We start from the raw sequence: 65,751 nt of genomic DNA on the forward strand, positions 1-65,751 counted from the left end.
AAAACAACTGTTTAATTAAATGTTACTTGGATTTAACAGAAGAAAAAGAAATGGAGAGCAAACTGAAGGAATTGGTGAACTTTAATTAAATTTGTCTTTTTTATTAAATGTGTCCTTTGCACAAGAGGTATTTTTTAATAAAATCCTTCTACATTTAAGAAAACAGATAGGAAAATATTATGAAAACCATTAAGAGATAAGAATAGCTGGCTATATACTTTTGGATACTTATTTAAATTAGACAGTTTGGATTGGGTAAGTGCCATGAAAAATAAGGTAATAAGCATTTCTCACATGTCTTCTTTCCTCACAACTCCCTAATTTTGTTAATTATATTGTTAATTTCACACTGTCAAAAGTTATCAGAAAATTGTCAAAGTTTATGTTGTTGAAATTTGTTCTGTAATCATAATTTCCACAATTGTTTAGTCTTCCTTCAGTATCTAATAGTTTCAGGACTTACCACCAGTACTTTTTTGACTGTTTCTCCTTTCTTGAATTTTTATTTGGATTTATATTTTAATATATAAAATCTTATAATCAAGTAGATTTTTTTTCCTCCCAAGTATGATTCCTGGGTGCTATCTTTCTAAGTTCTTTTTAGAGAGAGAACTTAAAAATTATTTTTTCTTTTTGCCTTTGTGTTAAATGACTTCATGATGGTTATAATTTTGGGTGCCATTTTCTTTTCCTCAAAACTTTGTAAATATCACTACATTGTTTTCTGACATTAAATATTGCTTTTGGAAGTCTGAAGTTGGCTTGGTTTTGTTCTTTGTACATTAGTTACTTTTGTGCCTAGTTTTTGTTTGTTTGTTTGTTTTTTAGGAAGGCCTTACTAAGTGCCAGGCGCTGTTCTTTTTTTTAAATACTTGAATTATAGTAATTAATTTAACATTTTATATCATCTTCAAGATGCCTGAGGAATTCTTGAAGTTCAGTACTTTAACTAGATATAGCTTGGTGTTGAAGCTTCCATGTTAGTTTTTCATGAAACCAGTATGTGCAGATTTGATTCTTTCTGCATTTCCTGGAAAATTCTTGTATTATATACCTTTAATGTTTCTAGTCCATTTCTTGGCTTCTCTACCTCAGGGACATGAAATAATTTATGTTGTGTCATCTCTCACCATCCTTTAGATTTATTGTTTTTTTCTCTAATTGCTTTTAGTTCTTGTCTTTGTTTTCTGCATCCACTGGCACTAGCTAAAGCCTTTCCACTGGCAAATACATCCATATGAAGCATATCTGTTGACTGCTTCTTATTTATTTATTGCTTTGCCTCCTTATTTCTTTCCTTAGCTCTACAATTTTCCTCTCCTGCTCTCTCCCCCTCCCTCTGTGGTTCTCTCTCTGCCTGTCTCTTTGTCTTTCTCTCTTTTGTTCTTATTCTGTTGTTTTGTCATCTTGTTCTTTGAGTTTTCTTTTTAATCAAATTCATGTTCCTTTAAAGATTTATTTTCTACTGTAAAACACTTGTGAAGAATTTTCGTCTTTTCCTCGGGTTATGTTTTCTTCCAGAAGGGGTTCTTTGTTTTTTACATGCTGTGATTCCTTCTTTGCTTTTACTTTGCTTTTTCTCTTCCTCTCTCACTCCCTCCATCCCTTCTTTTTCCTTCCTTCCTTCCTTCCTTCCCTTCTTTCCCTTCCTTCCTTCTTTCTTTCCTCTGTAGTATTTTTGCATAATTTCCATGCTATTTCTTTGTATCTTATTCATGCCTGGGCAGCTCCATGCCCACCTTCTGTTTGCTCTGGGTTTAGAGATGAGGCTGAAGAAAGCTCTGCAGAATCTATTTCTATTGGATTATTTAACTCTCCTTTCCCTTCTGAGATTTGGTAAAGTTTCTAGTGTCATGGGTTGGTCTATCTTCCGGATTTCGAGGCATAAAACCTTTTTTAAAAAACTAGGGTGACACTATTGTGGCGGATTAGATATGGTTCAGGTCACGTGCATTGGCTCACACCTGTAATCTCGGCACTTTGGGAGGCCGAGGTGGGTGGATCACCTGATGTCAGGAATTTGAGACCAGTCTGGCCAACATGGTGAAAGTCCATTTCTATCAAAAATACAAAAATTACCCAGGCGTGGTGGCAGATGCCTGTATTCCCAGCTACTCTGGATGCTGAGCAAGGCAGGAGAATCACTTGAACCCAGGAGGCGGAGGTTGCAGTAAGCTAAGATCACATCACTGCATTCCAGCCTCAGAAACAGAATGAGACTCTACCTCAAAAATAAATAAGTAAAAATAAATAAAATATATATTTATATGTATTTCAAATTCTTCACTGTTCTTCCTGTTAAGAGACAAAGGCTATCTCTGCTCCCTCAAATCTGGATTGGCCTATGACTAGTTTTGGTCAGGAGATTATGGCTTAAGTGGCATCGCCTAACTCCCAAAGCTTAGCCTCAAGAGAGATGAGGCTTCTGCCTTCTTACACTTGGGATGCTCCCTCTTGGAAGCCAGCTATCACATAAGCAGTCTAAATGGTCTGAGACCACCATGCCATGAGGAAATCCAAGCTAGCCACAGTACCAGACATGTGATGCCTTCTTGGACCTTTCAGCTACCAGGTAAATGCAAGTAAGTAACTGATCTCATCTGATGACACATGGAGCAGAAGAGCTACCCATTTGAACACCATTTTGTCTCTTCACTCTGCTTCACAGAAGCCTTCTTTGGGATCCAATCCTCTGTCCAAAAAGTGATGCTCAGGTTGCCCTGTCCCTGGAGGCTTGAGAGCTGCTTCAGGGCTGGAGTACTCATTGGCTCATGGTAGTGTCAATCTCCACTGCCTGGGGACTCTGTGGACAACCTTCCACCTCCATCTCCAGTGAAATGGGAGCTGAAGGGCTTTCTTTTCGAGGGTCCATGTGGTCTGAGAGGAGACAGGATGCTGTGAAGGGCCTGCCTTTATCAACAGATGGGGACACCGGGTCCTAAGAACCAAACAGAGAACACCTGAAAATATATGGGGACAGCCAAGAAGCTGCAGGGAAAGAGGGGCAGCAGAGTCCAGGGGTCTTGGCAGGTGCAGAAACCTCAGGGCTAGCAGACTGAGGAAAAGAGTAGAGCCCTTTCTTCACTGCCTCCCCTGAGATTCGTGGAACCAGAAACTTTCCTTTTGGAAAAGTCACTTTCTTTATGCCATTTTTATTTTCTACCATTACTTCCTTGTTGTTTCACCTGAAGACTTAGAGAAGTTTCTTTGGGAAATGCCAGAGGCCTAGGAGAAAAAAGCGGTTTCAAGGGCTGGGCCCAGGGTCTTTGTGCTGTGTGCAGCCTAGGGACTTGGTGCCCTGCATCCCAGCCATAGCTGAAAGGGTCCAACATAGAGCTTGGGCCATGGATTTGGAGGATGCAAGCCTCAAGCTTTGGCAGCTTCCACATGGTGTTAAGCCTGCAAGTATACAGAAGTCAAGAATTGAGGTTTGGGAACCTCTGCCTAGATTTCAGACGATGTATGGAAACACCTGGATGTCCAGGCAGGAGTTTGCTGCAGGGGGTGGCTCTCATGGAGAACCTCTGCGAGGGCGGTGTGGAGGGAAAATGTGGGGTCCCCAAGCAGAGTCCCCACTGGGGTGCTGCCTAGTGGAGCTGTGAGAAGAGGGCTACCATTTCAGATCCCAGAGTGGTACATCCACTGACAGCTTGCACCGTGTGCCTGGAAAAGCTGCAGAAACACATCACCAGCTCATGAAAGCAGCCAGGAAAGGTGCTGTACCCTGCAAAGCCACAGGGGCAGAGCTGCCCAAGGCCATGGGAGTCCACCTCATGCATCAGTGTGATCTGGATGTGAGACTATGGAGTCAAAGGAGATCACTTTGGAGTTTCAAGATTTCACTGCCCTACTGGATTTCAGACTTGCATGGGGTCTGTAGCCCCTTTGTTTTGGCCAATTTCTCCCATTTGGAACAACTGTATTTACCTAATGCCTGTACCCCCATTGTATCTGGGAAGTGACTAACTTGCTTTTGATTTTACAGGCTCATGGGCAGAAGGTACTCACCTTGTCTCAGATGAGACTTTGGACTGTGAACTTTTGAGTTAATGCCGAAATGAGTTAAGACTTTGGGGGACTGTTGGGAAGGGGTGATGATTTTGAAATGTGAAGATACGAGATTTGGGATGGGCCAGGAACAGAATGATATGGTTTGGCTCTGTGTACCCACCCAAATCTCATCTTGTAGCTCCCATAATTCCCACATGTTGTGGGAGGGACCCAGTGGGAGATGATTGAATCATGGGGGCAGGTCTTTCCTGTGCTATTCTTGTGATAGTGAATAAGTCTCATGAGATCTGATGATTTTTTTAAAAGGGAATTCTCTCTGCACAAGCTCTCTCTTTTTGCCTGCTGCCATCCATGTAAGATGTGACTTGCTTCTCCTTGCCTTCCACCATGATTGTGAGCCTTCCTCAGCCACATGGAACTGTAAGTCCGTTAAATCCTTTTTCCTGTATCCCAGTCGCGGGTATGTCTTTATCAGTAGCATGAAAACGGACTAATACAGGGGGTGTAAGTCCCAGTTCATTAACAGCTTTCTTTCAAGTGTGAAGGTTCTTGGAGCTCCTTGCTCATACCTCTGGATTAGCCACAATTCAAGGACAATAGGAAACGTCCCACCCAGCATGTACAGTATTTTAAATGAGACCATCCCAAACACTCCTCTACATTTGGTAGATGGCAGGAGATGGGCTGTAGGATGACATTGTTCCCATGGAGACACCCAGATGCTGGGACTTTGGGACTCAAAAAGGTGGCAGCAGAATTGTTCCAGCTCTTGAGGCTCTAGTGTGATGGTCTTAGACGGAATGTGGAACCGGACAAGACCAGGAGCCCCAAGGCCTAAGAGCTAATGAGCTCTGGTAGAACCGAAAGCCTGAGCTCTATAAGCTTGACTTTAAGGCATGTTCTAGGTTCATTTCCTGGTAGTTCTTCATTAGTATTTAGAAAATTTATGTTTAGTGTCAGCTTATTTCAAAATACTAAAAAGAATTTAAAGCTGGTGAGGGATTTTGTTTTTTTTTTTTTTTTTTTTTTTTGAGACGGAGTCTCGCTCTGTCACCCAGGCTGGAGTGTGGTGGCGCGATCTCCACTCACTGCAAGCTTCGCCTCCCGGGTTCACGCCATTCTCCTGCCTCAGCCTCCCGAGTAGCTGGGACTACAGGCGCCCGCCACCACACCCGGCTAATTTTTGTATTTTTAGTAGAGACGGGCTTTCACCGTGTTAGTCAGGATGGTCTCGATCTCCTGACCTCATGATCCGCCCATCTCGGCCTCCCAAAGTTCTGGGATTACAGGCGTGAGCCACCACACCCAGCCAGGATTTTGGTTTTTAATAAGAGCATTTTGAATAGACCAATAGGTACGCAATATTTTAGCTATGTACAATATAATATGTTGCTGTAGAGATGTCCTGTATTTCTGGCGATAACACTCGAAACACAAAAATCAAGATGCATTGAACTGTATGGACACACGTGTTGGGACAGTGGAACAGAGTATTTAAGATTGGGACCGTCCTGGAAGATCTAGAACATGTGCTCATTGTTCCTGTGGAGTGCAGCCACCTCCCTTGACCCAGTTGCTCTGCTTGGTTCTAGGCTGCCAGTACAAGGGATTTGGGAGCCAGAACAAAAACTGAATGTTTAAGGTCTAATGGGAGCTTAGTCCCATTCTCAGATGGAGAAACTGAGGCCCAAAGAGAAGTGTGTTGTCCATAGTCATGTGGTTAATAAGATATTTAGATTTAATTTAGGGAAGTACACATTGACTATGCATGTCTATAAAAAACGGCTAGAAAGTGAAGGTAAACTGGCCGCGTGCGGTGCCTCACGCCTGTAATCCCAGCATTTTGGGAGGCCAAGGCAGGCAGATCACGAGGTCAGGAGATCGAGACCATCCTGGCTAGCATGGTGAAACCCTGTCTCTACTAAAACTACAAAAAATTAGCCGGGCGTGGTGGTGGGCACCTGTAGTCCCAGCTATTCGGGAGGCTGAGGCAGGAGAATGGTGTGAACCGGGGAGGCAGAGCTTGCAGTGAGTATAGATCGTGCCACTGCATTCCAGCCTGGGCGACAGAACAAGACTCCGTCTCAAAAAAATAAATAAAGTGAAGGTAATTTACCCAGTCACTCAGATGTTTGACCCACAAGATGTCCAACAACTGTCTTCAGACAGTTTTTCGGTTTGTTTTGCACTAGTTTTTTTTTGTTTTGTTTTGTTTTTGAGATGAAGTTTCACTCTTGTCGCCTAGGCTGGAGTGCAATGGCACAATCTTGGCTCATTGCTACATCCGCCTCCTGGGCTCAAGTGATTCTCGTGCCTCAGCCTCCTGAGTAGCTGGGATTACAGGTGCCTGCCACCATGCCCAGCTAATGTTTTATATTTTAAATAGAGACGGGGTTTCACTGTGTTGGCCAGACTGGTCTCGAACTCCTGACTTTCAGGTGATCCACCCACCTTGGCCTCCCAAAATGCTGGGATTACAGGCGTGAGCCACTGCACCCAGCCTGTTTTGCACTAGTTTTCAATGGTTGTCATTACCTGTGGGTGTGAGAGTATTTTACAATTTACAAAACACTTTCCTATCTATGGTCTCAGTCCTCTTAACATTGGTGCATGGTGGTGTATCAGGAATGCATTTGGCTGTGATTATCAAGAAACCCAACCACAATGGCTGAAACACAGAGAGGGCTATTTTTCTGACATAACAATAAATTCGTAGATTGGCATCTGTTGGTGATGGTTTAGTGGCTCAATAATGTCGGGGCTGACATCACTGTGATTCTTTACCCCGTGGTTGAAAGATGGCTGCTCTAGCTCCAGGCATCATATTCATTTTTCAAGTCAGGAATAAAAGAGAGGACACAAGTTACTTCCCACAGCCCTGGGTAGAATTCTTCTCATTGGTCAGAAGTATGTCACAGGTTCACCTCTGGCTACAAAGAGGCTAAGAAAGTGACTTTTGCCTGGAGTTGGACACGTTGCTGGCCCAAGCAAAACTGAGTTCCATCAGCAAGGCAGCCGACAGTGCCCGCCATAGGTGGGTCTCAGCTGTTCCTTCTCCCCTGCCTGGTTAGCAAGGATGTTTGACTTTGCTGCATTTTCATTTCCTTTTTCTGCACGAACCTATTTATATAATAACCTTCATTCCTCCTGTGATTACAGAGGAAGAAAATGCTCATTGTAAAGCCCTAGAAATTTCAGGAAAAAATAGAGAGCAAATCATCTATAATCTTATACCTAAAGATAATGACAAATGTTGACATTGTATAGTATTTCCTTCCTGAAATTTTCCCACACATATATATAAATGATATTACATTATATATTTATGATTGTATCATGCTTTTTTACTCAACAGTATATTGCATGTTCCCAGGCCATTAAAGTTTTTCAAAGTAATAATTATTTTTAAATTTTTACCATTTTTCTGATCACCATAGTAACACATGCTTGTTGTAAAACATTAATGTTTAGCATATGAGTATTCCCTATATTTCTACCTCATGAGAAAACCACTATAAACAGTCAGGAACTTTCTCAGAATTTTTTGAACTATTCCCATGTTATTGGACATACAGGTTATTTCCAATTTTTCATTATTAAGCACATCATTTTGATGAATATCCTTATATATGGATTTCATTCACATTTCTGATTATTTTCTTTGTGTAGATTCCTAGAAGTGGGATTACTGGGTTAAAGGCTGTGAACATTTTCAAAGCTCCTGATGCTTATTGCCAAATTGCTTTCTGGAAGGACATTTATACTCTGACTAGCATTTTATAAGCATGCCCAACTTCCTCCACACTCGCCAGGATTTCAGAATCCCTTTCAGCCCTTTTGCAAGAAAGCAATGTGGCTTAGCAGAATGTATAGCAGTCAGAAGTTCAACTAATTTTGACTAGTAGTCAGAAATCCTGATTTTAAGTTCTGAGTATATCAGAACTTGTGTGTGACATTAGGTAAGTCACTTTATTTTTCAGTTTACTTAAAAATATTGTGTAGTGTAGTGGACACTGTTGGTTATTTTTTTTTTTTTTTTTGAGAAGGAGTCTTGCTGTGTCGCCCAGGCTGGAGTGCAGTGGCATGATCTCGGTTCACTGCAACCTCTGCCTCCCAGGTTCAAGCGATTCTCCTGCCTCAGCCTCCTGAGTAGCTGGGACTACAGGTGTGCACCACCATGCCCTGCTAATTTTTGTATTTTTAGTAGAGCTGGGGTTTCACCAGGTTGGTCAGACTGGTCTCCAACTCCTGACCTTGTGATCCACCTACCTCGGCCTCCCAAATTGTTGGGATTACAGGCATGAGCCACCGCGCTTGGCCGGTTACTTTTTCAGTAATTACTTTCTCTTTATTTCATTGTAACAGAGCCCTGATCTGTTCAGATGTGCACCTCTCCTCTCCACAGCCGTAGAGCTTCGGGAGATGCTGACCTCCACTTTGACGGGCTGACACCGATTAATATCAGCAGGTGCTTATCAGAAGTTTTTGGTCTCAGATCCCTTTACAATCTTAAAAATTATTGAGAAACCTGAAGAAGGTTTGCTTATGTGGGCTATATCTATTGATGTTTACTGTATTTGATGCTAAAATTGAGAAATGTAAAAACTATTAATGTAAAGATAACAACATATGGGAGACTGAGGCACCCATATGGATCGCTTGAGCCCAGGAGTTTGAGACCAGCCTGGGCAACATAGCAAAACCCCGTCTGTACTAAAAATACAAAAAATTGGCTGGACGTGGTGGCACATGTCTATAGATCCTCCCACTTGGGGAGGCTGAGGTGGGAGGCTGAGGTGGGAGGCTGAGGTGGGAGGATCACCTGAGCCCATAAAGCCAAGGCCTCAGTGAACAGAATTCAGTCATTGGACTACAGCCTGGGTGATAGGAGTGAGACCCTGTCTCAATAAAAAAAGATAACTACACATAAGTTCATAATATGTTACTCTGATTAACATATTTTAATGAAAATAACTATATTTTTGAAAAAATGTAATAAGTAGAGCAGTATTGTTATGCATTTTTGTAAATCTTTTTACTTCCTGGCTTAATAGAAGACAGCTGGATTCTCATATCTGCTTCTACATTCAATCTGTTGTGATCTCACACGTCATGGAGTCTTTAAAACTTCGTTGTGAGAGAATGAGGAAGAAAAAGGGGATAATATTATGAAAATAAGTTTGGCCTCATGGACCCCCTTAAAGGATCTCAGGGGCTCCAGGGACCCGAAACCACACTTTGAACCAGCCATAGTGATCCCATTCCTTTTGCTAGTAATTGATTCAGGAGTGGGCTAGTGTGCTTTCCTTTGGGGGCACGAATTTTCCCGAAGCCCACCGGCATCCTCTCCTGATTCCTCACTGGCCAAAATTAATTTTTGCTCCCAAAGGAAAGCATGAGAAACATATGTGTTATTTTGTCTGTACGTGACATCAGGAAATGCTTCAACAATTTTTCTTCCAGCCTGAGGATGACGCCAGCCCATGTGAAAAGCAAAGACTAGGGATGGTGTGCAGGCCAAGCTGGGGGCCATGCTTGGAGTCCACCCTCATTGTGTGACATGGAAAATTGATTTGGAGAAGGTATGTTCACAAAATTTGGGATGAGGAAGTAGAGGCGCTACATGCACCATACCCTAAAATGAGGACTGGGGTGAGTCGAGGACGTGTCTCTGCAGGCAGCAGGAATCGAGAAGCCTGCTGGTCCAGGCTGGGAAGCTGGCGACCGTGTTATGTGGTTGTAAATTAATGGATCCCACTATTTTCCGTTGAACTTGGGGACGGTAAGTGCCCATCGAGAGCACTAGGGGAAATGGTTTCACATTTAGGGTATTAATGCGCAACGGCTAATATTTTGGTGGCCTTTGGTAGAGTGCTATAAGAAAGAAACACACTTATGCCTGTCTTAAAGCAGAGAAAGCAGGAATCTTATCTGCAGGAGATATTGAGGCCCAGAAAATCCCTACTGGCCAGGTCTCTCTTAAACACCTTCCTTGAAGCTTCTCCACTGACACACTGGACAGGCTTTGTCAAGATCAGCTTGGTGGTGGGGACTCCCTGCCTGCGAATATTCTGGATTGTCTCCAGGCAGAGGTCTTTAAACTAGCTCCAGGGAGATGGGCAGAGAACAAAGGCCAATGACCAGGAGACTCGAAGAACATATAACCAGACAAAGTCTTTGACCTATGCTTAATAAGCCATGGAACTGACCAGAAGCAAATTGATGGAAGCCTACTAACTTTCAAAAGCTGTGCTGTCCAAGAAACCCTAATCGTGGCCAAGAAGAGCCATGATATTTTTACTCTGTAGGGCAATCCCCACACCTTGAACCTATGGTTGCTAAAGCCCTTTTCATTAATTTATTATCATTATTATTTTGAGATGGGATCTCTCTTGCCCAGACTGGTCTCAAACTACTGGGCTCAAATGATTTTCCTATTTATTTTTAATTTTTCTAAAACTTTTATAAGTTTTGAGAGGGGAGTTTAAGTGTTAATATTTTGAGATTTGCTGTATAAAGTCTGCATTTATCCTAATTATCCTTAATTATTTTGCAGATTTTGATATTGTTATATCTCTGCCTTTTTCTTAGTACTCACTTTTTTCTCTTTTCAATCTCTTTACACTTAGAACACGATCTGGCTGATCTTAAAGAATTATGGAATTTTAAAGCCAGAAAGGACCTGATAGAACTCTTCTCTAGTATTGGTTAAGTGACCTGACTCATAACCTTTAAAATAGTGAGTTTATTTAGTATACTTCTAATACAATTTTTATGTACCAAAATTATCTTTGGATGCAGTTTTTATGAAGACAGCTAATACATAAGCTACTGTTAATCTGTGCTCAGTCGACTTCTGGTAACAGTCCTCTTTTTCTCCCCCTTTATGTCATCTTCCTGGTGAAACAGACCAGCAGCAGAGAACAAGGGTGCACTCTCTTTCTGTAGTAGCCATATCCCCCTTCATAACTCTAACACTGGTCTGAGCACAGGAGATACTTAATGAGTGTTTACCCATGAATGGGCTGAATGAATGGAGGCAGCCCAATGCCTGAGACTTGTCCTCCTTTATGGCGAGGCATAAATAACATGCAAATTCCGGAAAGAGCAATAAGGACACCATTCCAGTAAAGAGAAGAGACTTGTTTCCGGCCAGCACCTGCCAAAACTGGTCCAGGAAAGAGGACAGCAATGATGATTATTTCTCAGAAAATGTTTTGTCCAGGCATGATACAATTGCCCTGGGAAACAAAACCATGTAGAGGTGCAGAGGCTAGGGGTCTTTCTGACCACCTTCCTTTTCCCCCGATCCAACTTTCCCCCTCTCTTCCCAGGCATGCTCGTCAGCAGTCTACCCCAGTGTACGGTTCCGATTCCAAGAAGCTTCGGAACTTGGAAAGGGCCTGAATCAGTAGGACAGAAGGAAAGAGAGGCGATATCAGGAGGTCTTGAATGTTACGCTGCAGACCTGGACTAGTTGTAAATTGTCTGTTTCCTTGCTAATGAAGAGAGGCAGAGGTATGGCTCATATGGAAAAGTAGAAGCTTCAGAAATCACGTGTACAACACTTTGGGAACCCTTGAAAAGTCGTAAGAGATACTCTTTGGAGCATACATCTACTGATGTGAAGTTTTCAACAGAAATAAACATAATGGAGGATCTATACAAGAGGCCAATGAAGAAGACCGGTTTATTCAATGTAGTGAGGTCTGAGTAAAAGAACATAAAAGAAAGTCTCTTTGTTAGTGTCTGGTTAACATGGGCTGTTTGATTTAGTTTTGATTTAGTATACTTCATCAGTTTGACCATTTCTGAGAGATTTGTTCATCCTGGCTGAATTAAGGAGGACGATCAAGCATGAAAATCATATAGGAATCTGGACTGATTCCTAAGAAAGCCTCAAGTGTTGAATCAGTCGATTGCAGACCACACTTAGCTGAAACCTTTGGCACTTGGGATGGAATTTGCTTTATTTATTAAGATGGGGAATGTTGAATTCTTCCAATTTTTTGTATTTATAAAATTATGACTGATACTAACTCTTTTCTCTCCTCCCCTTGTGGAGGGCTTGAAGAAATTAACGATAACATTTAGCTCGAGGCTGCACAGAGGGGAAAATAGTGAAAGGGCAGGAGAGTTCCTGCCTCCCTTGAGTTCAAAGAGGAAGCTGAAGCTCATTATCATATAATTATAGGGAATATTGGGGGCAGCACCAACGCAGTGCCTCAGAGGCTCACATGTGGGTACCAGATGTAGTTCCTATGAGATCTGAAAAGCAGTATTGTTCCTGCGTAGTTAGAAGTGACCTGAAGTTATTTATGCCTTCTGGGCCTCACTTTTCTCATATGCAAAAGGAGAGGGCTGGCTGGGACTATTTACTCTCTACTCAAGCTATACATTATATCACCTGGGCAGCTGCAAAATATAACAATAGAACAGGCTGCACCACAGGTGAATGGTTGAAAAATGATTCTGATTCGGAATCCACAAATGACTCAAGTGGAAACCAGGCATCAGTATTTTTTAAAAGCCCCGCAGGTGATTCTTAAATGCAGCCAGGGTGACAACAACCACCCAGGTGATCTCTGTGGACTCATACAGCAAAAGCTTCCAAATTTTAGAGCTAATGGACACATGCATTGCAATCATTCTTTCTGGTTTGTAATCAAGCTCTGAAGGGATACTCGTAGGAATGTGCTTATTTTATAACTGATGACGGGCAAGGATGCGCTTTTTAAAAAGTTCAGAGGGCCTTGATTTCAACTTGGGCCTTCTAGCTACATTAATCCTTTTCCATGTGGGGAAGGATTCCATGACTCTGCTTCTTGTGACCTGGAAAATGGTATGGCCAGAAAAGCATAAGCAGTTTAAGAAAGGCTTGATAATTTGGTTCATAATGCAAGCAAGGAACTTTCAGGAATAATTCTCTAGCCCATCAAATCATCTATCCACCCAAAATATTTACTGAATGGCTGCTTTTTCTAGAAGACGCTGTCCCAGGTGAATTCTCTTAGATTGCTCTGTGCGCTCTCTTGAGCTCCTGTCAGAGAGATTCTACCAAACAGAGAAAGCCATGCTTCCGTGCTGGGATTGCTTTTCTCCTCCTCTGATACCGTTAACATCTAACGGTATCACCTTCTCTTCCCACGTGGGCACAGAGACAGTCGGCACTGTCTCTGTAGTGTTTTGTCTCCGTACTATTTTGACAAAATAGTAGCAGCTGAAGTTGAAGTTCTTACTGTGTGCCAGGCATTGTGCTGTTGTTTGTTTGTTTCGTTTTTTAAAAAATAGTTTGTGTTACCTCTTTTTTTCATTTTCTTTTTCTTTTCTTTCTTTTTTTTTTTTTTTTTTTTGACAGAGTCTCGCTTTGTTGCCCAGGCTGGAGTACAGCAGCGCAATCTCAGCTTACTGCAACCTCCGCCTCCCAGGTTCAAGTGATTCTCCTGCCTCAGCCTCCTGAGTAGCTGGGACTACAGGTGCGCACCACCATGCCTGGCTAATTTTTGTGTTTTAAGTAGAAACGGGGTTTCACTATGTTGGCCAGGCTGGTCTCAAACTCCTAACCTCAAAGGATCCACCTGCCTTGGTCTCCCACAGTGCTGAGATGACAGCTGTGAGCCACCATGCTCAGCTTGTATTACCTCATTTAATCCTCCCAACTACTCTAGGAAACAGGCTGTATTCTATTATCACTCTGGACTGAATATCTGTGGCCCCTCCCCACCCAAATTCATATGTTGAAATCCTAATCTCCAATCCATGATGTTTGGGGGTGGGGCCTTTGGTAGGTAATTGGGGTTAGATGAAATCCTGTGGGCAGAACTTCCACGATGGGATTAATTCCTTTATAAAAGGAGGAAGACACACAAGATTGCTCGTGAGAACATAACTGGGAAGAGGCCCTCACCAAGAATCTCACCATGCTGGCATCCTGAGCTCAGATTTCCAGCCTCCACGACTTTAAGAAACAAATTTCTATTGTTAAAGCCACCCAGTGTATGATATTTGTTATTGTTGTAGCAGCCTGAGCTGACCAAGTTTTTTTTGTTTTGTTTTGTTTTTTTGAGGCAGGGTCTCGCTCTGTCACCCAGGCTGGAATGCAGTGGCATGATCACGGCTCACTGCAGCCTCAAACTCCTGGGCACAAGTGATCCTCCTACCTCAGTCTCCCCAGTAGCTGGGACTACAGGTGCACACCACCATGCCCAGCTAATTTTCTGTATTTTTCGTAGAGAAGGGTTGCACCACTTTGCCCAGGCTGATCTCAAACTCCTGGGTTCAAAACAATCCACCTGCCTCGGCCTCCCAACGTGCTGGGATGACAGGTGTGAGCCACCTGTAATTGTTTTTATAGGTGAGAAAATGAGGCCTTAGAGCGGTTAACTAACCCGTGCAAAGTCACAGGGTTAGGAAATGAGAGGCGGAACACCAACCAGGACTCCCAAGCTGTACTTGCGTTATTTCCCACAGCCCAGAATGACTTCTCAGATCCTCTAGCTGCCTCCCACCCAAGCCCGCTTGTCAGGATCTGATTCAAGACTCCCCATGAGGCCTATTCCAGTTTCTCCAACCCAGCCTGAGGCTTCCCTCCTGCACTGTGCACTCAGCAGTGATCACACACTGCACTCGACCTTCGGCGTTGCTCAATGTCCGTTTCAACGATGGACTTTTCATGTTGCAGGCTTGCCTCCATCCAGGTACCGTAAACCTCCTGAGTGTCGGGTCTCAACTTTCTCCTCCCTCCACTGCCCAGCTCAGAGCTAGACTCGTGTGAAGACCCAGTGCATGTTTTATGAGATAACTGAATAAATGAATAGATTGACAAATCTTCTAGGTTTCCGCTTCCAGAGAAAGAATCACCAAAACACCAACTACATCCTTACCTTTGATTTATTTGTCATGTTTATTCGGCACTTATTATGTGCCCGGATGAGAGGTCCCCACACGGTCTCTCTAAGCATTTTATCTTCCCCAGTTCTTTCCAAGTTGCCCGAAAATGTACTTTTCCGCCTTATAAAATCAAAGGAGCATTTGAATGCAGACTTTGTTTTCTGAAATGTGTGTTTTCTACTATAAACGAGATCTTAGTAAATCTGAAGAAACAAATGTCAAAATTGAGACCCAAGCAAATTGCCCAAAGTCATATGGCTAGTAAGTGCCAACGCCAAGGTTAGACTGTGGGTCTCTAACAAAGCGCAAACCTTTTTTCTCAATACCATGACATGTCTCCACTTTGGGAATTAGCAGAGCCGGGCCTTTGACTTGGGTGCTTTGCCCTGGGTTATTTTAGTATCTCCTCAGGCCCTGGACGACAGAGAAAACCCCACCCTGTGTTCCCACCCTCAGCGTGTGTGATGTGGGCAAGTTACTTCAATCTCATTTTTCTCTGCAAAATGATGGATCTGTATTAGATTGATTCTAAGGCTACTCTCAGTTCTATGCATTTAATTCTGGTCGCAAATGATTGCCTTTATTACCTCTCGTTCTTATATTTTCTTGAATGAGATAAAGTATAAAAAGCATGCTGTAGTGTAGAATACATAAATATTTAGGATGGTGCAAAAAGAAATTGCAGCTCTTGTCATTGCTTTCAGTGGCAAAAAACCATAATTAGTTTTGCACCAACCTAATAAAACACATTCTGCTGCTTATATTAGTAATAATGATGGCCAGGTGTGGTGGCTCAGCCTGTAATCCCAGCACTTTGGGAGACCGAGGCAGGTGGATCACGAGGTCAGGAGATTGAGACCATCCTGGCTAATATGGTGAAACCCTGTCTCTACTAAAAATACAAAAAATTAGCCAGGCGTGGTGGCTGGCACCTGTAGTCCCAGCTACTAGAGAGGCTGAGGCAGGAGAATGGCGTGAACCTGGGAGGCGGAGCTTGCAGTGAGCTGAGATCACGCCACTGCACTCTAGCCTGGGCGAAAGAGGGAGACTCCGCCTCAGAAAAAAAAAAAAAAAAAAAAAAGTAATTGCGGCTCTTATCATTGCTTTAAATGGCAAAAGCCATAATTACTTTTGCACCAACCTAATAAAACATATTCTGCTGCTTGTATTAGTAATGACTGGTATGAACATGTCTGAATCCCCAAAAGGACTGTGGCAATAGCTGACATGGATTGAATGTTTACTACATGCCAGACACTGTTCTAAGCACTTGAGATATATACCCAGACCTCAATATTGTGGGTTCTGCATCTATGAATTCAAGCAACCACAGATCAAAAATATTCCAAAAAATTGCCATCTGTACTGAAAACACGGAACAGTTTTTCTTGTCTTTACTCCTTAAGTGATACAGTATGACAACTACTTATGTAACATTTCCATTGTATTAGGTATTACAAGTAATCTAGAGATGTTTTAAAGTATATGGGGGATGTGCATAGCTTATATGCAAATACTACACCTTTTAGTATCAGGGACTTGAGCATCTGTGGATTTTGGTATCCAAGGGAGGTCCTGGAACCAGTCCCTCATGGATGCTGAGGAATGGCTGCATTTCCTGGTTTAATTCATAGAACAAACTCTATGAGGGAGGTACTAAGGATCACATTTATTTTACAGGTAGGGAAACTGAGTCTCAGAAACTGAGCCTCACTAACTCAGGGTAAATGACTTTCCCAAGACCACACAGGTAGGAAGCCAGGACATGGACGCAGGTGGTCTGTCTCTAGGGACTGTACCCTCATGCCCCAGCTCTCCGGCTTTGCCTTGGATGCAGGGACCGGGCACTGTTCTCCTTGGTGTCCTCCCCCGGCAGTTAACAGCGTTGAGCACACAGTGGCACAGAGTCAGAAAATGAACTGGGGTGGACTGAACGGAAAGGGAAAAGAGGCTGGCTGTGGGTGAACTCCCTCAACTGGCGAAAGTTCCGGAACAGGTGCCCCCAGGCAGCTGTGAGCAGCCTCCTGAGAACTGCTAAGAACTGAGCGGCTATCTGGGGTATGCTCAGCCTCCAGGGGAGATGCAGGCTTGCTGGCCCCTGTCGGTTTTTTCCAGCTCGAGGATTCAATGTTCCGCCGATTCCTAGAACTGTTGGCTGAAAGGGAACTGTTTACCATGAACCGCAGCGCGGTACTAAACGTGACAGGAATTGTGCACGCGTTGGGCCTGATGCTTATCTCGTGGGCCAGCCAGGGACAGGCAGCCATTTGCCAGCGTGTCATCAGCTGCAGAGCAGCAGCTTCCTTTCCAATTACTCACAGCTACTGTAAGGGTGGGAGAACGAGGGCGCACGGGGGAAGGGAGCTGTCTCCCTGCAGCCATGGACGATGCTCACAGAGGCAGCAACAGCTGCCCAGAGCAAGTGTGATTTCTGGGGCTCTCAAAACATGTTTGCCCTTTGTCCTCATGTTCTCTCTCCAATCACTTTGAGCAGATAATTCCTACAAATGCAGGTGAGGTGAGGGTAAGCACAATCTGTCACTCCATGGCTAGAGCAAAGAAATTACTAATACATGTCAAGAATATTCACATCCATCATTTGACCCTTAAATCCACACTGTGCAGTTGGTACCATCATCTTCATTCCTCCCATCTTTATTCCACATAAGTTAATGAAACTTGGAGAGACCAACTGATTTTCTGCCGGCAGGGTATGGAGCTGAGATTCAAACCACATCTTCTCTGTATCTATTTCCTATTCTTTTCACTTACATTGACACTGCTTAAATTTGTAAGGATAAATAACCGATATGGGGAAGGAAGAGCAGGAAGGAAGAGGTTTCCGAAGGGCGCAGAGGGGCGTGGGGAGAGGTCGGTCAGGTGAAACACAGGACACTCAGGGGAATTTGAATTTCAGATAAATAATTAATTTAAGTTACCAAATATTCCATGAAGGCATACTTGTACTAAAACATTTTTCATTGCTTATCTGAAATTCTGTAATTCAGGTATTGTGTTTCTATTTGCTAGATCTGCAGCCCTGCGTGAAGAGTATGAAAAGATCCACAGTCAAGGATCCTGAAAGCAGACTTTATGGAATTCAAAGTACGCGGTCAAGCTAAGTCTACATTTCTCTCCCCAGTGTGTGTGTGCATGAGAAACCGTGGCGCGTCTCAGGTCTGGGGTCTGGTTGTGTGTCCGGAGTTGGTTCCTTCCAGTGGGTTTGTGGTCTCGCTGACTTCAAGAATGGAGTCTGGGACCTTTGCAGTGAGTGTTATAACTCTTAAAGATGGCACAGACCCAAAGAGTGAGCAGCAGCAAGATTTATTGTGAAGAGCGAAAGAATAAAGCTTCCACAGAGCGGAAGGGGACCTGAGCTGGTTGCTGCTGCTGGCTGGGGGTGGCCAGCTTTTATTCCTTTATTTGTCCCTGCCCATGTCCTGCTGTTTGGTGCATCTTACAGAGCGCTGATTGGTCCATCTTACAGAGTGCTGATTGGTCCATCTTACAGAGCGCTGATGGATCCATCTTACAGAGCGCTGATTGGTCCATCTTACAGAGTGCTGATTGGTCCATCTTACAGAGTGCTGATTGATCCATCTTACAGAGTGCTGATTGGTCCATCTTACAGAGTGCTGATTGGTCCATTTTACAGAGTGCTGATTGGTCCATCTTACAGAGCGCTGATTGATCTATCTTACAGAGCGCTGATTGATCCATCTTACAGAGCGCTGATTGGTCCATCTTACAGAGTGCTGATTGGTCCATTTTACAGGGTGCTGATTGGTCCATTTTACAAACCTTTACTTAGCTACAGAGCTCTGATTGGTGCGTTTGTGTGTGTGTGTGGTTTTTTTTGCTGTTGTTGTTTTTTGACAGAGTCTCACTCTGTCTCTCAGGCTGAAGTGCAGTGGTGCAATCTCAGCTCACTGCAACCTCTGCCTTCTGGGTTAAAGCGATTCTCCTACCTCAGCCACCCAAGTAGCTGGGACCACAGGCGTCCGCCACCACACCCAGATAATTTTTTGTATTTTTAGTAGAGACGGGGTTTCACTGTGTTAGCCAGGATGGTCTCGATCTCCTGACCTTGTGATCCGCCTGCCTCAGCCTCCCGAAGTGCTGGGATTACAGGCGTGAGCCACCGCGCCTGGCTTGATTGGTGCATTTTACAAACCTCTAGCTAGCTACAGAAAAGTTCTCGGAGTCCCCACTCGACCCAGGAAGTCCAGCTGGCTTCACCTCTTCACCTTAGATTAGAGGGACCTAAGAATTCAGTCTGCTGCCACAGCAGGCAAGAACCTTGATGATATGGCACTAAATGCTATGAGCCAGACACGAAAGGACAGATATCGCATCATTCCATCCATATGAAGCACCTGGAATACGCACATTCATAGAGACAGGTAGTGGAATGGTGGTTGCCAGGGGTTGGGGGTGAGGGACAATGGGGAGTTAGTATTTAATGGGGTAGGGTTTCAGTTGGGGAAAATGAAAAAGTTCTGGTGAGGGATGGTGGTGACGGTTACACAACATTGTGAATATAGGCCACACCACTAAACTGCAGAGTTAAACATGATTAAAAGTGCAAATTTTATGTTATGCATATTTCATCACAATTATACACAAAAATATTTCAGTTCGAGGTCCTGCCCTGTCCTTAAAAGAGCTCTGTAGGGAGCGGCAGCCAGCTCGCCCCTGGGTTGCCCCAGACATGAGAAACACAGAAATACACATGAAGCTCAGGCTTCTCCCTACTGCTCAGCATCCAGGGTGCAGGGGCCAGCCAGGAACGGGGAGAGGTTTATGTGACTCGGTGGAGGTCACACTGCAGACAGAGGCTCAGGGAACCCAAGTCCCCCAGCCTCCATGTGGGGCTCATTCCTCTGCCTTAAAGGGAGAGGAACACAGCCCTCCTGCTGCTGCTCCTCCCCTCTAACCCCTGCGCAATGAGCTAATCTCCGAAAAGAGCTTAGAGCTCTTCTCAGAAAGATGCTCTATAAATACAGCGTCCTCTTGCTAACCAGGACTCCAGGGGTGAGGAACAGATCGCCAGAGGGATCCAGATGGGGGGAAGGGGTCCCTGGGGGACTTAAATTTAACCCCAGAAACTAGGCTCAGGTCACTGGCTGCAACAGCCCTGTGCGTTGTCCCCAGGAGAAACCATCCGGAGAATACTGTTTATTCTTTGTAATTCAGGGGCTTTCCCTGACCCCAGTCACAGCCTAGGAGGATCATGGATTAATACGGGCTTTTGGATAGAATATGAATTTTTATCAGCAGCTGTTAGGACATCTTCCCTGATCTTTGCTTTAGGGGCCCAGGCTCTGCTAAATTCAGACCAGACAGAGTTAGCTGCTTCTCAGACAGACCTTACAAGGAAGCAGCAAGGCCACAGAAGCGTGGGGTAAATAATTTCAATGACAGTTCTCAATCTGCCGTGGGAACAGATCACCAGGGGCTTCTGAGAGCTTTCGCTTGACTTTCTCCAGTTAAACAAACTACCGCAGTCCTTCTCTCTCCTGTCACCCCAAACAGCACTTTTAATAACAAATATTTTGTAACAGTCTCTTTACTATTAAAAGTGAAACTGATGGTCAATATGGTAGTACCTACACATATCCCTTAAAAATTAGCATGATGCCTTAACTGTAGAGAAAAAAGGGGGAAAGTCACCTAAAAGATTGTATTTCAAGTTCTAAATGCTCAGGCACAGCCACATTAAGACAATGGAGGGTGCAGACGCTCATAGTGACTTATAATGAATACATTTGGATTTGAGAATGGCAAGAAAGTGTTCCACTAAAAATTATGTGCCATTTTTGACATTTGAGATAGGATTAGGTATGTCTGTGTAAATACATATAGTGAGAGAATCACTGTGAATGTGAGAGCTACAAATGTTGTACTGATAACTGACTGCCACTAGTGGTGTAACATGCTAGGGTTTTTCAGATGGTGCACTGTGTTTGAAAGGTTTCAAACAAAATACAGTCTTCCCTAGATTGATACCCTGGTTGGGAAACTGCGTCTTAAAGCGATGGAGAAAAACATTCTCTGCTTTATGTAAAGCAGTTTGATTCTAGGCTCAGATTTATAAACAGGTGTTCTACCTACATGACATTCTGAATGCCAAGCAATGTGCAGGACAATTTGTCATGATGGGAGACTCTCCTCTGTGTTGCAGATGCCTCTCATCTGTGGCTCCTGTTCCCTGATGCTAGTAGCGTTCCCAGTCACTGTGATAAGCAGACACCCTCTCAAACTGCTGAAGTGCTCCACTGAGAACCACTGATGCAACAGGGCTGAAAGTGCTTAATCCTTACAGAGATTCCCCTTCCCCTTCCCCTTCCCCTTCCCTTCCCCTTTTCCCTTTCATCTTTCCGTATGATTCTAAGAAGTGGGATCCAGGAAAGGGAGAAAATAACTCTGTCTTGCTGTGTGGAGTGGCTCAGGAAAAACCAGATGAGTTGATTATGAGGGAACATTAGGGCAAAGGCCTTAAAGATCTTACTGGGAATCCATTTTCTAAAATCATTATATTAAAAAGATACATGCACTCATATGTTTATTGCAACGCTATTCACAATAGCACAAAGATATGAAATCGACCTAAATGTACATCAGTGGATGACTGGATAAAGCAAATGTGGTATGTGTGCACAATAGAATACTATACAGCCACGAAAAATGAAATGTCCTTTGCAGCAACATGGATGGAACTAGAGGCGGTTGCTTCAGTGAAACAATTCAGAAAGTCAAATACCACATGTTCTTACGTTTAAGTGAGAGTTAAATAATGTGTATATATGGACATAGAGTGTGGACTGATAGAAGTTGGAGACTTGGGAGCGGGAGAGTGAGAGGTGGTTGGGTAATGAGAAATTACTGAATGAGTACAATGTATATTATTTGCATGATGGATGCATTAAAAGCCGAGACTTCACTACTAAGCAATATATCCATGTAACAAAACTGTGCTTGTACTCCTTAAATTTAATCTCCTAAGAATCCATTAACAGTAGAGATTCTCATAAGAATCCATTTTCTTTCTTTCTTTTTCTTTGAGGCAAGGTCTCACTCTGTCACCCAGGCTAGAGTGCAGTGGTGCAATCACGGTTCACTGCAGACTTGAACTCCCCGGGCTAAGCCCCCCAAGTAGCTGGGCTACAGGCATGTGCCGCCACGCCTGGCTAATTTTTCCGCTTTTTGTAGAGACGAGCGTTCACCACATTGCCCAGCCTGGTCTCGAACTCCCGGGCTCAAGCAATCAGCCTGCCTCAGCCTTCCAAAATGTTGGGATTACAGATGTGAGCCACTGTGCCAAGCCAAGAATCCATTTTCATTCTTACTTCTATAAGTGACTTACACTTCACAAAACTCTTTCCAGCATATCCTCTCATTTGAATCTACACACTGATTCTGCTTGGTAGGCAGGGCAGGAATATAACCTGCACTTAAGAGATGAAGACATAGAGGCAGAGCGAGCTTAAGTGATTTATTTATCCAAGGTTATTCTCTGTCTTACCCCTGTGTATATTTCCTTGCCAGCCCTCCCATGACATGAAGTAAGGCTGTACTGTTGCGTGGGAAACTCATGGATGTGTCTACTCTGTTAGAATGAAAGCTCCCAGCAGACAACAGTCCGCTTTCTCTCTAGTTCACTGTTCTTCGCAGGCACCAGCATAGTTATTTAAAACTAGTAGGCTTAAAATAAATATTTATTTCATAAATAAATTAGCAGCCTTGTTGCTTCCAATCCTTTATCCTCTTCATAGAATTCTCCTCTTAAAATAGTCGAATCACCTCATGCCACCTCATTGCAAAAATCTACTGTGGTTCACTGCTGCGTAGAAGATAATTTTAAGCTCCTTAGCTTGGCATTCAAGCTCTGTCTTCAAATTCTATTCCCCTCTGCACCCGTAAATGCCACCCACACTCCAAAACAGCCTGCACCACCTGCCATTAGCAGCTAACATTTATCGAACATTTACTGCAGGCCAAGTACGGTGCCAAGCACTTTACGTATATTCTTCTACTTAATCTTCGCAAGGACTCTGTGGAAGAGGCACTATTGTCTCCATTTTAATGAAAAGGGAAACCGAGGCTTCAGTAACTTACCTGAGATCATGCAGCTCTTGAATGGCACACCTGGGACTTGAACCCCCACCTTTCTGCCCCCAAGTGCATGCACTAAGTCCCACGTTAGGTTGAACTTACTCTGCCTTTACACCTTGGCTGGGGCCTGTGCTTGGGTTCCTTGCTCGGGCTGGGATATCCCTTCTCTTCTCCGCGTGCCTGCATCCTTGCTGTGCCTGCCTCAGTGGCCTTTCTTCCATGAGCCTTCACATCCTATCCACTCTCGTGAGCCACTTTTTCCTCTGCAACACAATGCATGCTGAGTTAAAGCAGGATTAGCCGGGCAGGAGACTGTCCTCCACAAGGGTCTGGGATCTCTCTTTAGGCGAAGACTATAAGCCATTCATTTTTAAAAATTTTTTTAAAATTACTTTATTTTAAAATTGAATAATTGTACATATTCAATAATTGTACATGTTCATGGAGATACATGGTGATGTTTCAGTACATATAATGCTGAATAAATGAGAGTAATTAGCCTATTCATCCTCTAAGTATTTATCGTCTCTTTGTGTTAGGAACATTTAACGTCCTGCTAGCTATTTGAAACTACGTAACACGCTGCTGTTCACTAGAGTCATCCTACAGTGATGTAGGATACTAGAACTGATTCCTCCTACCTGATAGGATTTTGTATCCTTTCACAAACCTCTCCCTATTCCTCTCCTCTAAAATCAGCATCCCAGTCCCAAGTTACAACTGGTGTTCAGTGACTGTTTCTTAGACATCTCAGGATGAAGTTTAGTGGTGATGTTATTATTATTAAGGAAATAGCCACAAGGGGGCAGTACCAACGGGTCTTAGGATGGATTGCTCGCCCGGTTCCACCTGGGAGACGGGTGAGACAGGCTTCCAGCTCACACGATGGCCCTGAGGGGCGGAGGAACCAAGGTCTAATATAATTAAATATAATTAAGTGTGCACAACCAAAAGGTAAACAGCAATGGGAAGCGTGGGAGGAAAATCGGAAGAAAGTTAGAAAAAACACTAATTTTTTGGAAGCGCTTGAAAACTTGTGGAGTTTTGAAAACGTTCGGATAATATAGGGAATATAGTTTTTTTTCCTGCAGAGTGTTATTTGGTTTTGTTCATACAACATTTACATCTTTAGTTCCCTACACATCATTTTGTTAGCAAACTAAGAAACACATAACACAGTCCGTGTTGTTGAGGAAAACTCACATTTAGGTCCATAAAGAGGGCTACAAATAATGAATGCTATTTTCTGTTGTGCTTCCTCAAATTTTCTATTGTTCTTTCTCCACCTTCCTCCTGTTGTTTATGGAGATTGTAAGTTATATTTTCACTTATTGTTATTGCTGTTTTGCCTGTTTTTTTTTTTTCTAGTTAAAAAGGGGTGGAAAATCATAAAAGTTGTGAGATACGTTATTTTTCTAGCCCTATTGGAACCTGCAGCTAATTCTGGCAAAAGATGGAGCAGGGCTGGGTGGAGAAGGATGGAGAAGGGCCACAGAATATTGACGGGCCTTACGGGCCTATGCTCAAAAATCCATGGGAGTCATAGGATTCAAGGCCGGGCACAGTGGCTCACACCTGCAATCCCAGCACTTTGGGAGGCCCAAGTGGGCAGATCGCTTGAGCCCAAGAATTCAAGACCAGCCTGACCAATGTGGCAAAACCCCATCTCTACTAAAAATACAAAAATTAGCCGGGCTTGGTGACGGGTGCTTGTAAACCCAGCTACTCTGGAGGCTGAGGCAGGAGAATCGTTTGAACCCAGGAAGTGGAGGCTGCAGTGAGCTGAGATTGCACCACTGCACTCCAGCCTGGGTGGCAGAGTGAGACTCTATCTCAAAAAAATAAATAATAAGAATTCATGGATTCACCCATATCGAGGGTTGGAAAATAAAAGGATTTTGAGAAGTCTTTCTGAGGGAAAGACATTTTAGGGGACCTTTCAGGAAGGCCTGAAATAGCTTCATGAGTGAAGAGAAACTTCAGTAAGACCCCATGGAAGGCTTGACATGTGTCCCTGAAGCTGAGGGGCACCATGGACCTCTGTGTGATGCCTACCTGGAAATTCCAAGGCAGGAGAGAGCGTGTGCTTCCTGCTGCAGCAGTGCTGAGAGTGAAGGGCAGGCTGCCTCTGCCCTGGGCTCGGGCTTCATTCCGGAGTTTGCAGGGGCCAGGATTGTCTGCGTGTTTCCCAGAGACCGGGTGTGAGCCACACATGAGAGCCGGGATGACTTATACCCCGTCCAGCAGAGCCACCTGGACAGGTAACAGGTCCTGGTGCAAAGAAGCTGCCGGTGGACAGCTGGCTTCCCGTGGGGCTTGGAAAGGAGGAGGCAAGAGTTCCCCAAGGAGGATGAGCTTGCAGGGCCCTGGGTATTGTACAGAGACGGATGGGCTCTGCAGGGTCTCGAGTGGCCCCTAATGGGAGAGTCCATTTAGGCAGTTACGAGGCCCAGGAGCACAAAGCCAGTTTATAACAGGACTTGTCAGGTGACAACTTCCCTACCCACCCCTTTCCTCTTAGCCTCTGTCTGTAGCCCAAAAGGGTCAGAAAAAAGTCAGCAAGCTTGGGAAGAGGTATCTGGAAAGAGAGCAGAAACTGACCACGGCCATGCCTCCCAACCCCAGCAGGTCCCAGCTCGAGGTGGAGGAGGAAGTCTTACTTTTGAATGAAGACCAAAGTGTAGAGTATTCTGTTGCCTGGCATGATAATTTCTGAATCGTGGCTGTGCTTTGCCTCTGGAATAGCTATATGGCTTTGTCTTAGCTGTGAGTGGCTAGGAGAATCTAGAGACAGCCCGAGTTCTCCTCCAGGGACACTGGTTTCATCCAGCATATTTGCAGAGAGCAGTGAGAGACAAAAATAAAATTGCCTGGCGGTAACGTCTCACCGACTGTGCATGTTCCATGTGCTAGATTTGTCTTCCATATGAAAGACCGAAGGGAAGTACAACATCTTAACAGCCATGATCTTTGGGTGGTGAGATGATGTGGGGTGAGATTATTTTTTAATTTCTTGGTTGTTGTAAATTTTCTACCATAAACATGTTTTAATTTTATAGTCTTAAGAAAATGAAAATAATATTCTTTGAAAAACGAATGAAGAACTTAAGATTATGTAGGTAAAAACTATTTCTGACTCAGGTTCTGTTTGCCAGTGGAGTGGGGAGGAAGCTAGAGGCACAGGCGTCAGCCGGGTGTGAGAAGAGGAAGGGTGATGTGAGGAGGAGGTCACCTGCCCTCACAATGCTCCTTCAGCCCAGAAACTCTTACCTGACACCCAGGTCCAAAATTCCTCAGTGCCCATCTGCCAGTTCTATACTCTGGACAATTCCTTAGAACTCATTGCCCTTACCACCTTCCCAAGGGAACTTCCTGGGGACAGAGTCTAGGTGTAAGGGTTGACAATGGCATCTGAAGCTTTTCTTCCCCGCCTTCACTTCCTAACCTGGGTCTTCTATGAGAGTTAACAGAAGAATTTCAGGCCAAGTCAGACGGGTGCTATACCCTGCAGCAGGGTTTCTCAACCTCGGCACCAATGATGTGTGGGGCCGAGTAATTCTTTGTTGTAGGGGGATGTCCTGTGCATTGTAGGATGGTTAGCATCCCTAGCTGCTACCCACCATCTACTGCACAGTGTCCCCAGACACCACCCACCACCCACTGCACAGTGTCCCCAGCCGCCACCTACCACCCAACCCACAGCGTCCCCAGCTGCCACCCACCACCCAACCCTCAGCGTCCCCAGCCACCACCCACCACCCAACCCTCAGCGTCCCCAGCCGCCAACCACCACTCACTGCATAGCATCCCTAGCTGCTATCCACTACCCACTTCCCTTCCCCAGTTGTAACAACCAAAAGGGTCTTCAGGCATTGCCAAATGTCCTCTAGATGTCAAAATTACCCCCATTTGAGAATAGCTGCCTTTGAGGTAACTGCCTATCACATCCAAAAGAATAGGGCCCCCACCCCCCAATTAGGGCTACTTTTGATGATAGCAGACCACTTGGGGGCCTGGTAAATGCACCAGCTGCTGACTTCAGTCTTGGCATAGGAAGTTAGAATGACACCCTGTGTGAGGGCAGCCTTCCCCAGATGGCAGCAAGGCACCGGTATGGACTGAATGTGTGCTCCCCAAGTTCATATATGAAAGCTCTGACCCCCAGTGTGGCTGGATTGAGAGTTAGGGTCTGTAAGGAAGTACAGGTGGTTATAAGGGTGGGGTCCTAATATAATAGGACTATGGCCTTACAGGAAGAGAAAGAGACATGCAGGTGTGCGGTGTCTGTTCTTAAGCTCAGAGGACAGGCCTTATAAGGACATGGTGGGAAGGTGGCCTTCTACAAGCCAGGAAGAGAGGCCTCACAGGACATCCATCCTGCCAGACCTCAATCTTGGGCTTCCAGCCTCCAGGACTGTGAGGAAATCAGTGCCTGTTGTTGAAGACACTGTGTGTGGCACACTGCTCGGGGGCCCCAGCTCTGAGATGGCACTGGATGTGCATCTGTGCCAGTAGAGGCAGGCCCCAGGGGTCCCTGGCACCACGAGTAGCCGTGCCTTGTGGGGATGTGTGCCTGCTCTATTGGAGACCATGTGTCCCACAAAAACCAGACGGGAGGGCTCTTGTGTTCTTTGTAAGAAAAATGAATGGCCAATATTGACATTTACAACCAACCCTTCAGTTGGCCAACCTGGTGACCCTCCAACCTCCTCCACAGCCTAAGCCTCTCGAATGCTGCAGTCATCAACCTCCCTTCTCTCTTCACGGAAACCTTCATAGGAATGTGCAAGGAATGGAATATGCTGGTTGGTTGATTTTGAAAAAACAAACAGCATTAAACTTGTTGGGGAGGTGTGTCCAAAATTTTGTGTTGAAAAATCTTTTTAAAGTTATGCATTCATTTTTAAATAAACATGCTTGTTAACTGAGCATTTTGTGGGTTTAGCGTTTTCATCCTGAGCATCATTTGTCTATAGGATGATTGGACTGTAGATGAATACAGTGTGGAAGTCTTAATGGAATATGGACACGTTTCAGAATGTCCCTGGGATATGGTTTTCACGGGATCTGTTGTTAGTCTGTTTTCTTGGCGTTTTGGCTTTTTTTCCTCCTAAAGCTGGAGGAAAGGAGGAAAAGCAGCTGTCCTGGCCAAGTGTCTGTGTGTGAAATGAGGCTGTGGTGTCCGTCTGCTTGTGTTTAGCACCATCGGGTTTAGTCTCAGGGCCCTGACAATAGACAGATGGCAGCAGGGCAGCAGAAGGCTTCTTGCTGGTCCCTTTAGGGACATGAATGGTCAGGCAAGGAATGTGAAATCTCTTGGGATCTCCCTCAGAAAATGGAGGGGACTGGTTCTTGTGTGCCTTACAAGAATCGGATTCAGCCTGAGAGGCACTCCCTGGGGTGAGCCACACATGAGGACTCCTTTTACTTTTTTTTTTTTTTGAGGCAGAGTCTCACTCTGTCACTCAGGCTGGAGTGCAGTGGCGCAACCTTGGCTCACTGCAACCTCTGCCTCCCAGGTTCAAGCCATTCTCCTGTCTCAGCCTCCCGAGTAGCCGGGATTACCGGGTGAGCCAACACGCCCGGCTAATTTTTGTATTTTTAGTAGATAGGGGTTTTGTCATACTGGCAAGGCTGGTCTCGAACACCTGACCTCAGGCGATCCGCCCACCTTGGCCTGCCAAAGTGCTGAGATGACAGGCGTGAGCCACCGCGCTCGGCCCACACACGTGGGCTTCTTTCCGTCCAGGCGTCACTGCTCTCTCCAGCGTCGTCTCCTCTAGCCTGGAACACTCCTGTGTGGGAGCCTCCAGATTGCTCTCCCTGCACACAGGCTCACCTCACCACATCATTTTATGGGAGACAGTTCTGATGATCGTTCTAGAACCCCTACCTGGTCTTGTTACTTTTTCTTTTTCTTTTTTTTTTTTTTTTTGAGATAGGGTCTTGCGCCATCACCCAGGCTAGAGTGCAATGGCGCGATCTCGGCTCAGTGCAACCTCTGCCCCCGGGTTTGAGCGATTCTTGTGCCTCAGCCTCCTGAGTAGCTGGGACTACAGGTGTTACAGGAAAGGGGTCCCAATAAAGACCCGAGAGAGTTGGATCTGACACAAGAAAGAATTCAGGGCGAATCCACAAAGCAAAAGCAAGTTTATTAAGAAAGCAAAGTGGTGAAAGCACGGCTACTCCGTAGACAGAGCAGGGTGTTTCCAAAAGTACGAGGAGGAACGTGTCCTCCCTAAGTACAATACTCACTTATATATAGGATAAAAACAGATCACGGGGAGATGGGTTCTGCTACAAGGGTTTCTGATGAAGGATTAATTTTCTTAATTACTATATTTTGCAAGAATCAATATTATTATCTTTAAAACAAAATTAGGAATGTTTTTGTTCTCAAGATATCAGAATCAGGACACTCTGATTCACCTACAGTCTACTGTAGATGAATACATCTACTGTATTCATTTACAGTCCAATCATCCTATAGAAATCCTATAGACCAAAGTCTGGGTGCATTTATTAAACGTCAATCTGTTCCCTTAACCATAAACATCTTGAGGCCAGGAATACCTAACTTCCTGGGAATGCGGCCCAGCAGTGGCAGCCTCATTTTCCTAGCCCTCACTCAAGAGGGAGTCACTCTGGTTCAAACACCTCTGACACAGGCACATGCCACCACCCCCGGCTAATTTTTTGCATTTTTAGTAGAGATGGGGTTTCACCATGTTGGCCTTGAACCCCTGACCTCAAGTGATCCGCCACCTCGGCCTCCAAAGTGCTGGGATTACAGGTGCGTGCCACCCTGCCGTGCTAATTTTTGTCTTTTTAGTAGAGACGGAGTTTTGCCGTGTGGCCCAGGCTGGTCTCGAACTCCTGACCGAAAGTGATCCTCCTGCTTCGGCCTCCGAAAGTGCTGGGATTACAGGCATGAGCCACCATGCCCGGCCTGGTCTTGTTACTTCTTAAACCTCAGTAAGGGCCTCTCAGTGTTTTCAGATTAAAATTCAAGCTCCTCTGGTGAAAAGAAGCCAGACACAAGAGACTGCATATTGTGTGACAATAGGAAACATCCAGAAAAGGGAAAATGATGGAAACAGAAAGTAGATCCGTGGTAGCTGGGGTGAAAGCAGGGAGGAGGGGATTAAATGGGCATGAAGAACATAATGAGCCCTCATCTTAAAAAAAAATGTTTTTTTAAAACTAGCTGTTTGTGGTGGTATGTGCCTGTGGTCCCAGCTACTCAGGAGGCTGAGGCAGGAGGATTGCTTGAGCCTGGGAGTTCAAGGCTGCACTGAGCTATGACTGTGCCCCTGCACTCCAGCCTGGGACACAGAGAGATACTTCATCTCTAAAATAAATAAGTACATCCTCGTAAAAATGTGCATGAAGGATTTTAATGGAGTAATGAGATGCTCTAAAACTGATTTATGGTGATGGTTAACTTTAACTAAAACTCATCGAGTCATATACACTAAGGGTGGATTGTATGATAAGCAAAATTAAAAAAAATTCAAGCATGTTAACACAGCTTCCCAGTGCTCCGGGATACAGTTCCTGTCCACCTATCTTGAGCTCCATCCTGCCCATGCTCCTCTCATCCTGGATACAATACTGACCCTGCTTAAATTCTTGAAGGGACCATGTTTTTCCGCGGCTCTACTGGCAAACACCTGCTGCATCCTTCCTTCCTCGCAACACTCTTCCCCTACCTGCCAACCCCTACCCCTGCCCCAAATCTGGCTGAGACCCTTTAGAGCTCAGCTTTCCCAAGGATGGATCCTCTCATCCACCAAGAGGAGGTCCTGACCCTGTTCTGTGCTCCCGTAATATACTTGAAGTTTCTCTTTTGTGCTGCTCATTATGTTTTGCTGTAATTATTTTATTTTTATTTTTATTTTTCCCACCCTGAGATGGAGTCTTGCTCTGTCACCCCAGCTGGAGTGCAGTGGTGTGATCTTGGCTCACTGCAAACCCTGCCTCCTGGGTTCAAGTGATTCTCCTGCCTCAGCCTTTTGAGTAGCTGGGATTACAGGCGTCCACCACCATGCCTAGCTAATTTTTGCATTTTTAGTAGAGATGAGTTCTCACCATGTTGGCCAGGCTGGTCTCGAACTCCTGACCTCACGTAATCCGCCTACCTTGGCCTCCCAAAGTGCTGGGATTACAGGTGTGAGCCATTGCTCCTGGCCTATTTTGATGTAATTATTTATGTAATGTCTGTCTTCCTTGCCAGTTTATAAGCCCATATATAGTTTTCACAGTGATATTCCCAGGGCCCCAAGTGGTTTCTGGCGCATAGTAGGATGTTAGAAATATTAATTGCATAAATAATACAGGAATGAGGTGCAGAGTCCGAAGGACCAGGCAACTCTTCCAAGAGAACGTAGATTTATTCGGAACCCAGAGTTGCTTGATTGAAGGCACATTGGGATCCCCCGCAGAGATGGCATGAAAGGGGTGTGGGAGTGGGGGTGGCCACCGCAGGAATGTGGCACGGAGATGACAGGGTTGATGACAAGAAGCTCAGGAAGGGGGCAGTGTGAAGCGAGGGAGGAAACTCAGGAGGCTGTGGGATCCTCGTGACTTAAACTCTGCAGTCATCTTCTTTCTTTTTATTTAACCCATAAAAAGATGGCATAATTTATGTCCCCTCCCAGCTCAAATGTCCTGCCATCCCAGTCATCCTACTAGATGGGTGCTTCAATGTCAGACCCACCTGCGGTGTGTATTAAACGTGTAGACTCCCGGGCCCCGCCTGGCGTCATCAGAATATCTGGGACTTGGAGATCTACGTCTTAACATGCTCTTGGGTGATTTTTTTGTGATGCAAGTTAACGAGAGTGTGGAGACTGCATTTACCTTGTTCACATGTGTATCCCAAAAACCGAGCCCAGTCCGGGGCAGGGATGAGGAACTCTGTATATCTTGATGGGTGAATACATGAATGAATGAATTCTATAGTTATAGTAATGTGTGTATATGGTTTTGACCGAGGCAAACAAGGAAGAGGGATGCTGCCTCGCGATGGTCTCCCATCGCTTTCTTCACCCTCCTGGGCCAATTTCCCCATTGGCAAGCTATAGGGCAGTTGGACTGAGTACGCCACCGGACTTCTTCCTGCCTTAATCATCAACAGCACCATGAATCAGTGCTTTCGGTTTCTCTTTGCCTGCCTTCCTGCAAGGGGGGAAAGAATCAAGATGAAAATCAATGACAACCCAGAGATTTGTTGTCAGTTTTAATAGGAGGAGTGGAGTCAAAGAGTTTAGAGAAATGTAGAAAAAGACCTTTTACTTTTTGCTGGAACATGATATGGTTTGTGCATGGCACATACATATTAAAAAAATAGAGGTATCACATTTCACAATCACATGACTGAACAGCATCTGGGGTGTACTATGCGCTGTGCCTAAGCTGGAGGGCAGCTCTGCCCTGGGACCAGCCTGAGGTACTTAGCGATTTACAGAAAGAGGAAACCACGCAGGACACAGCTCTCTGGTGCTGGAATTCAGTCGTTCAGTGAGGTATACAAACATGGTTCTGCGTTGGCCATCTGCATGATGGGCCAGATTCAGGACCTGCTTGGGGCATAATCGCATCCTCCCGCTGTTCTGGGAAGAGGAAGCATCAACTCCGATGTAAGCAGAGACTGGAGTATTTCTCTCTATTCTTCTGGCCTTGTCCCAAACATTCCTCTCTTTGGAGTTTTTCTGGGAGGTAGCAGAATGAGTGGCTGCTTTCTTCAGGGGACCCAAGTATTAGAGACCCACTTTATAGACACAGGCATGGTAAGCGGCAGAGAATGCTTCCTCAGGGACAGCTGACCCAGAGTCTTTGAGGAAAAACATTGGGATACAAGGAGGAAGGCGTTTTCTTTCTCTTTTTTTTTTTTTTTTTTTTTTTGAGACAGAGTCTTGCTCTGTTACCCAGGCTGGAGCGCAGTGGCGCACACTCGGCTCACTACCAGCTCTGCCTCCCAGGTTCACGCCATTCTCCTGCCTCAGCCTCCCACGTAGCTGGGACTACAGGCGCCCGCCACCTCGCCCGGCTAATTTTTTTTTTTTTTTTTTTTTTGTATTTTTAGGAGAGACGGGGTTTCACCGTGTTAGCCAGGATGGTCTCGATCTCCTGACCTCGTGATCCGCCTGCCTCGGCCTCCCAAAGTGCTGGGATTACAGAAGTGAGCCACCGCGTCCGGCCAATGAAGGAGTTTTCTAGCTTGTGTCCACATGAAAGGGGGCAGAAGGAGAAAGAGGGCAGAGGGGAGATCCTGGTGTCTTGGAGGACATTTGTAGATGTGCATTTGGTAGATATGTTTTCACCAGTGACTGTGACACAGAATGGGCAAAGGCAATGGACTTCAACAAGGGGAGAAAGGAGAACTGCCGCTCATGGACTCTCCTATTTCCTTTTTCTCTCAGGACTTGCATAGAACAAGAACTTGAAGGGTCTGAGGTCTAGGACAAGAAAGTGGCCCAGAGCCAGCGTCGAAGGAGAATTGCAAACTGCCCAGGACAGGATGAGGGTCGGGAGAGAATTTCAGGCCTGGGTTTCTGGGCAGGAGAGAGATGCCTATATGTCTAAAGAGGGGAGAGGTTTGTACCCTGAATCAGATGGCAGAAGAAAATGTTCTTTTTGTTAGGCCATAGACTGGCCCTGACCAAGGGCTTGGCATGTATATTAGGGCACTGTGGGATGTGGTGGCAGAGGGGAAGGCTGCGGAGGATAATGGTAGGGTATTAATTACAAAATTGTATGCTGCTTTCCAGAGAGGTTCAAAAATGTATGGGAAGTGGGAAGGGAAGGGGTGTTACAAGGCAGTGAATGATGAAACAAACATAATCAGCAGCTTGAACAAGGCATTTGGAGTTTTCTGGTTTCCTATGAGGTTCATCCATTGCCCTGAAAAGGGTGGCGGTTTTACAAGGAGCCTGGGGCTCCCGCATTGCTTCTAAGCTAACCTCTACAGCTGCAGCTGAGAAGTGCATCTTGAAGGGTGTGTAGATATGCTGCTCTCCTCTCTATTATTTGCTCTTGAAGAGACAACAGAACAGCCTCTTGGCCCTTGGAACTCCAAGTTTGCATGGAGCTGCCAAAGAAGATTCAGGATGAAAGAGAGGTGCATTAGCTACAAAACTCTATAAACCAGGCTTATTGCTCAGCACTTGGGGATGGAGGACCCAAGTCTTAGTACGTCCTCAATGGGAAAGTGGGGTGCACTCTGGTTACCCTGCCTATAGCAGTGTCTTCTGTAGCCTTTGGGAGCCAATGGGCCTGACAACTGAGCTCAGGACTCAGTGGACATGTGACCAGATAGGAAACAACTCTCCACGCCCGGGGAACAGAAACAGAAGCCGGAGAGAAGGGACTGAAATGCATCCTGCTGATCTTACTCTGGTCTTGTCCCTTCACTCACTTCTGTGGATGGGGATTGGCTTTTCTTAAGCCCAAGACACTTACAGGAAAACAGAAAGCCCTTGAGAGAATTCCTTTGCATGGGAAGGATTTTAAAGCATCACCCACACATACCTGCCTCCAAAGGTGGTATTCAAAATACTTAGCAACCAGCTAGGCGCCGTGGCTCATGCCTGGAATCCCAACAGTTTGGGAGGCTGAGGCAGGTGGATTGCTTGAGCCCAGGCGTTCAAGACCAGCTTGGCCAATATGGCAAAACCCTATCTCTCCAAAAATAAATACAAAAATTAGCTGGACCTGTAGTCCCAGCTACTCGGAAGGCTGAGGAAGGAGAATCGCTTGAGCTTGGGAGGTGGAGGTTACAGTGAGCTGAGATCACACCACTGCACTCCAGCCTGGGCGACAGAGCGAGACCCTGTCACAAACAAGCCCCAAATACTAGCAACTGATACAGCATCGGCCCTGGTACCAGTTAGACAGACACCCAGCCCCTCATAACTGGTGCTGGTGCGACCGCAGTGCAGCGGCTCAGTATTATGCCTGCTTGACCGTAGGCACTTCGTAGCTTCTCCTTCTCACTCCTAGCGTGAAAAATGGAAGTGGACATTTGGCGAAATGCCTTGCCAGGATTTGAGCAACGTTGTGATTCTCTAGAGACCTGAAGGAAAGAGCTGGCAGCCTGAGGCTTTGGGGACTCTCTTGAAGATGGGTCCTCTCATGCCATGTGAGCTGAAAGATCTTGGAAGAAAGGACAGTATGCTCTGGGACCTAAAACGTCTTTCTCCTTTTTTTCTCTGGATCACAGTCACGCCATCCACCAGCCATCCCACACTCCAAGCTCCACTAGGAACCGATATGCACCTCAGGTCTGGAGTGCCTGCATTCCTGATCGACCGTGTTCAAGAGACTGATTGCACTGGATGAGACTCCCTAAAAAACAGTGGAGAGCTTTATCCCCGCCTCCAAGCCGACCTGCACTTCAATATTCCACAGACTCAAGATGGATCAGTTTTCTCCCTTTTCTACCACATCCAAGGGTCGGCCGTGCTCCAGGGCTTCTACTCTCTCTTCCATCTTTGCATATCTGGATGTGGCCTTTTCCTCCTCACCCAGCACATGTCCTCCCTGACATTTGCAGGGCAGAGGAGGTGGCCAGTAAGGTGTCTCTCCCTTCGATTGCCAACCTCCATCTTCAGCTCAGAGTCCCTCAACCCGGATCTATCTATAGATGGATGCAACTGCAAATAGCGAGGTATGTTGAAGATGAAGGTATTTGCAACAGATGAGGGATTGTCTTGCAGGCCAGGGCCCCCGAGAGTCGCAGAGGGCGTCAGGTCATTTTGTAACTCGATGGTTCACATGTGCCAGAAATATTTGCACTCCGATACGGCTCCCTCTGGTTTCAGATTTAGGAACATTCCAATGGTTCAGGAATCCGAAGGCTCCAGCAGACAACATTTATAGTCACTTGGGGAACCTCTGCTTTAAATATTCTCAAAGGACGGGAGGCAAGAAGGCATTGTGCAGCAAGGAGCTGCTTCAGCTTGGCTGCCTGACTCCACGGGATTATCACTCCTCTTCTACTGCAGGGAGGAAGAGAGCACAAAGCCTGGAGGTCACGGTGCCCATGCTGCTGCATCCAGGCACAGCGCGTATGTGAGATGAGGATGAGCAAGAAGGAAGTGAGGGTATCAGATGAGAACTTGGGTGCGTTTCCTGGACATACTTGGAGAGGAATTACCATCTGCAGTCCAAAGCCTCTCTACTTCCTTCATGCCCTAGTTTGTCCCCCTACCCCTCGCCAAAGAGGTTGCCATTATTAGGATCCTTGTCATCTGAGGTTAAAATAAGACCAGTTCAAAGTGAGGAAACGTTATGGGCAGGCAGCCTGGCCCCTGCTTGTTCTTGGAGCCACACACAGCCTGAGTTCTCCAGGCAGAGTGGCTCTCCTAGAACATCCAGTCCTTTCTGCTGCCTCCACAAGCCTTCCTCAGCTGCCCTGGATGCTGCTCTACCCCTTTCCTCCAAGAAGGGAACCGCTTCTCCCCCAGCTTCCCTGACAAGTCATCCCAGTGTCCCCAAAGCCCTCACTGGCAGGAAGCTTGAAGTGCTTGATCACTCTCTGGTTTGCAGTTCAACCTTACACCCTCTCACTCTGCCATGCCGTCTCTGCCCTTTGAGGACAGCTGCTCCCCGCTGACCTGTGCAGCCCATGTAATTAGTGGCCTCTGAATGGAAAGATGATTGGAAAGAGGCAGAATGGGAGCACACATCAATCTTGCTGGTTTGACAACTGACATTCTTATAGGCAGATTCCTGCAGCGATGATGCTAGGAGAAAGAAACCTGATGCTTTGAAATGCCATTGCTATGAGAATGTATATAAAGCTGTATGGATATACAACAGTGCACACAAACTCCTGCCCTGGCCTTTTCCTGTGCACATGGTCACATTCCACAAGTGTCACCGATACCTTCTCTCCTGGAAGGAGGTCAGAGCATGGGATAAATTGCCATTCTAAGGTTGCTGATTGCAGCCCTGGTTTGAATGGGCTACATGCTGTGGGGTCCCGTGGCCAAGGGAAACAACTGGGGTCTCCCCAGGCACGAGATAAACCTGACTCAGAAGCCATGGAGGGCAAGGGGAGTTATTCGCTTGTGCAAAATTCCAACAGAACAGACGCTGCTTTAAATCCGTGAGCCTTCTTTTGCGGGTCCTTATATCCTGGGAAGGAAATGAGTGACAGTCATGGTTGGGGACACCTTGCTGCCCCGCTTTACCCGTCCGTATTTGCTCAGGGCGATGTAGGTCCCTCGGTACAAGTCTGACTCATAGGCGTTGTAATTGTTGGGCAAGAGGGTTTCTCTGAACTTGCATTCTTCTTGGAAGCTGGGCTGCGAAAGACATGGGCAAACAGCAGAGACTGGGTTACAAATGAGGAGTGCTGCAGACGCCAGCTGGGCCGCGCACAGTAGGCCCCCCTGCCAGGCGCCCCTTCCCTTCTCTTTGTGAGACAACCACTGTGAGGTCTGAGCATCCTGGGTGGACAAAACGGTGAAAGGTTAGGATGGGAAGAGGCTGCAGGCTCTCATGGTTTCCTCTCGCCTTCCCTCCTTTACCATAAGGAAACCAAGGCCCAGGGACACAGGGGATGATGTGCCACACGGGGCACAGCTGAGGCTCTACCACTCAGGTCTCCTGACTTCCAGAGTACTTTCTATGAAGTCCCCAGATGGTAACTTGTGCCATTCAAAGAACAGACCAGGAAATGACACAATAAGCTGTTTTCTCAAGTCCACTGTGAGAGGGAGTCTCCTGGAGCAGCAATGAGAGCCCAGGGTGCTATTTCGTGACTTTTCTACTTCCTAGTTGTGTGACCTCGGGCAGGTTCCTCCCCTTTCAGCCTCAGTTCTGTTTTCTGCAGACTGTGGTGGGGGAAGAAGGAGAGAGGTGGTTGGTGGAGGGGTAGGAGATACAGGGGATCTCTTCAGCCCTTCCCAGCACTGTCTGTCTCTTTCTTTCTGCTTGTGGTTCCTCAGTCTGTCTTTCCTGGTTTAAGTCTCAAGGTTTCTATCCCTCAAAAAGGCCCATTCTCCGTTTTGACTTTGAGCCTAGAAGGTGTCTGGTACCTCCTAGACCAGGGGTCCCCAACCCCCAGGCTGTAGACCCGTACCAGTCAGTGGCCCATAGCAGCCAGGACCCGGGCTATACAGCAGGAGGTGAGTGGTGGGTGAGCGAAGCTTCCTCTGTGTTCCAGCCACTCCCCATCGCTTGCATGACCACCTGAGCTCCGCCTCCTGTCAGATCAGCAGTGGCATTAGATTCTCACAGGAGCAAGAACCCTGTTGTGAACTTTGCATGTGAAGAAGGATCTGGGGTTGCCTGCTCCTCCTGAGAATCTAATGCCTGACGATCTGAGGTGGACAGTTTCATCCCCACGCCGTCCCCCCACGCCCCCACCCCTCACCCTGTCCATGGAAATAGTCTTCCATGAAACTGGTCCCTGGTGCCAAAAAGGTTGAGGACTGCGGTCCAAGACAATCATAGTTCTCCAGGGACACGCAGGAACAGAGATGGTGAGGAGCAGGTGTTTTTATGGGGAAAAGGACCTGGTTCCCAATGTGATAGGTGATGCCAAGGAGCCTGGGACCAACAAAAAAAAATGGCCCTTTCCATGCTAATTTGGTAGAGGAGTGTGTGTGGGACGCCTGTTCAGAACATGAATGCTGGACTTCCTGTCTCACATGCACAAATTCATTCCCAGTACATCACCCCAAGTCCTCCTCTTTTCACTGCAACCTGCCTGGGTGGCTGCCCTGAGGGAGTGTGCAGGGATTTCCTGCTCTTGTGGGGAAGCAGCTGGGTCGGGGCTAGAAGAACAGAGAGCGAGGTGGGAGCCAGAGACCCGGGATCTACTCTTGAAAAGAAACATAGAATGAGAAATGGGTGGAGGATAATTTCTGACTCTTTCTTGCTCGGGTATAAAAAAGCCCCGCTCGATGGCTGCCGGGCTGTGCCAGAGGTGTCCTCTACCTTCTGTAAAGGAATCGTACTGCTAGTGTCCCGTCTTGCTAGCAGTGTAGCTGGATGAGAACCTCTTGCTGTTCTGAAGGCTGGTAAGTAGCTTGCTCCTCAGGGCCCCAAGACTCCCAGAGCCCTTTCAGTGGACCCCTCTGGCAACATTTAGAACAGCCATACTTTCTTTCCCAATAGACTCCAAGATCCCTGAGATGAGGACTGTGTCTTGCTTGGTACATGATGCTGAGTGGATGGTGGTTGAATAAGGATAACATGGCTGGTTCGGTGGCTCACACCTGTAATCCCAGTACTTTGGGAGACCAAGGCAGGAGGATCACTTGAGCCCAGCAGTTTGAGAGGAACCTAGGCAACATAGTGAGACCTCGTCTCTACAAAAAAAAAAAAAAAAAAAAAAAAAAAAGCTAAGCGTGGTGGCGTATGCCTGCAGTCCCAGCTACTCTGGAGGCTGAGGTGAGAGAATCGCTTGAGGTCGAGGCTGCAGTGAGCCATGATCGCTCCACCGCACTCCAGCCTGGGTGACAGAGTGAGACCCTGTCTCAAGAATAAAGAAATAAGTAAATAAGGATAGCACTGAAACGTCAAGATACCCCTACATGGGTGGCTCTTTCAACGTAATGTGAGTGTGGGCGAGGGGACAGCCTTGCCTGTGGGAACACAGGGAAACCCCCTCATACATTTTCCCCATCTTCTTCTCTCACGCTCGCAGCTTATTAACAAAGCACTTTCACTGATGTTAACTTGCTTGAGATAAATGTGAAGGCGTTCACCAGCCACGTCAACAGGTTAATGCCACGCCAGGGGATGGGTTTTCATAACTTTCCTGTTTTCCTTGTTAGGGATGCTCAGTGAATATTTGTGGATGAATGAAGGGATGTCCTAAAGGTAAAAAGGATGAACTAATCAACATAGGTCAAGAACATATTTGTGGCCGGGCGCAGTGGCTCAGGCCTGTAATCCCAGCACTTTGGGAGGCCGAGGCGGGCGGATCACGAGGTCGGGAGATCGAGACCATCCTGGCTAACATGGTGAAACCCCGTCTCTACTAAAAATACAAAAAATTAGCCAGGTGCAGTGGTGGGCGCCTGTAGTCCCAGCTACTCGGGAGGCTGAGGCAGGAGAATGGCGTGAACCCGGGAGGCGGAGCTTGCAGTGAGCCGAGATCGCGCCACTGTACTCCAGCCTGGGGGACAGAGCGAGACTCCATCTCAAAAAAAAAAAAAAAAAAAAAAAAAAACATTTGTGCCACAGCTTTGAGGTTAGACTGATGACCATGGCCTCTTACTTAGCTATGTGAGCTTGGACAAATCATTTAACCTCTAAAGCTTCAATTCCCTCATCTGTGAAGCAAGAACAGTTAAGAAAAATTATGTCATAGAATTGGACTAAGCATTAATGGAGATAATGCATGGAAAGTCCTGGGAACAATGCTTGCTATATAGTAGAATTAAAAACAAATTAGTAGCAGTAGTATTCTTCTCCAAGTAAGTCATGAACTACTTTACATTAAAAGCCTCAAAAGACTGCCTTACCCTGGATCACCAGTCCCGTAAGACTTGCTGTGGGTTACTGGACAATTCAGCTTTTAAGCTCTGCGGTTTTTGATGGAGTGCCTGGGAGACACTGAGCTTGTATGGAAGAGCAGGAAGCGAGAGAAAGGGCAGAGGCTGGCGCTGGCTCTGAACCACAGCCCCTCATTAGGAGCCTCTCTGGACCCTGGTTTCTTGCCCTGTGCATGGGGCATAGAACCTGTCACAGGACTTCCCTTGTTGGTGGGCAAGCTTGGGAGCAGCAGCACCAGGAAAAATTCAGTTCGGGACTGATTGAAACATTCCAAGTAAAGCTACGCGAATGAGGAGTCCAGTACAGGTCAAAGAACAAAATAGAGTCCGGCGGTAGATCCCAACACACACATGGATGTAAAATAAAATGAATCTGACATGAATGTAAAGTAAAAGTGGTATTTTAAATCACTAGAGAAAACATGGTGTCGGAACAACGGAATGGTATTCTATTATAATGATAATAAAGTTTGGTGTGTATGACTTTATCCCTTACCTCAGAATAAATCCAAAAGAAGCAAAAATTTAAATGTAAAAAGGAGAACCATTAAAATCCAGAAAAGGGTTTTTTAAATAAACTCAGAATCAGGAACATCTTTCTAAGCAGGACAAAAAAAAAAAAAAAAGCCATTTAAAAAAAATAAATTAGTCTTCTACTTGAAAAATATTACCTTAAATAAAATAAGAACAGAAATGGCAAACTGGATGAAAATCCATACAATACACATATGTCAAAGAGTACATTTTGTTACTATATTCAGAACCCTAAACTCACCAGAGAATGAACAACATTTATAAAACAGAAGATTCCCAGGAAAGGAAGTATCAATGGCATTTAAGCAGAAGAGAATATGCCTAATAAGAGAAATGTAAATTATAACTGTGAGATCACATGTTTAGTGGCCAGATTTCAAAGAGAAAAGCATTTGACACTATGCTGTCATTAGTGAGGGCATAGAAACTAGGAATTCTCGTTTAATGTCCTCCGATGTGTACACCGTTATAATCTCTATAAAGACCAATTTGGCCGCATCTACCAGAGTAAAGGATGACTATAGCAACTGATCAGCAATCCCACTTCTAGAAGTTTATCTTACTGACATATTCCCACACATGCACAAAAGTTACTACAGTATTAAATAACAAAAGACCAAAAACAATGTTCTATTAGGAGAGGAGTAACTGAGGTGGCTCAGGCCTGTAATCCCAACACTTTGGGAGGCCAAAGTGAGTGGATCACGAGGTCAGGAGATTGAGACCATCCTGGTCAACATGGTGAAACCACATCTCTACCAAAATATAAAAAATTAGCCGGGCGTGGTGGTGCACGCCTGTAGTCCCAGCTACTTGGGAGACTAAGGCAGAGGAATCTCTTGGACCCGGGAGGTGGAGATTGCAGTGAGCCGAGACCACATTCCAGCCTGGCGACAGAGCGAGACTCTGTCTCAAAAAAAAAAAAAAAAAAAAAAAAGGAGTACTGACTCAGTTATGGTAGATCCACATGACGGAATTCTACAAGCCTTGAAAAGATAAGAAACCTCTCTGTACTGACATGAAATGGCCTCAAAGATATATTGCTAAGTGAAGACACAAGGTTTGAAAAAGTGTTAGCATAGTATGCTCCTGTGTGTGTGATTTTAAAAAGATGATAGCAGTGCGTGCACGTGTGCCTAGGCTATTTCTGGAATGATATACTGGAATGATACACTGGTAACTGTGGCTGCCTCTAGGGAGAAACTCAGTGGCTTCAAGACGATGGTAGGAGTGAGACTTTCCATAGAATATTCTGATACCTTTTCTCCTTAAAACAAGTTCATGTGTTACCTAGTCAAGTAAGTACATTATTTAAAGTGGGAAGGGAATTTACGGTAGCAGATGGGCCAGGAAACGAGCGAGAAAACATTTTGATCAGAAACGGGTGGTCTCCTCCTCGTTGGGTCACAGCCCCTCTCCACCCACCAGCCTCCCCCCTGTTCTAACTTTGTATGTCCCTGGAGAGTAACCCGCCCAGTCAGTTCCAGAGAATTTATTTCTGATCTGGATGGTGGTTAAGGGAGAGGTTTCATGTGTTGTTTGCAAGCTCTAGAGAGGAAATGAAATCTTGAGGTGGAGGAAGGGGAAGTGGGAGGAACTGAGTGACTTGGACAAGAAACTCTCAAGCCATTGCCCACTTCCCGGTGCCTAGAATGTGTCCATTTGAGAACCCAGCCTCTTCTAAACGTCTGGGCCTCCTAAAACATGATTGTTTAAGCGTGCGTGACCATGGATGTATAGATTGTACTTTGTTTCTCTGGTTGTTAGATTTTGGATCATTCAAATCCACTCCCCCTCAACATACACAGTTTTTTGTTTTTTTTTTTAAGTTTACGACTTTTTTTTTTCTTTCCATTCTGCTCTTTTCTCTGGCCTGTCTCATATCTCTGGCCTTCCCCAGAATCCTATACAAAAGTAAAGTGAAAAAAGAAAACTAGTAGATGAAGCTTGTGTCAGAAGCCCTAACCTTCCCCTTGCTGCTCTCTCTCCACCCTCAGCACCCCCATCTGTGGCACGAAGGGGAGATCATGCATTTTCCCTGAATGCTTCAGGTTGATTGGATTTTCCTGCTGCCCAGAGTGATGCTCAAGACCCAGCCCCTTTAATGCATCTTCATCAGAGCCCTGAGCTTTTGAGTTCTCATGGCTTGGGAATGTTGGCTCCTCAGCTCTGGTGAAGAACGCCCTCAAGCCAAGTGAACGCCATGTTCATAAAAGCAGCTACCATTTATGATTACTTGGACAAATGAAAATCATTCCCCTGGGTCGCATTTCCTGGGCCTGCCGGGCTCGAGCCCCAGCTTGACAGTGTCTTCAGGTCCATGTAGGTCTATTCAGACTTATGTGCATTTGGCACGTGCTATGGAGAAGGGCATTTCGCAGAGGAGCAAGCACATGCATGGGGTAGAAATGCCCCTAAAAGTGTGAGGTGGACAACACAGCCACCCTCTTGCCTTTAGAGCTCAGTCACCTGGACCAATGAGGATCTAATCCTGTCTTTAAACATCATCTTCCTGTGTCTGCTGGGGCCATTTGCCCCTGTTCCTCCTGGGAGTGGTTGGATGGAGAAGGATGGGGTGGAAGGATGTGGGCAAGAAGGAAAAATAAACCAACTCTTTGTCCTAAGACTTTCTTCTACAGCCCCTGACTGCTTCTTTTCCTGTCTTTAGCTGAAATATCGTCAGCTCTGAAGATGCCTGCGTTTTCCAACTCTTTTTCCTAGCACACAATTGCACTGTTGATTTCGGAATGTTGGAAAGTTTTTCATCCGGTGGCTCATTCTTCTCACTCCTGGGCAGCTCTTTGTAGCAGGCAGGGATTTGTATGCACGGCCTCAGGCCCCTCATAAGGGCATGCACCTCCCGCTGCTCTCCAGGTCCATCTCCCAGCACTTCCTCATGGTGGGTGTCCTTTGTCCCATTCCCTCAGGAGTTCTGTTTTCTGCTAGAGTGGCAGCTGAACCAAGGCAAAGCTGGTCCTCCCCTCCCGCAATGCAGTGCCCCAGATACTAATCAAAAGTCTCTGGAGAAAATCAACTTTCTCCTTTGCACATTGTCATACTGTTGATGAAAAGCATGTAAATGCAGTTATTCTTAGTAAAAGTGAAATCACTTGAAAGCATAACTGAGTTGCTGGTATCTTTTTGCTAGGCTGTATTCTTCTCAACCAAAGGATTCTGATAGAACCACTGTCAGGTGGAGATCCTCGATGTTTTGTTTTGTGAATTTTAAAGGGGACCCAAGGGGGCTAGAATTCATTGATTTCTGCCTCATCCTGAGAGAGCAGAAGTCCAGGCCCAGAGAAGTTCAGTGACGTTGCCCAAAGTAAGACAAGTAGCTAGAGGGTAGGTCGGCCAGGAACTGGAACTCGGGTCACGGAGCCCTGAGACAGGGCTGCACACAGCTGTGGCTGGACGTGTGACCCTGGAGACCCGGTGTCCGCAGCTGCACAGGGAGGGTGAAGATCAAATGCCCCTCCTAGGGGTGCTGCGAGATCATGCTCGTAAAGCCCTGTGCAGCCTGTGCAGCCTGACACAAGCAGTAGGCCAGTGCTCAGGGCACGGCAGCTGTTTATATTGTCTAAAGGGGGGGGGGCCCGGCAAACTGTCCTGAGCCTCCCCGCCCCTCTTTCCAGGAGACAGACATGTGTGAAGCCACTTCTAGCCAGGTTTCCTTGGCCCTTATTTTCTGCCCACGAGTTGTTCCCTTGTCCCCCTCATCAACACCTCAGCCCCAGCCCCGTTTCCCTCCCCCACCCATGAGAAATCGCATGTAGTGGCAGTGGCAGCTGAGCCTGGGAGATGAGGCAGCTCAGAGGGCTTAAAGGGAAATAGTGTGAATGAAATCACCACCCAGCGGGAGTCTTCCTGGCTCCGGGGATCGGTCGGCAATTGTTTTTTTAGACTGTGATAACGGCCTCTGAGGGGCAGAGAGGGAGGGGTAGAAGTCGCTCAGGAGCATCTGGTCCTGAGCCACACGAAACGTCAGGTGCCCCAGGCTTGGGGCACAGCTGTCCAACCCCACTCTCTGTGTGCAGGCCCGGCTGGCCCTGAGGTCCAGGGAGGAGAAGCTCCTTCCCTGGAGAAGATGCTCTTTGGCCAAATGCTACTGAGGGTGAAGGTAGGAGGGGTGGGAGGGCGGAGGTGAAGGGGGCGGGCTCCTTGCTCCAGAAGTTCCTGGTTCTCCTGGACTCTGCTCATTTAGTGAGCCCAGCAGTTCATCAACCTGCTTAACTCCCTTTAAAGTCATCCGTCAACAATGGTGCTGCAGAGTGAGGGCTGGGGCTGGGTGGGGGTTTCAGGCTTTGGGAGTCAGCCTCCTTTCCCTTTTGCTCTTCTGAATGCTCTTCCCCGCTTCGCGGCACTTTCTCTGATGGTTAAATCTTATATTCCCTTCCCCGGCCTTTCCCAGCTTCTCCTTTCAGGGCCAAGAGATTTAAAGTGGGAAGCGGGTAAATATCCTCTCTATTTGTGCATTTTCTCCTCCCCACAATTCATTTCATTTCTGGGTAGGAAGAAAATAGTAGTAAATAGCTTGTTGATAAAGGTGACAAGGAGAAAGAAGAGTTTATGAAATTTGTGCTTTCTCCCAGGAGATTTACTTGCTACAACGTTCCTTGCTTGCATGGAGTCCCACAGCCAACAGCCCACATTCCCAGCTCTCCTGATCCTATGGGATTCTGGGCATTATGCAGGCTGGAAAGAAGGGGTTCTTTGGGATGCTGCACTCTCCGGGGGGGAACCTGCTCCACCAAAACCTGGGTTGGCCCCAGGCCTCTTCCTGCCCTCACCACACTTTTCCAGAGAGAGAGTAACAAGGACATGTCTCTTCTGTCTCATCTCACCCACTCGGCAGCTCTCGGTTCAGTGGAACAAGGGGAGTGGGTGGTACCCCGCCCTCCAGAGGCCATGTAGCCTGCCATCCCCCAAGCCTGCCTATGCCTCAGAAACACCTGGCAAATTTAAAATACAAAAACAAACGGATTTCCAGGCCTATATCTCAGCTCTGTTGAATAAGAATCTCCTAGGTAGGTACCTGGAAATGCATACTTTTAACAAGTTTCCAAGGTGATAGAGATGCAAACTGTCCACAGACCCGTGTGGGAGACCCACTGATTTTAATGCATGCCGTATGTCCACATAAACCAACCCAGACTGAGAGATGTTAGCACCAAAGATTATGGGACGGAGGCCACCTGGTGAACCCATTCTTGTATTTCATAGACCTCCTATGTTGGGCCCCCCCTGGGACCCAGTGCCAGTCCTGGGTCTATTTCTTCACATCCCAATCCTCAGTTTATCCTCCAAGGGGGCAGGAGATCAGCCCTCCACACCCTCCCTATAAATAACTTTGATATTTTTTGAGGCCTGCTCTGAGGTCTTCCTTTTTAGCTTGCTTATTTCTGTCAAAGGAACCCTCCATTTCTTCAGCTTCATAGGGATGTTTGCCCACCATACTTTGGAATAAGGCAAATGATGGGCCGAGGGCTGCAGGAATGAGTAGGTCAGTGAGAGAGCGGAGGTTTTGGTCAATGTGCTTAGAAGTTGGTGGCATTAACCCAAGTGCCAGCACTGGCGTTCCCAGGGGTGACCTATGGGGGTGGGGATGGGAATGGGTGGGACTGGTACCTGCCTAAAGTGTGTAATGGGTAGGCTGCTTCTCCAGCTTATACAATCAGAGACCAGAGGATTGAAAACCCTAGCGCAGAATCTCAGCACACTGATGAGGACGAAAACGGCCTCCTATTCCGCTCTTTCTGCGGCACACTAGGCCGAGGCATCTTGCAGGGCGCGTGCCATGGAGCAGCACACCCAGGCAGAGAGATAGGCTTGCTCTCGGGGCCTTGCCAATGCAGGGAATCACACCTGCCCGCAAGCCGGGATGCCAGAATGCGGGTTTCCCTCTGGCCCACGGGCTCCCTGAGCTGTGGTTTCTGTTTAATCACACAGACTTCAGCCGGCAGGTGAGAACAGAAGAAACACGGGCCAGAGCGGAGGACAATCACCCATGAGGCTGAAGACGCAGAAACTGCAAGGCGCCTCCCTTTCACAGGCTCCTTTTAACAGCCTTTCCTTTCCCATTTAGATAGTCACTTCTCTACTCAGAATTTCATACTATTTTCTTCAACTGCGTAAGCATCAAGCCTTGTAAACCTGGCACTTCCCCGGCCTGGTGAACTCACCGTTGCGTACAATCTTCCTTTACTGTTCATGGCAACGAAGAGCGCACTTCTCACTCCAAAGAGACTCACCACACCTCGCTCCACGGTGGAAATTTCCAGCAGGCCTGACAAGGAAAGGGGGGCCACATTACCCAAGGCTCGTGCAAATCACAGTGGGAACTTGAGCCAACAAGGGCATCTCAGTCCATCCCCATTCTCCCAGAAAGCCAGACTCCATCACCCCATCCACCATCCCTCTCACTCTAGGAGACCCTGGCTGCTGCACTCATCCAGTGCTGCCATTGTGCTGTGAAAAATCCAGTTCTGCAAGGGAAAGTTCTCATATCAGAGTTAGGGACTGCAATGACCACTTAGCTACCTATTTAAGATGAGCCTTGACTCTGGGCTTTCATTGACATAATTACTTGAGGTCCTTGACTTGAGTAAAAAACTACATTCTGATTAGTATTCTTAATGTGTACTCTACATGTTTCAACAAATCTCAACCCCCTTGATCTTGAAAACGCAGCGGCCACGCCATGGCTGATGGCTTTCTTGGATCCTGCAGCCCCCATCCTTTCTTGGATAGGAGACTAACCATACAGCAAGCCGACAACTTGCAGGATAAGAACCTGGGGACAGAGGGAGCTCGCTGAAATAAAAAGACGGATGTGCTCCAGTTGGACATTTTGCAATTGAATTTCCTTGCCTTCTCCAAGAAAGAAGCTGAATAAAAATCAGCTTGTGTCAAATTTGATCTAAGTATACTAACTCATTCTCCCTACCCCTGCTTTGCGGGCTTCCCAGACTAATGGTTCCCAGTGGTCTTACAAGGCATCAGATGGGTCAGTAATGCTGAAATAGTTAGTGCCACGGAGGATCTAACCAAGGTGATGGCAAGGAACACCAGGATGCTTGGACCCCAGTATATTGAGCCTGCACCCAGGTAGAGTCACGTGGAATCATCTAAGTAGCGAGCAGCATTTCTGTCCCCTTTATAGTGCATCCTGTCCACTAGAGCATGGCCCCTTCACCTTTTAGCCTGGCATGAGCCCAAGCCCCCAAGCGTCCCAACTGGCTGCAGCTGGCACTCACTGTAGGGGTTCTCCTCGTGGGTCCCGCTGATCCGGCCGTCGGGGGGCACCTGGAGGTGAAAGCCGATGCCCACGTTGCAGTAGAGCCTCCGCTGCCGCTTGATCCCCACCAAATAGCCACTTTCCCAGTTCACCCCGGCGATCTCTCCAGCTAGCCCGGCACGAGACCTGGACAGCAGGGTGCCCCAGCCCCTCGAGTCCAGCAGCGTGTTGTTGGCACGGGTGCCTGCAGGCGAGGGCACCACCATGCCCACTAGGATGCCCAGGAAGACGAGAGCCCACAGCGTGCCCCGAAGACGTCCTGCTCCCCGGGACATAGTGATGAACAGCCTCTGTCCCAGGGCCATCCACCTTGCCTCTCAGGCACGTGGTCAGAATTAATGGCCCTAAAAATACCGCCCTTCTTGTTTTTCTCCCTCCGGCATGGCGGCAGGGGCTTATTTTTGGAAGGCAGATGAAGGCTGCTGACATGAAACCAAAACCTGCAACGGGCACTCGGGTTGGGAGCAGAGGGACCCAGGCTGAGCCGCGGCCGGTAGAGACCATGGCTCGGGGACGCTCTCTAGCTCGCCCGCTTGCTCCGGCCCGAGCTGTTATTTGATTTGACCTATCTTTATAGTTGGTTCAGCAGCCCGGCCCTCCCCTCCACCCATCATCACCCTGACGTCAACCCGCCCGGCTCACTTATCCAGGGCTGTAACATTAACCTGCTCTTGGGCCTGGCTGCCTCCCCAGACCCCCATCACCCTCCACGCTCCCCAGGGGTTCTGGGAGCCACTGTCATTCCAACTATGAGGCAGGAATGAAGTGAGCAGGGAGCATCTCTGAGGGAGGGGGGAAGCTGGCTGGGGGCCCAGGGAAAGAGAGAGGCGAGAGGCCACCCAGGACCCATATTGGGCAGAAGTTCTTTGCCTGGCAGCGCTGGCTTCCTTATTTAGAGGGCAGTAGGTAGAGGCAGGGATGGGAAAGGCTGGTGGTGGTGATGACCGTAGCCTGCAAGTCACCCTCGAGAGCTTTGCATGGAAACAGCCCGTGGTGGAGGGGAACACCAAAAGGCCAAACCCTTTCAGCAGGAGGGCACGGAAATTCTCAGCGGGTGGGGATGGGGGTTGGTTGTTCAAGGAGCTTTAAGATTGTGGAGGGAGGGAGGGAGGGCAAGGGCAAGGTTTGCCTGCTCACTGTCCTGGTCCTGGCATCCACCTGGGGAGGAAGTAGTGTCTGGTCTTTGACATAGCCCCCTGGCCATTCTCCTCCCTGGATTTATCCCTGGCATGTGACTGATATTATTCTCATTTCACAGATGAGGAAGCTGAGGCTTAGAGAGTTTAAATGACTTGCCCAAGTTACCACAGCTAATAAGTAGCAAAGCCAGAACTTCTAAGGTTTGCCTGAGTCTAAAGCCTGTGCATGTCTAATGTTTTCAGTAGAAGTTGGCTGGCCCACAGAGTCTATTTAGCTCCTTAAATGCCAATAGCACATCACAGAGTTATTTCAGTAGCATAAAATGATTCATTTGTTAAAAAAAAACTTGAGTGTCTTTGATGTACATGTATTTGCAGATAACTTCTGTATTTGCAGATAACTTTTGCTGGGCTGATATTACATTCAGAAACTAGTGAAAGTATTTCTGCCAGGAAGCTATTCCTACACTCGTTTTTCCTTTTCCCATATTACTTTTAAATAGATAACATGTCTAACTGAAGTGAGAAAAAAAGGTAAAGCTACCAGAAAACCCACCCCACAAATTGCTATACGATATAAGAAGGAACTATTAATATGTCTCTGAGGGTGAATAAGTTAACAAGGGTCACCTGGGGAATTGAATTAACTTGAGTTTAAAATCCTATTTCTTGTACTTCAGGGCTTAATCTGTTGGTGAGACATTAGTGCTGATTGTGCAGGGATTGGAAGGAGTGTGTGGGGGGTGATGACAGTGGCATACAGATGGATTTGAGCGTCCTGAGCAGTAGAGCTGGTCCCAGCAGGCAGCTCCCTTAGCCACACTCTGCACCCACGTTGCAGGCTGCAGGTAGCCTGAAAAAGCTCCTGGGGTGAGTTCTATGGCCCAAGGACTCTACCGAGGCACCACCACCTTCCCTCTGATTCTAAACCTTCTGCTGTGCCCTGGGTCCCAGCCTCCGGTCTGTGGCTTCTACCTGCCTTCTCTCTGCCCTTCTGCCCGTTCACTGGGTTCGATGCTTTGGTTCAAATTTCTGTCAAGCCATGTGTTTCAGTGTTGCCCTAGACATGCCTTCTCGGATCCTGTGAAGCCCAGACATCTGTCATGACCCTCAGCTGGTAAACTGAATGGGGAGGGACATAGGTACCACTTGTTCCTACTGTCACCAGGGGTCCCCTGGCTTCCCCATTGGCTTCCTCTCCCTTCCACTGCCATTGTCCCAGACCCAATCTCATCTCACCAGCACTGCAGTTTCCCACAAGGAAAGATGATGCCTTAGAGGCTCAGATTGAGTCTACTATGTAGGCCTTTGTTGGAAAACTGTTTTTAAAAATCCTTCTGCAAAGTAAGAGGTTCATGAATAATCCGAAGACAAAGTTGTCAACAAAAAGAACTTCACTTTGGATTTCCAGCTGGGTTTCATATGGTTAAGCTTTCATGGATGCAAGAGCAGTGGGGACACTTTCTCAGTGATGTTTGGAATCTTGTGTTAATTATGCTGGTGGTCCTCACTTAGGGAAGAGACAGTCCAGAAACATGTTGGATGGTTAGGAGAAGTCAGTCTGAAATTAACACTTGCCTTGGATAATTGGAGAGGTGCTCACCAGTAGAGCTCAGAATCTCTGTGGAATTTCTTGGAACCCATCCACTTTGGGACTACCTTAGGAGAGAGATTAAACTATAACAAGGTCCATGCCATATACCAATAAAAATGGTAGAGCTTCTTGGATTCACCTCATCCTGGGTTCCTCTCTGTGCGGAGGTTGTGGTTCATGTCTCATAAAGCAATGGGCTTTGGAATGGGGACACCTGGATTTGAATCTCAACTCCACCATTTAGTAGCTCCGTGACCTTGGGAAAGTTCTGGACCTCTCTGAGCTTCATTATTTTGTCGTCTGCAAAATGAGATCATTGCTTCCTAAGGTTGTTACAATGACTAGCAATAATACATGCAACTGGCCCAGTGCAGAGCACGGTAGAGCTATTTCTCAGAAATTTTCCTGAAACACATCGAAAATCTCACCCAATTAAAGAGGACAAACCAAAGTGAGAAAGACCATCTCTTATCTCAGGGGGTGGGAGAGACACGTGGGCTTCCAGCTCTTCATTGCCATCCGCCAGAGCATATGTTGTGATGGCTGCTAACATATGCAGAAGCAGGCAGCCCAGATTCCTCAAATGTTCTGAAAACCAGTGAGTGCCTTGGTGTCGTCCCCTGTTAAATTTAAAACTTAAGTAATTCATGCTATTAAAAAGCCTGGGTCTTATTTTTATCGGGTGATGCGATGAGGCCCTGTTCTAAATGCACCTCCTCTGCCTGTCTCTATAGCAACTTTACTGTGCTTATATAGCCATATATTTTTCCTGAAGGCTAATTAAGTTGACAACTGCTAGGTCTTCTTGGCTTACCAGATTTGCACTTGACCCTTGTCTTGGGGCTTAGGGACCCCTGTGGATGTGAAGTGATAGAGAAAAGAGTAACAGGTGGAAGAGGCTTCCCTCCATGGACCCCTCTTGCAAATAGTTGGCCAACAGCCTTTGGGGATTGTCAATCACTCTCGCTGGATGAGCCAAGGTCCAGTGGAGGTGAGTAGGAAAATATGTTCATGTCTGTCTCCTTCTACAACAGGGTCCTTGTCCCCAAGGGGGATGCCACAAAATACAGGTTTGTCAGATTTGGCAGTGCTTAGCCACACCAACCTTCTGCATCATCTGCATGGCAGAACGCCCTCCGTCACACCAGGTGGTTGCTCTTTGTGACTCCTGTGTGTTACATAATCAAGATCAAATGCCTGAGGGGTGACCAAAAGGAAAGCACGTAAAACCCAGATGCGCCTCATCCATGTAGATTGTGAAAAGCTGAGCTTACTTGTACTTTTTACATTCGGTTTTGAAAAACTAGCATTTGCCTCTTTCTATAGATAATTTGGAAAATATGGAAAACAATAAGGTGGAAAACAAAATAGCTGTTTGTGCTTAGCGTCTTTGTCTCTTTTGTCTCAAGGTCTGTCTTTGTGCGAGCTTGGCACGGCGGCCTGGAACCCTCCCTGTATCTCCTCCCCATCTTGCTCAGACAGGCACCTCCCTGCTTTTTTTAGTGGTAGAGGTTGCTCACTGGATTTAATCAGCATGAGAAGGACACTTGTAGAGATGAGGATCTAGGAAGGATTCCTGCCCTAGGCCTGAGCAAACAGGGACATTTGCAGCTCATAAACTTGCTACAAGAGGGAGAATTGAAGAGAAACAATTTCAACTGATCAACGGTGTCCAGGTAGAACTTCTACGAGGATGAGCCAGCTATTAGCTTGCTAGCGATTCCCTAGGGAAACCTAAACTTTGTACCTTCCTAGTGGAACTCAACTTTTCCCAGGCCTCATTAATAGTCATAATCCACATTTCCCTCGTTCTTCCTTCTTCCAACTCATGTGGAACTTCACCCCACTACAAATCACCCCCGAGAGATTTCTGCAGTTCCAGAGCATGTCTCACACATGGCCACGAGCACAGTGTTCCTGGGCACACTGCCAGGCACCTGTGTGGCTCACGCTGTTCTCCAGCCCTTCCACCTCCTGCTGGGCAGCCCGGGCGTGTTCCCTTTCTCACTACAGCTCAGCACCTGAAGCCCTCAAGGAGCCAGAGCGGCTTTATGTTCTGTTTCAAAGCCAGGAAGAGTACCTTAGCCCCTGTCTTCATGTTATACCTGTGAAAGAAATACCTGGCCAGTACTACTCATGCCCTGGCGATCTGCTCATTTGAAGTTTTTTCAGACTCCCTGCCCTGCAAAGGACTCAGTCTTGTTATGGTTTGAGCTGATCAGGTGGTATTCCCATTTCCTTCCATGTGGATTATTTTTCTGGAGGCCCCTCAACGCCTCAGACAAATAGACTTCTGCTGGGGCCGGCCCATCTGCATTGTCCATATGTGTCTGAATCCTGGCTTGAGTTTAGACTGGAGGCCCTGCCCCACTCCCAGAGACCCCTACGATGGGGAGGGAGGGAGCCCCTGAACGCGCGGCTTTGTGGTCTGGTTGGTCACCAAGTATTTGCAGAGTTTTCTGGGAGAAAGCATATGATTCTCCTCTTGACACCAGAAATCATCTTCTTGCGTTAAAGTGTTTCTTGATCTATCCCTTCAATCTGAGCCCCACTGTGGCTGTGTCTCTCAGCGTGACTTCCTGTCCCCTAGTGCTGTCTTTCTTCTCTGTCTCACTCACGCTCTCCCCTTCTCCCTCCTTACTATGCTCCAGCCATAGATGCAAGTCTAGAGGCTCAGCCAATTGCCGAGAAAGCAGCACCTCAGGGCTGGCTGACCACCACTGCCACACATCTCAGCTGAATTTGCAAAGGGGCAGAGGAGTCGGATAACTTTCTGGAACCTCGGAACCTAAGGGATTTTGGCTCCGCTCAGAGTTTTGCGGTTTCTCAGATTTATCTCTCATGATCATCATCTAATAATACCTGCTGCGTGCTGAGGCGGGCATGTACCCTGCCAGCCACCATGCAAAGTTATGTAAAAGACTCAGCCCTTAGTGGCAGGCTCCCCAGTGTGACACAGAAGGCCCTCCCTGTCGTGACCTCTCCCGGCCTCTCCAGCTCCATCCCCTGCCTCTCCCTCTCTGGGAATTTTTGCTTCAGCAACCTCAAATGGCCTGTTGTTCCCAGGCATACTGTGTGCTGTTTCTGCCTCATGTTTTTGCTCAAACTGTCCTCTCTTTGCGTGGTGAGTTGCTTTCCTCTTTAAAGAGTCAGCTTAAGTGTCACCTCCGGAAGTAATCCTTGACAACCTTCCACCTGTCTCTAAACTGGATTCAGCAGCCTGTTCCCCTCCCCGCTTTCCCTGCCTCATTGGTATTTCGCACGATTATCTCTGTCACTGCCCTTACTGGGTTTTAACACTCTGACAAGGTGCTGACTTTGAGAGTGAAATCCTTAAGGCACCAGTGGCGTCTTACTGTCTCTGGATCTTCAGAACCGAGCACCGTGCCCGCCATGCGATACGGTTTATGAAATGTTTGAATAAATGTGGTTGAATTAAAGGCTTTACATCCATGGATTTCACTAGACGAGCTATTCTCAAACAAGGGCCAGCCCTCTGTAGAGGAGTGATCAGAATTTTGGTAGGAGTGGTATATTCATTTAAAAAAGCACTTTCAATATAATGATTTGCATGTTGTCATTTAAAACACTTACATTGAAGACTTCTGCTTTCACTGTGATGGAGAAACCTATACTTGACTTGCGCTCCCATAATAAACAACGAGAAAACTGGGCAAATGAAACAGCAGTTTTTAAACATTGGATAACAGAAAGCGCAGGACTATGATCCCTGAAAAAAAGGAAACAAGTGAGATGGATCCCACGATCCCCTCTTCTTTCTGCCTGGAGGCACTCTCCAGACCTCAGCGCAGGAAAGGAGAACCCACGCAGAGTGCAGGGGTGATGGTGAGTGGAGGGTTCGGAGACTGAAGTTTGGTGAGGCTAAGGCAGTCACAATTTGCAGGACAGAAGCCAAAGCAGAGGAAGCGGCTTTAGAGAAAGAGCTGCAGAAACCGGTAGAGGTTTGCTCTTGTGTTTGTTGCTGAAAGCAAAGCCACATAAGCATGGATGAAACTCCGTGAAACTAGGAAAAGCGCTGCCAGAAAGCAGTAAGGTGAGCCATCCTGAGCGCTCACACGGGGAAGCTTTGTTCAGACCAGCCAGGTGGAGAGAACTAGGTGTTCTCAGTGGAGAATATTCAGTAGAGACCCCAGAAGGGTCACGTCTTGGTAACAGGGATAAATAGGCTCTGCAGGGACTGGATTTATTCTCTTGCCGCAGATAACAAAAACATTGGAAAAATACATTAAAGAACAGTTTTCAAGACATTAGACATCAGGCAGCAAAGAACAGTGATTCTTGAGAAACGAGGAGCTGAGATGACTCCTACACGTCTACCAGCTTACTGATTTAATAGAGATTTCAGGCATGGCGCAGGGAGGAGAAACCTTGTTGGATCCTGGAAGACACCTTGAATTGAGGAGATGAAGCGAACTGAGAAAGACTAAGGCAAAGAGGGCTTTCAGGGAAGAGAACCAGAGAAGAGAGAGCTGCACAAAAAAAGAACGTAGAGATGCATTGAGGGACCCCCTCAAGTGGTCACAGAGTCCTGATTAGCACGTGTGTACAGTACCTGTGGCTGGAGAAGGAACTAGGGGAAAAGATTAGAGGGAGCAGTATCTGGAGCTCATACAAGACTGGAAACAGTACCTGTTCCCACCAGCCAGACTGGAAAATATCCTCATTCCTGGGGTGCTGCGTTGAGTCTTGCCTCACTAGTGGGGAATGATTATCCTCAGACCAAATGCTGCTCTGATCCCCCCTAACAAATATTACAAGCAAACACAAAAAGGATCAATCTCTTTCCAAGTATATTAAATGCACTCTAGGACAAATTTCAAGAATATTTATAGAACATCAGGCCAGGTGTGGTGGCTCAGGCCTGTAATCCCAGCACTTTGGGAGGCTCAAGGCAGGCAGATCACGAGACCAGCCTGACCAACATGGTAAAACCCCGTCTCTACTAAAAATACAAAAATTAGTTGGGCGTGGTGGCGTGTGCCATAATCCCAGCTACTCAGGAGGCTGAGGCAGGAGAATCGCTTAAACCTAGGAGGTGGAGGTTGCAGTGATCTGAGATTGCGCCACTGCACTCCAGCCTGGGTGACAGAGCGAGACTCTATCTCAAGAAAAAAAGAAAAAGAAATAAAATACATCCAGCCCTGAACAGGGCAAAATTTGTATATTAAATCAACATATAGTAAAAAAGGCCAGTCATGCAGAGAGGTAGGATAATATGAGTCATAATGAGGAGAATAATAATAAAGTTGAAACCAACCTGGAATTAACACAGATGTTAGAATTAGCAGACAGAGGCATTAAAACAGTTATCATAACTGTATTTAATATGTTCCAAAAGTTAAAGAGAAGATTAAAAAACGTTAAGTAGAGACATGGGAGACGTAAAAAAGATCTAAATCAAACTTCTGAAGATAAAAAGTACAATGCTTGAGATGAAAAATGCACTGGATGGGGTTAATGACAGGTTGGACATTACAGTAGAAAGCATTAGTGAAAGTGAAAACGTAACCATAGAAACTTTCAACATGAATCACAGAGAAAAAAATAATCTAAAACATGAACAGAACAGACGTCTGGGTTATGGTCTGGTATATAAGTAGCTTGAAAGTTGTCATTCCATCCTAACAACAAGGAAAAACCCAAACACACTAAAAAACAATCAACGCTTTTTCTCAGATTTGTGAGAGAGATGGTGTCACAGGGCAAGCTGTTGCTTGAAAAACTAGAGAGACAGGCGCACACAAAGAATCACAACTTGCTAGAGCTGAAACCTCCGTGGAAACCAGAGCTGGAGCAGGGAAACGAGACCTGTAACTGATCGATTGTTGGAGGCTCAGTGAATAAGACGGAGTGATAAAAACTCCAGTGGAGGGTGGTGGGGGGTGGTACACTTTTGTGACTTTTGCCTCCAGAAGCTCTACCAGGTTCTCATGGTGAATATCGGAGAAATCTAGATCAAAAACACTGCAACAGAAATGAAGAATGCCTTTGATGGGCTCATTCGTAGACTGGACATGGCTGAGGAAAGAAGCTCTGAACTTGAGGATATGACAATTGCAACTTAAAAGCGAAGAGAAAAATGAAAAAAACAGAACAGAATATCCAAGAACTCAGGCGCTACAGACGATGTAACTAATATATGCACAATGGGATATCAGAAGGAGAAGGAAAAGAAAGAAATAGAACCAATATTTGCAGCAATAATGACTGAGAATTTCCCCAAATTAATGTCAGAAGTCAAACCACAGATACAGAAAGTTCAGAGAACACCAAACCAAATAAATGCCAGAAACTGCCTGTAGGAAATTATATTCAAATTTCAGAAAATTGAAGATTAAAAACAAATTCTTGAAAGGAGCCAGAGGAACAAACACCTGACTTACAGAGCAGTATTGGGGCACACCCTGAAGTATGGTGCCTTGGCATGCTGATTACTTGGAACTGAAGATTGGAAAGGTCTCAGAAGCAAGGTCTGTCTGACCTCCTTCTGCCTTCCTACCTCCTGCCCCTCCACAAAGTGAGTCATAGAAACCGAAAGAATCCAGCTGGGCAGGGTGGCTCATGCCTGTAATCCCAGCACTTCGGGAGGCCAAGGCAGGCAGATCAGCTGAGGTTGGGAGTTCAAGACCAGCCTGACCAATAAGGTGAAACGCTGTCTCTACTAAAAATACAAAAATTAGCCGGGCTGTGGTGGCGCACGCCTGTAATCCTGGCTACTCAGAAGGTTGAGACAGGAGGATCGCTTGAACCTGGGAGGTGGAGGTTGCAGCCGAGATCGTGCCCCTGCACTCCAGCCTGGGTGACAAAGGGAGACCCTATCCCGCCCGCTCCCACCCCCACCAGAAAAACGATTCCTGCTTCCCCAGGGTGAGTCATAGAAACTAGAACCCCTTCCCCCAAAGCAAGCCATAAAAACAAGGAGGGTCACTCTCTCCCTTTCCCCTTCTCCCTTGAAGACCCTCATTCAGAGAGGTCCTGCTCCATTCCCAGGAGGAAGGAAGGCTACACAGAGAGGCCAAGAAAAATCTGAACAGACAGGCATTGCTGGGTTTCCCCTTTTCACTCTATTACCATTAGATCATACCTTTTAGTCCAATTCCATTTCTACATGGCTGTCCATTAAAGCACAAAAACAGAAAGTTTCCCCTGGGTCCTTGTGTCTTCATTTCTGAAGTCTCAATTTTTCTTTCATTTTTAAAGGATGATTTCACAGGGTACAGAATTCTAGTTTGGTGGATTTTTCTCTCAACACTTTAAATATTTCACTCCACTCTCATTTTTTGAGGATGTCAGATATAATTCTTATCTTGGCTCCTGTGGGAATGAATAGATGTGATACTTTTCCTCACAAATCACAAGGTTCATGGCCAACGAGAAAAAAATGATAATAGCAATAAGGTATTCAATTATGTATGTTTATGTATGTATAATATAATTATGTATGCTTATGTAGAAATGAAATATACTATTATACAATAAATGGGAGGGAAAATTAGAAATGTTTTATTATAAGGTACTTGCACTATCTGTGAAGTTGTATTGTGCTACTTAAAAGTGAACTTGGCCTGGCGTGGTGGCTCATGCCTGTAATCCCAGCACTTTGAGAGGCTGAGGTGGGCAGATCACTTAAGGTCAGGAGTTTGAGACCAGCCTGGCCAACGTGGTGAAACCCTGTCTCTACTAAAAATAACAAAAATTAGCCAGGTGTGGTGGTACATGCCTGAAATCCCAGCTACTCAGGAGGCTGAGGCAGGAGAATCGCTTGAACCTGGGAGTCAGAGGTTGCAGTGAGCTGAGATCGTGCCACTGCACTCCAGCATGGGTGACACAGTGAGACGCCGTCTCAAAACAAACAAACAAACAAACAAAAAGTGAACCTGAGGATGGGCATGATGACTCACACCTGTAATTCTAGCACTTTGGGAGGCTGAGGTAAGAGGATAGTTTGAGTCCAGGAGTTTGAAACCAGCCTGGTCAACATAGTGAAACCTCATCTCTATTAAAAAAAAAAAAAAAGTTAAACAAAAGCAAAAAGTAAAAGTGGGCTTGAATTTATTGTCAACGTATGTTGTAAACACTAGTGCAACCACTGGAAAAAAAGTAAAAAAATATATAGTTGATATGGGAAGAAATGAGAGAAAAGAGAATTATATAAAATGTTCAACTAAAACTAAAAAAGGCATAACAAGAGCAGGCAACAAAAATAGGAACAAATACCAAGGGCAATGAATAGAAATAAAGTAACAAATATGAAAGATATTAATTTGATGATACCAATAATCACTGTAAACACCAATAGTCTAAATAGACTAATTAAAAGACAGAGACTGTCAGCGTGGATCCAAAAACAAGACCCAACTCTCTGTTGTCTACAAGAAATCCACTTTAAATACAAAAACATATATAGATGAAAAGTTCAGGAGTGGAGAAAGAAATACTATGTTAACACTAATCAAAATAAAGTGGGAGTAGCTGTATTAATTTCAGACTGTGCAGACTTCAGAGCAAGAAAACTTATCAGGGATAAAGCAGGACATTATAAAATGATGAAGCTGTCAATACTCCAGGAAGACATAGCAATTCTTAATAAATGAATCCACTATTATAGGTAGAGACTTTAGCACCCCTCTATCAGAAATAGACAGTTCTAGCAGGCAGAAAATCAGTTACGGCATAGTTGAACTCAACAGCAACATCAATCATCTGAATATAATTTACATCTATAGACGACTCCATCTAACAACAGCAAATTTAACATTATTCTCAAACATGTATGGGATATTCAGGCCATAAAACACACCTGAAAAAATGTGAAAGCACAGAAATAACATAATGTCTGCTCTCAGACTGTAATGGAATTAAACTAGAAATCAATAACAGAACTACAGATGGAAAATCCCCAAATACTTGGAGACTAAACAGTGTGCTTCTAAATAACACATGGGTCAAAGAAAAAATTTCAAGATAAATGTAAAAATACTTTTAACTAAATAAAAATGAAAAGACAACTTACTGAAAATTGTGGGATTCAGTGAAAGCAGTGCTTTAGGGAAATTTACAGAATTGAATTCATGTATTTGAAAGGAAGAAATATCTAAAAATCAATAATCTAGCTTTCACCTTAGGAAACTAGAAAAAGAATAGAAAATAAAATCCAAATTAAGTGAAAAAAATAAAAATTATAGTAGAAATTAATGAAATTGAAAAGAGAAAATCAATAGAGAAAATCAACAAAACCAAAAGCTGATTTTTGGAATGGATTGATAAAATATATAAGCCTTTTGCCAAGCTAACTAAGAAAAAAAAGAGAAAAGACACAAATTGCTAATATAAGAAATGAAAGAGGGCACATCACTACAAGTTCCAAGGACATTAAAAGGATAATAAAGGAAAATGATGAACAACTCTATGCTCACAAATTTGACAACTTAGGTAAAATTATTCAAGTCCTTAGAAGACACAATCTGCTAAAACAAAAACAAACCAACAAACAAAAATAGACAACCTAAATAGGCCTATCTTCACTAAAATAAATTGAATTAATAACTAATAATCTTCTAAAACAGAAAGCACTAGGCCCTTACAGATTTATCTGGTGAATTCTCCCAAACACTTAAGAAAGAAATTATACCAATTCACTGCAAACTCTTCCAGAAGATAAAAAGAGGGAATATTTTTTAATTCATTCTGTGAGGCCCACATTACTCTAAACCAAATCTAGGCAAGGACATTCAAGAAAAAATCACATACTAACATCTCTCATGAAAGTCGATGCAAAAATTCTCAGTGAAATATTAGCAAATTGAATCCATTAATTTATAAAAAGAATTTTATACCAGAACCAAATGCAATTTACCTGAGGTATGCAAGTCTGTTTCAACATTCAAAAATCAATTAGTGTAATCAATCACATTAATAGGCTAACAAAGAAAAATCACATAATTATGTCATAAAATGCAGAAAAAGCATTTGACAAAATCCAACATCTACGCATAATAAAGAAAACTCTTAGTATACTAGGAATGGAGGAGAACTTTCTCAACTTAATAAAGAACATTTACAAATGCCCAAGAGTTAACATCATACTTAATGGTGAGAAACTAGATGCTTTCCCATTACCGTCAGAAATAAGGAAAGGACGTCTCCTCTAACCACTGCTTTTCAACTCATACTGGAAGTTCTAGCTCATGCGATGAAACAAGAAAGAAAAGGTATACAGATTGGGTAGGAAGAAAGAAAATCGTCTTCGTTTGCAGATAATATTATTGTCTATGGAGAAAAACTTTTAAAAAATCAACAAAGAACTCTCCTAGAACTAACAAGCAATAATAACAGGTTGCAGGATACAAGGTTAATGTACAAAAGTTCATCACTTTCCTATATGTCAGCAATGAACAAGCGGAATTTGAAATTAAAAACACATTATTGACTAGTGCAGTGGCTCACGCCTGTAATCCCAGCACTTTGGGAAGCCGAGGGGGGAGGATCATGAGGTCAGGAGTCCGAGACCAGTCTGGCCATCATGGCGAAACCCCGTCTCTACTAAAAATACAAAAAACTTAGCCAGGCATGGTGGCAGGCACCTGTGATCCCAGCTACTTGGGATGCTGAGGTGGGAGAATCGCTTGAACCCAGGAGGCGGACGTTGCAGTGAGCCAAGGTTGCGCCATTGCACTCCATCCTGGGCAACAGAATGAGACTCTGTCTTGAAAAGAAAAAAAAATTTAAATTGGCACCCATAAAATGGAAATACTTAGGTATAAACATAACATAGTATGTATAAGAGCTTTATAAGGAAAACTACAAAACTCTAATGAAAGATATCAAAAAATAACAAACAGAGAGACATTTTATGTTCATGGATAGGAAGACTCAATATTATCAAAATGTCCATTCTTCCCAACCTAATCTGTAGATTGAATGCAATATCGATTAAAATCCCAGTAAATTGTTTTATAGATATCAGCAAACTTATTCTAAAGTTTATATGGAAAAGCAAAAGACCCAGAATAGCCGACAAAATATTGAAGGAGAACTAAGTTGGAGAATAGACAGGACATCAAGACTCACTATAAAGCTATACTAATTGAGACGGTGCGGTATTGGTGAAAGAAGAGACAAAGAGATCAATGGAATAGAATAGAGAGCTCAAAAATAGACTGACATAAATATAGTCAGTTGCTTTTGACAAAGGAGCAAAGGCAATATAATGGAGAAAAGACAATTCTTTCAACAAATGGTGCTGGAATACTTGGACATCCATGTGGAGAAAAATGAATCTAAGCAAACCTTATACTTTTCACAAAAATTTACTCAAGATGGATCATAGATCTAAATGTAAAATGCAAAACTATGAAACTCCTAGAATATAACATAGGAGAAAGCCAATATGATTTTGGATATGGCAGTGACTGTTTAGATACAACAGGAAAGGCACAATCCATGAAAGAAAGAATTGACAGGCTAGACCTCATTAAATTAAAAACTTCAGCTCTGTGAAAGACAATGTCAAGAGAATGAGAAGACAAGCCACCGGCTGAAAATACTTGCAAAAGACACATCTAATAAAGGACCGTTATCCAAAGTACACAAAGAAATCTTAAAACCTAACAGTAAGAAAAGGAACAACCTGAATGAAAAATGTGCCAAAGACCTTAACAGATACCCCACCAAAGAAGATACACAGATGGCAAGTTAGTATATGAACAATGTTCAACATCACATGTCATTAGGGAATGTAAATTAAAGCAATGAGGTATCCCTACATATCCAATCACATATCTATTGGATATTAACATATCTATTGGATATGTAGGGATACCTATTAGATATTAACATATCTATTGGATATGTAGGGATATCTATTAGATATTAACATATCTATTGGATATGTAGGGATATCTATTAGATATTAACATATCTATTGGATATGTAGGGATATCTATTAGAAGGGCATATCTATTAGAAGGGCAAAAATCCAAAATACCACACCAAATGCCGGTGAATATGTGGAATAATAGCAACACTCATCCATTGCTGGTAGAAATGCAAAATGGTATAGCTACTTTGGAATATTGTTTGTAAGTTTATAAAAAGAACAAAACATAACTCTCATCAGCAATCACACTCCTTGGTATTAACCCAAATGAACTGAAAACTTAATGTCCACACAAAACTTGCATACAAAAGTCCATACCAGCTTCATTCATAATTGTTAAGACTTGGAAACAATCCATATGTTCTTTAATAGGTAAATAGGGCTGGGTGTGGTGGCTCACATGTGTAATCCCAGCACTTTGGGAGGCCGAGGTCGGGAGATCACGAGGTCAGGAGTTCAAGACCAGCCTGGCCAATACGGTGAAACCCTGTCTATACTAAAAATACAAAAATTAGCTGGGCTTGGTGGCGCGTGCCTGTAATCCCAGCTGCTCGGGAGGCCGAGGCAGGAGAATTGCTTGAACTTGGGAGGTGGAGGTTGCAGTGAGCCGAGATCACTCCACTGCATTCCAGCCTGCGTGACAAAGCAAGACTCCATCTCAAAAAAACAAACAAAAAAAAAAAAAAAAAGAAAAAAAAGTAGATAAATAGACTATAGTACATCCAGACAATGGGATGTTAACTAAAAAGAAAAGAAAAGAAAAAAAAAGAGCTATCAATCTATGAAAAGACACAGAGGAACCTTAAATGCATATCACTGAGTGTAAAGGACCCAATCTGAAAAGGACGCTCACTGTATGATTCCAACTCTATGACATTCTGGAAAAGGCCAAACTAGAAAGACAGTAAAAAGATTAGTAGTCACTAGGGGTTGTGGGGTGGGAAGGATGAATACGTAGAGAACACCGGAATTTTAGGGTGGTGAAACGATTTGGTATGATATGAAAATGGTGGATACGTGTCATTACACATTTTTCAAAACCCATAGAGCGTACACTACCGGGAGTGAACTCCTACGTAAGTTATGGGCTTTGGATGATAATGACATATAAGAGGAGGTTCATCAATTGTAATAAAAGTACAGCTGTGGTGCAGGATGATGATAGGAGGGTTGTATGTGTGTGGGAGCAGGTGATATATGGGAACTGTACTTTCTGGTCAATTTTGCTGTGACCCTAAAACTGCTCTGAAAACAACTAACATTTCTGATGAACAGAGCATCATTTAAGCAACCTAATACATGTGTAATGGTAGTCTCGAATAGAGGGGAAGGGATGGAAAAAATATTTGAAGAAATAATGGCTCAAATTTTCCAAATCTGAGGAAAACTATAAAGTCACAGATCTAAGAAGCTCAAGTAGAAGAAGCATGAAGACATTTGTGAGGTGTGGGCCGTGTGCGGTGGCTCATGCCTGTGATCCCAGCACTTTGGGAGGCCGCGGTGGGCGGATCACGAGGTCAGGAGATCGAGACCATCCTGGCTAACACGGTGAAACCCCGTCTCTACTAAAAATACAAAAAACTAGCTGGGCGTGGTGGCGGCGCCTATGGTCCCAGCTACTCGGGAGGCTGAGGCAGGAGAATGGTGTGAACCCAGGAGGAGGAGCTCGCAGTGAGCCGGGATCGCACCACCGCACTGCAGCCTGGGCGACAGAGTGAGAGTCCATCTTAGAAAAAAAAAAAAGAAAAAAAGAAAAAAAGAAAAAAACTATGAGGTGTGACATAATCAAATTGCTGAAAAACAGGGATAAAAATTCTTCTAAAAATTTCACTTTTCTGTATTTATTTTTACTTTGTCTATAATTGATACATAATAATTATATATGTTTATGGGGTACAATGTGGTGTTTCAGTAGACATATACATTGCATAATGATCAAGGCAGGTAGTTAGCATGTCTGTGGCCTCGAAGCTTTATCATTTCATTGTGGTGATAACTTTCAAGATCCTCTTTTCTAGCTATTTTGAAATTTAACTACATTGTTATTGGCTATATTACCACGCTATGTAATTGAACGTCCCAACTTATTTTTCCTAGCTGTAGCTTTATACCCATTGACCAGCCTTTCCTTGTTTGCACTCTTTCTCCTAACCTCTAATAGCCACTATTCTATTCTGTACTTCTATGAGACCAACTCTTAGATTTCACATGTGAGTGAGATCATACTGCATTTGTCTTTCTGTGCCTGGCTTATTTCACTTGGTATGATGTCATCAGGTTCATCCATGTTGCTTCAAATGACAGGATTTCATTATTTTATATAGCTGAATAGTGTTGTATATATGTACAACATTTTCTTACAAAAAAGTCTTAAAGCATTTGGGAGGCCAAGGCAGGCAGATCATGAGGTCAAGAGATCCAGACCATCCTGGCCAACATGGCGAAACCCTGTCTCTACTAAAAATACAAAAATTAGCTGGGCATGGTGGCACTTGCCTATAGTCCCAGCTACTTGGGAGGCTGAGGCAGAAGAATCACTTGAACCTGGGAGGTAGACATTGCAGTGAGCCGAGATGGTGCCACTGCACTCCAGCCTGGCGACAGAGCGAGACTCCATCTCAAAAAAAAAAAAAAAAAAAAAAAAAAATCTTAAAGCAACCAAAGGAAAAAACAAAGTTGAGGATGACCATACATTTTTGTAGGATATATTGAAAGCAAGAAGACAGTGGACCAACATATTTAAAATACTTCAAGAAAAC

At 45.3% G+C, this 65,751-nt stretch overlaps 1 protein-coding gene and 1 long non-coding RNA gene across 2 annotated transcripts; one reads left to right on the plus strand and one right to left on the minus strand.

Moving 5' to 3' along the window:
- Positions 1-32,255: 32,255 nt before the first annotated feature.
- On the minus strand, positions 32,256-48,908 carry FGF6 (fibroblast growth factor 6). The gene is made up of 3 exons (XM_001099809.4): positions 48,320-48,908; positions 47,246-47,349; positions 32,256-37,328 (listed from the first exon to the last, which is right to left on the minus strand). The coding sequence occupies exons 1-3, from the start codon at positions 48,663-48,665 to the stop codon at positions 37,152-37,154; spliced, it is 627 nt and encodes a 208-aa protein (XP_001099809.1). The 5' UTR covers positions 48,666-48,908; the 3' UTR covers positions 32,256-37,151.
- LOC114670768 (uncharacterized) lies at positions 45,092-47,222 on the plus strand. The gene is made up of 3 exons (XR_003720490.2): positions 45,092-45,183; positions 45,919-46,090; positions 47,013-47,222. It is a non-coding gene; the product is annotated as an uncharacterized LOC114670768 (long non-coding RNA).
- Positions 48,909-65,751: the final 16,843 nt, after the last annotated feature.

The sequence above is a fragment of the Macaca mulatta genome, chromosome 11, assembly GCF_049350105.2.
Source record: "Macaca mulatta isolate MMU2019108-1 chromosome 11, T2T-MMU8v2.0, whole genome shotgun sequence".
Lineage (NCBI taxonomy): Eukaryota > Metazoa > Chordata > Mammalia > Primates > Cercopithecidae > Macaca > Macaca mulatta.

Coding starts and splice junctions, on each gene's coding strand:
- FGF6 (XM_001099809.4), bottom strand. CDS start 48,665: ATGGCCCTGGGACAGAGGCTGTTCATCACTATGTCCCGGGGAGCAGGA. Junction 47,350..48,319: donor CCACGAGGAGAACCCCTACA/GTGAGTGCCAGC, acceptor TTTCCTTGTCAG/GCCTGCTGGAAATTTCCACC. Junction 37,329..47,245: donor AAGGAAGATTGTACGCAACG/GTGAGTTCACCA, acceptor TGTCTTTCGCAG/CCCAGCTTCCAAGAAGAATG.